The 62,324-nt window shown below is 42.7% G+C and overlaps 1 protein-coding gene across 1 annotated transcript; it reads left to right on the forward strand.

Moving 5' to 3' along the window:
* The first annotated feature begins 16,020 nt into the window (after positions 1-16,020).
* On the forward strand, positions 16,021-60,745 carry LOC115459185 (acyl-CoA-binding domain-containing protein 5-like). The gene is made up of 6 exons (XM_030189048.1): positions 16,021-16,124; positions 22,381-22,624; positions 28,880-29,079; positions 58,815-58,868; positions 60,109-60,218; positions 60,546-60,745. The coding sequence occupies exons 1-6, from the start codon at positions 16,053-16,055 to the stop codon at positions 60,556-60,558; spliced, it is 693 nt and encodes a 230-aa protein (XP_030044908.1). The 5' UTR covers positions 16,021-16,052; the 3' UTR covers positions 60,559-60,745.
* Positions 60,746-62,324: the final 1,579 nt, after the last annotated feature.

Raw genomic sequence — 62,324 nt, forward strand, 5'->3', positions numbered from 1 at the left:
TATGAAAAATTGCCCCTCAGTTACTCAACCAACTGACCATATTTAATCAATAATTAGATTCACTTGACTGAACATAGCCAGGCTTAATTGCAGCGAACCCTCTTAAACCTATAGCTCACTGTATAATTGGACCTTACCATGAGAGTGAAGTAGTCATCACAAACAGTTCTACAATTGGGTTTCTGCCAGGTACTTGTGACCTGGATTGGCCACTGTTGGAAGCAGGATACTGGGCTAGATGGACCACTGGTCTGACCCAGTATGGCTATTCTTACGTTCTAATGCTATGCCATGATACAAGGAAATTCCAGGAGAGATGAGAAAAAAAAACACATTGCTGAAATATTTCTCTCTCAAAAAGGTTACAAAGACACTGATACCTAGATGCATGAAAGAAACGTTAAAAATCCAAAAACGTAAAGGTCCATGTTACAAGTTACCAATTATGAAAAAAACGATGCTCAAAAAAGAAACAGCATGTACATGAGCCACACGGTAATACAAAGGTTGAAATCCACGGTAGCGGGGTTGAAAACACATGTGCATAATAGTCATTCGCTAAGCACACAGCAAGTGCTGCAGCTGTTGTACGTATGTCTAAAAAGACCACATCACAGACGTGTGTCCTAGGCGTGTGAAAGACGTCACTCATAAGCAGAGCCTTATAGGCCCTGGTCAGCGCACAATTTTTAAATCACTCTGCGGACGGTTACCGTGTGCTGTGCCACGTTGCTTGCATCCTGTTTTTATTTTTTTGGTGCTTTCACATTTTCATTGGTGAGTGCGAGATTTTCATTTTCCTCCATTTTTTTCATTTTTCACATTGGTTGAGGGGCAGGAGGGAGAGAGAGATGACTGTGCAGTCTTATCTGTGGGCTGCCAACATTTTTTCGTGATAATGAGTTGTGCGAGCCAGAGCACATCCATGTCAGAGAAATTGGGCATTCTGCAACAGGGACCCTGTGCAGCCATAGATTCTCCAACACGGATGTGCGCACACGCATTTACAAACACGTCGATGACACTGCTTATGCATGCACTTTATGGATGTGCTTTTTGTTCATGCAGATGACAGCTCCTGAAGTTACTGGCAGCCCCTGAGTACCGTTAAATATATCATGTTAAAGGTGTGTGGTCCTTTGTGTACATCGCTCGTAAACGGCTGGCATCGTGCGTTGCCTTCATTTGAATGTGTCCGTTCCCCTCTCTCTCCTTCCCCTTATTCCTTTTCCTCCTTTCCTGAAGTTACTATAGAGGAAACTACACTTCTCCTTTCTTCCTCAAAATGTACCACCTGTTCCTCTAATCCCATTCCCACCCACCTTCTTAATGCCATCTCACCTGCTCTTATTCCTTTTATCTGTCACATTCTCAACCTCTCACTTTCCACTGCAAATGTCCCTACTGCCTTTAAACATGCTGTGGTCACACCTCTCCTTAAGAAGCCTTCACTCGACCCTACTTGTCCCTTTAATTACTGACCCATCTCCCTCCTCCCTTTTCTCTCCAAATTACTTGAGCGTGCTGTTCACCACCGCTGCCTTGATTTTCTCTCCTCACATGCTATTCTTGACCCACTACAATCTGGTTTTCGCCCTCTCCACTCAACCGAAAATGCGCTTACTAAAGTCTCCAATGACCTATTACTGGCTAAATCCAGAGGTCTCTATTCCATCCTCATTCTTCTTGATCTTTCCGCTGCTTTTGACACTGTCGATCACAGCATACTCCTCGATATCCTGTCCTCACTTGGATTCCAGGGCTCTGTCCTTTCCTGGTTCTCTTCCTACCTCTCCCTCCGCACCTTCAGTGTTCACTCTGGTGGATCCTCTTCTACTTCTATCCCTCTGCCTGTCGGCGTACCTCAGGGTTCTGTTCTTGGTCCCCCTCCTCTTTTTTATCTACACTTCTTCCCTTGGTTCATTAATCTCATCCCATGGCTTTTCCTACCATCTCTATGCTGATGACTCCCAAATCTACCTTTCTACCCCTGATATCTCACCTTGCATCCAAACCAAAGTTTCAGCGTGCTTGTCTGACATTGCTGTCTGGATCTCAACGCCACCTGAAATTAAACATGACCAAAACCGAGCTTCTCACTTTTCCCCCCAAACCTACCTCCCCACTCCCCCCGTTTTCTATTTCTGTTGATGGCTCTCTCATTCTCCCTGTCTCCTCAGCTCGAAACCTTGGGGTCATCTTTGACTCTTCTCTCTCCTTCTCTGCTCACATCCAGCAGATCGCCAAGACCTGTCGTTTCTTTCTTTTCAACATCCGTAAAATCCGCCCCTTTCTTTCCGAGCATTCTACCAAAACCCTCGTCCACAACCTTGTCACCTCTCGTTTAGACTACTGCAATCTGCTTCTTGCTGGCCTCCCACGTAGTCACCTCTCCCCTCTCCAATCAGTTCAAAACTCTGCTGCCCGTCTCGTCTTCCGCCAGGGTCACTTTACTCATACTACCCTTCTCCTCAAGTCGCTTCACTGGCTCCCTATTCATTTTCGCATCCTGTTCAAACTTCTACTAACCTATAAATGTACTCACTCTGCTGCTCCCCAGTATCTCTCCATACTCGTCCTTCCCTACACCCCTTCCCATGCACTCCGCTCCATGGATAAATCCTTATTTGTTCCCTTCTCCACTACTGCCAACTCCAGACTTCGCGCCTTCTGTCTCGCTGCATCCTATGCCTGGCATAAACTTCCTGAGCCCCTACGTCTTGCCCCATCCTTGGCCACCTTTAAATCTAGACTGACAGCCCACCTATTTAACATTGCTTTTGACTCGTAACCACTCGCCTCCACCTACCCTCCTCTCCTCCTTCCTGTACACATTAATTGATTTGATTACTTTATTTTTTGTCTATTAGATTGTAAGCTCTTTGAGCAGGGACTGTCGTTCTTCTATGTTTGTGCAGCGCTGTGTACGCCTTGAAGCGCTATAGAAATGCTAAATAGTAGTAGTAGTAATGCAAACCAGATAATTCCAATACGTTTGCATAGCGTTTTTGTTGTGCACTTACGAGTGCAGTAAACAGGTCACTGTAGGCTTTTGCGTATTCGTCGCTCGATACCATGATCGCTAAAGTAGCTGAAACTAGTTGAAAACAATCGTTGCTGGCACAGTAAGTTTTATGCATCCGGCCCTGAATCACAGTGTGAGCCATTATCTCCAAAAGATGACGACTTGGAAATGGTGAATCTTCCCAGGAGTGGCTGGTTTGCCAAAATTACTGCAAGAGCATAGCAGCAACTCCTCTGTGGTCACAAAACTTCCCAGATCATCCTCCGAAGAACTGCAGGCTTCTATAGCCTCAGTTAAGATCAGTGTTCATGATTTCACAATAAGAAAGGCTGGGCAAAAATGAGATTTATGGGAGAGTAGCAAGGGAGAAACTGCTGTTATCCAAGAACAGCATCAATGCTCATCTCACATTTGTAAACACCTTGAAGACCCCTAAGCCATTTGGGATAAATGTTCTATGGTCAGATGACTCAGAAGTGAAACTTTCTTTCAACAACAAAGGTCCCACTATGTCTGGCATAAAGCAAATACAGCATTCCAAAGAAAGAATATCATGCCAACAGTCAAACATGGTAACATGATAGTGTGGGGATGCTTTGCTGCCTTAGGATCTGGAAAAACTTGCCATTATTTAAGTATGAATTCAGCACTGTACCAGAAAATTCTTGAGAATGTGTCTGAATTAAAATAGTCCTGTAAAGAGTGGGCTAAGATTCTTAATACATGTGTGATATGGGTGTTGGATAACTTTGCTCTTTGCTCCTTAAATAATTAACACTTTAAACATGTAGTATTAGACAAAGAGAACCAGAGTAAACACATTTTTAAATATCAGAAACCATTCAATTGACATATATGCCATAACGGGGGAGGGGAGAAAATTTTCCCATCACTGCAGATCTAGCAATATTGCTCTTTACATTTGCTTGCCAAACTGTAGAACATAAAGGGAAACCTCCACATTTCCTTTTTTTATCACAAAGGCTGCAATCTGGCAGCACATGTTTTAAATTCAGTTCCAACATGCTGCATGACATATGTAATATAAGCCCTCCCATTTACAAAGAGAACATAGAACTGTCCCCACGTACAAAGCAACAGAAGTTGATACACTAAATTGGAGAAAGAGGATAAAAAAATCAGAAGGAACAAGACTGAAAAGAGGTCCAGGTCCAGCCACTTTTGGAGCTAGACGCTCTTCATCACTGGCATAAAAACCTTCCAACAAAAAGCTTTGTAGTTGAAATGTAATACAAGAACAGTTTGAAAACAGATGTTTTCAGTCTCATAATATAAATGAATAATGTTCAGTTACAGTGCTATTCTTTAAATAATTTGAAGTCTTCAAAGTTCTCTCTTTATATGCAACAAAGCAATATCCCACTGAATAAGCAGAAGAACCCAATGTACTTAAATGTTAGAGAACAGACCAGTCAAAGTGTAATAAGATCACAATTCCATGAGAAAAAAAAAATTATAAAGAACGTATTTCATTTAATGTGCTGATGAACTCACACCGACCAAAATCTAAATGTAAATACTATGTACTCTGAACACAGACAAGACAGTACCTAATGTCTTGCACAGATTCTATTTCTAAATTTAAACAACTTTCGGAAGCTTGATATATACACAGTCACATGCCAACCAAAATGAAAACACTAGGTTTTGGGGAAATTGCCTAACCCAGGGGTAGGCAACTCTGGTCCTCGAGAGCCACGGGCAGGTCAGGTTTTCAGGATATCCACAACGAATATGCAGGAGATAGATTTCCAAGCACTGCCTCCATGGTATGCAAATATCTCCTGCAAATTCATTGTGGATATCCTGAAAACCTGACCTGCCTGTGGCTCTCGAGGACCAGAGTTGCCTACCCTGGCCTAACCATACTGAAATGATTTGCCATAACTTGTAATTTTGCTTGTGGAAAAGCATGAGTCAATTTTTTTGAACTATTCAAATACAGATAAAAAAGAAGCCACCAAATAGGCTGGTGCAGAAAAGTGGACACCTTGTTTCACTCTTCTCATTTCTTCATATCTCACTATTGTACACACTCAAGTTAAACATGAGTTAGATCTCTTCCCCCCCCCCCCCACCCCCCAATGAAAAGCTCCACTTAATATAATTCTTGCTTAAGATTTAAAATATTACTATTCTAGAACTTGAACCACCACCCAAATAGACCAAAGTTTAAAAATGATTCTCATATATTCTTAATGTAGTTGCTTACTCACAGAATGCTCTCTACTACAAAATTAAACTCATACAACTGTGATCTAGTTATACTTTGACTGTATATTGTTAAATTCAGCATTGCTCTTAGAGCAATTTAATAGGGAACTTACCACATGCCAAAACTCCTGTAGGTAAAAGAACAGTAATTATTAAGACTACTATAGACAACTCATAGGAACTGGCCATGAAATGCTTAAAGTATACTTGTGCCAGGAGAAGATTTTTGGGTTTATTAAATGTTCTTCAAAATTACAAGAATAAACTCTTCAACAGAAAATAGTGTGACTACCAAAGAAATACCACACAAAATAATAAAAAGGAAAAATAAATTAGTTAAGAGATTCCCCCCCCCCCCAAACCAAGCCCACTAAATAGGACTCCAACAACAATTACAGGGAAAGTACAAAACTAAGAAAACATTTACAAATAAATGTAGTCGTGCCCCAATAGATCTAAACAGAATTGAAGCAAAGTAATGCCTAGAGGTTTAGTTTCAAAGCACTTAGGAGCCCTTTTACCAAACGGCAGTAAAAGATGGCCTGCAGAAGCGTCAGGACGTGGGATCACGGCATCCTAAGGCCACCTTTGGCTGCTGTGGGTAAAAGGGGTCTTTTTTTGGGGGGAGGGAGGAGCAGTAAATGGCTGTGCAGTAATTAAAAAAAATTACCCCATACCCATTTACTCCTTAAGCCCTTACCACCTCCTATTTAGGAGGCGGTGAAGGTTCTGGCAGTAATTGGGCATGCTCAACGGCACTAAAAAAAAAAACCAGAAAATATTTTCCAGCAGTAGACACTGAATGGTAGGCCTAAAGCCCGGCAGTAGGGCCAATTTGCTGAACTGAAACCTGGCGGAGACCCTTCTACTGGGTGATAAAAGGGCCCCTTAGGCCAAAATTACATTGTAACCTATGGAACTTTGTAAATCTAAGTGCTTTGAAAATGAGCCCCTTAGTCTCCTAGGCTCCTCCTCTCATATCCAACATGAGGAATTTCAGAGCATAGTCTGATACACTGATGAGGTGGATCCCTGTTCTGAATAACCTGTCTTTCTGAACGTTTTCCTACGAATAAGTAATCTATCCAGGAATGTGTTCTGTGTGCAGATGAGACAAATGAAATCCCAAACCCTTGGGTTTCTCAGACGTCATCCATCAGATTAAACCCTTCCTCAGCTCTTTACCCTTCCTTTTCCCATACTTTCCCCATCACTCTGGAATGGCTCTTCTACTCAAAAATGCAGTTTAAATCCAATCCCACAGTGCTACTTGGATAAAAGCCACTATCCACTTGCCAAAAAAAAAACCCCTTTTTGCTCCATTAGGTGCATACATATTCAAACTGATCAATATTCCCTGTTACCCATACTACTCTCCCATCTGTGTATCTCCCTTCATCATACTTCAAATGTTGCAAGTTTTTATATACGATAGACACACCCCTCCTTTACTTTTTTTTTTTTTAATAGAAGAGTGTGCTGAAAATATCACCATGTAAACCATCCACCCTGCAACTTGTTATACTCAATCTGTCAGTTTAGTTTCCTGCAGTGAGGTGATGAAAGCCTTATTGTCTCTGAGATATTTCCTCATGAGCTATTAATAAGCTATTAAACCCTCCCACATTCATTCAGGTTTATCTTACCAATTTGATAGTCCTCACTCACTCCCCCTTGCTCCTTCTAACCACCTCTTCCTCCACCGCTCCCATACACCTCCCTCTTTCCCCTCCCCCATCATATCTACTACTGTAGATGACATCTTCCAAGTCTCCCGGCTTCCTTCATTCATTTTACTGTCATGTCTGTCCTAGTTTACCTTCCTTCTTTTACAATTAATTCATAACACTCCCCTCACATTATTGTACACCCTTTACCTCCAATGCACAAATAAACCAACCAGTCCTCTCCAAACACCTGTTCTCAGTTTTGTCCTTCTGCCCACTGCATTTGTCCCTTCCACTTGCACCAGCTCGTGGCTATAGAATTCCTATCTTTCCCACTGCCAGTTCCCTTTCATCATCCCAATTTAACCATTCCACTCTTCACCTATTCCTATTATCCAGAGTTTACCAGTCCTCTTGCTCAATCCATAGTTCAGTGTCCTTAAATAGCTTGCACTTCTGTTCCATCTTTGGAGGTAGCACCTTTAGGGGTCTGTGTCATTCCAGGAATAAACCCAAACCACCAAATTCTGTTCAGACAATTCCCCTGCCACTGAATGAGGTAGACAGAAGTCCTCTTGCTCCCTCTGTGTCTCCTAGGTGTCACTGTGGTTTGACTGTGCCCAGTTGCTTCTGAGCTTTAACTGCCACTCCTGTTCCCTGCTCAGCTTTCTGCAATTGCTGTTGAGCCCACTTCCCTCTCTGAAGACTTGTCACGTACCACAGCCAACTAGGGTGTGGTGAAAAAACAAAACACTTACCCCATTCTCCATGACAGATTGGCAGGGTACCATATTCCAGCATGGCATCCCAGATTTTGAAGCGCTGTTTTCCATTTCAACATTTTTTTCTTTTCATTACTGTCTCGAGTCAAATACTTGAATTGAGACCATTATAATCCATCATTACTTTCCTTCTAGCAATTCGCAAAATATATTCCACTTCTTCATACCAGAGCACATTTAGAATAAGAACACATGGCTGAGCTGCATCATTTGGCCTGTTGTGGAGCTCTCTGTACCAACGCTTTACCGCACAGGCCAGCTGCGCAGGAAAGCATGCTTTTAACATACTTTCGGGCATTGGTCCCTTCGGGCCCCTCTGACATCCCATATATTCTCAGATTAGAACGTTTTCTTGTTCTTCAACCCAATCCTTTAAAGTCTGTACCTGTGACTATAAAGTCTGTATAGCTGAGCTCTCCATTTACATCCAGTCTTCTAAAACTCCTACTCTCTGCTCCACCTTAGAAACCTGAGCCACCAGTGAACCAAAACATTTGTTGAAATTGGTAAGCACCATTTGTAAGATTTCTTCTTGGACATCCTGAATTTCTCCGAGCACCACAGACACCCCAGCCTCACACTCCAACACCATCTCACTGTCCTTACTCGGTCCCACCAAAGGAGAATCCAGGCACTAATCGCCAGCTGCATTAAAGTTTTTATAATTTTGAGGGCTTAGCTTTAACCATCTCCAACATTTTGTAAGGATCTAAGGGTGATGCTATATTCTCTCTTCAACCTCTAAAAAGCCATTGGGACAATAGAGCACCACTCACATCCAGCAGCCATGCACTCCAAGCAAAAGTCCCAGACTCAAACACTTAACCAATTTTTCTAAATCCTAACCATATATTGCTAAATACAAAAACTGGCATCTGGAACCTCCCAATCTGCAAAACTGATATCAGCTAAAGGATAGAACACACTTTGGAAGGCCTTTTCATGCCAAACACAAGGGAGTTCTAGGAACCAGAACTGGAATTATCCACCAAAATCTTAAGTGGATAAAACCTGGAAAATTAAAGTAGCCAAGTCCTCCTTACCTAAAATATGGATCACAGAAGGTCAGCTACTGCAGTTGTGGAAACGTGCCAACAGTATGAGGAGAAAGCTGTGGATTCCGTTTCTCTTGGTGCTGAAGGACAGTCGGATGAGCAGCATGCTGGTTCCTCCAGCAGAGCAGAGCCAGCAGCTAATGTGAACGAAGCAATGGCAAGCCCAATTTTGGAAGGAACTGCCTGAAGTGGGAATCGAACTCAGTTCCTCAGGACCAAGGTCCACCACCCTAACCACTAGGCCACTCCTAGTGCCCAAGGCAGTAGATACAGTTTAGTTTTAGACCAATTCACTCTGAAACCAGATCAAACTCTAATAATCTGAAGACTTTAATCAGTGAGGAATTTATTCCCATAGATACCAATACAAATCTTAAATGTAGAGTGGAACTGTTATTAATTGATCTTGGGAATGAATTCAAACTAATCAGAAGAGACTCTACTGCAACAGGAAATAAAAAGAAGGAAACTCTAATCAAACTTACTCTCATTGAAGTACTGGGAAATATGTGAATTAGTTCAAACTGCATTTAGTACGGCTGAATAAAGACATTGGCACCATTTAATAAAAATTCTACAATTAAATTATCAATGTAAAAGAAGGCAGAATAAAAAAAAGCCTCTGTGTTCTCAACCATCAACATTTGACCCCTGAGCACTAAATATAAGTACATAAATATATAAGCATCGCCATACTGAGACAGACCAAAGGCCCATCAAGCTAAGTATGCTATTTCCAAAAGTGGTCAATCCAGGTCACAAGTACCTGGCCAGAACTCAACAGAATAAAAGATTTTATGCTGCTTATCCTATGAATAATCAGTGGATTATCCCAAGTTTGTGATGATTTATGGCATTTTCTTATAGGAACTTGGTCAAATCTTTTTCAAACCTTGCTAAGCTAACTGCTTTTAAGACATTCCCTGGCAATGAATTCCAGAGCTTAATTACATGTTGAGTGAAGAAATATTTTCTCCAACTTGTTTTAAATTTACTAAATTGTTTATATGCCACCTAGTCCTTGTAGTTTTTGAGAGAGTAGACAAGATTCAAGTCTACTCATTCCACTAAGGATTTTATAGACCTCTATCATATCTCCCCCTCAGCCATCTCTTCTCCAAGCGGAAGAGCCCTAGCTGCTTTAGCCTTTCCTCATAGGGAAGTTGTCCAATCCACTTTACCATTCATCACCCTTCCCTGTACATTTTCTAATTTCACTATTTCTTTTTTGAGATGCGGAGACCAGAATTGCACACAGTATTAAAGGTGTGGTTGCATACATACAGCAACACAAAGGCACTAACATACACAGTTTTCTTCTTCATGCCTTTCCTAATAATTCCTATCATTCTATTTACTTTTTTGGCAGCCACTGCACACACTGAGCAGAGGGTTTCAAGGCAGCAATGACGCCTAAATCCTTTTCATGGGTGGTGACTCCTAATGTAGAACCTTGCATCATGTAGCTATAATTTGGGTTTTTCTTCTCTACATGCACCACATTAAATGTAACCTGACATTTGGCAGTCCAGTTTTGTAAGGTCCTCTTGCAATTTTTCACAATTCTCTTGTGATTTAACAACTTTGAATAACTATTGTCAGCAAATTTGATCTCTTTTTTCGTTATTCCTGTTTCCAAATTATTTATAACTAGATTTAAAATACATGGTCCCAGCACAGATCCTTGGGGAACCCCACTATTTACTCTTCTCCACTGAGAATACTGACCATTTAACCTTAACCCTGTTTTCTATCTTTTTTTAGCAAAAAAATGTTGTCGATATGTAGAAGTTTTACAATAAGCAAGCATAATAAGACAAAAACAGTTATGTCAAAAGGAAACAGTACAATAGCAATGACAATGCAATAACACCATAGAACAAATATCAAGAACAATTCTCAATAAGAGCCTAAAATAAAGAGGTAAATAATAACCATCAGAATCATACAAAAGAATTTTGTTGGAGATATTTGTCAATGGCATCATAAGATATAGAGAAAAGAGTTAGTAAATATATAACCAACAAGTCATACAAAGACCAGATAAACATGTTTTAACCAGATCTTAATCTACAATAAGATTGTCTCCTATCCCAAGACTTTTTAAAGTTTCCTCAGCAGCTGTTCATGAGGTCCTTTATCAAAAGCCTTCTGAAACTCCAGATACACAACAAACTGTCACGCCTTTATCCAAATATTTATTCTGCCCTTCAAACAAATGTAAATTGATGGAGGCAAGACTTCCCCTGGCTAAATCCATGCTTTTTAACATATTTATAAATGACCTAGAGATGGGAGTAACTAGTGAGGTATTTAAATTTGCTGATGACACAAAGCTATTCAAAGTTGTTAAATCGCGAGAAGATTGTGAAAAATTGCAGGAGGACCTTACGAGACTGGGCATCTAAATGGCAGATGACGTTTAAAGTGAGCAAGTGCAAAGCAATGCATGTGGGAAAGAGGAACCTGAATTATAGCTATGTAATGCAAGGTTCAACATTAGGAGTCACGGACCAAGAAAGGGATCTAGGTGTCATCGTTGATGATACGTTGAAACCTTCTGCTCAGTGTGCTGCTGCGGCTAAGAAAGCAAATAGAATGTTAGGTATTATTAGGGAAGGAATGGAAAACAAAAATGAGGACGTTATAATGCATTTGTATCGCTCCATGGTTCAACCGCACCTCGAATACTGTGTTCAATTCTGGTCACCGCATCTCAAAAAAGATATAGTAGAATTAGATAAGGTGCAGAGAAGGGCAATGAAAATGATAAAGGAGATGGGACTCCCCCCTATGAGAAAAGGCTTAAGTGGCTAGGGCTCTTCAGCTTGGAGAAAAGACGGCTGAGAGGAGATATGATAGAGGTCTATAAAATAATGAGTGGAGTGGAACGAATAGACGTGAAGTGTCTGTTTACTGTTTCCAAAAATACTAGGACTAGGGGGCATGCAATGAAGCTACAAAGAAGCAAATTTAAAACGAATCAGAGAAAATGGTTCTTCACTCAATGGAACTGGGGAACTGAGGAACTGAGTTCGATTCCCACTTCAGGCACAGGCAGCTCCTTGTGACTCTGGGCAAGTCACTTAACCCTCCATTGCCCCAGGTACAAATAAGTACCTGTATATGTAAGCCGCATTGAGCCTGTCATGAGTGGGAAAGCGCGGGGTACAAATGTAACTAAAATAAAATAATTAAACTCTGGAATTCATTGCCAGAGAATGTGATAAAGGTGGATAGCTTAGCAGGGTTTAAAAAAAAAAGGTTTGGACGGCTTCCTAAAGGAAAAGTCCATAGACCATTTATTAAAATGAACTTGGGGAAAATCCACTGCTTATTTCTGGGATAATACTTAGATTAGTGGACATCTTCTTGTGTATCAGTACTTACTAATGGGAAGGTCTCATAGTCGTGGGGGGGTCCTCATTTCTCTTTCTCTATTTACCGCCAATGATGGCATGCCCGCTATTACGACAAGTATAATCATAGACCTCCCCTGCCTCCTCCCTTTCTGGGATAAGCAGAATAAAATGTTTTGTACTTTTTTGGGAACTTGCCAGGTATTTGTGACCTGGATTGGCCACTGTTGGAAACAGGATACCGATAGCAATACTGTGCAAGGACCCTGAACTATTCATGACCTTGTACGTACACAATCTGATAGCCTAAGCAAGTCAGTACATATAACTCATTGCAGCTGGCCTCACCCAGCTCCCATGAGGATTTGTAGTGACACACATACCACCATCTGCTATACAGACAATGTGTACCAGGGCATGATAGATACATCCTTATGGTTCTGCAGCCCGATTAGTTTTCTGCTGATGTAGCAAAACCACATCCTTTCTATGCTTTTGAACAGAATTGCAGTGGGAAGCACAGAAGCATGCGTTTACACTATTCTAAGATAACTAAGTATGAACTGCACAAGACAACTTTGGGAAGGTACCTGACACACTCCCTGAGCAGTGCTTTGTAGCCAGTATCTGAGAAAGGACTTTCCCTCAGCTAACAATACTATTTTATTGCCTTTGCCAGATTTTTCTCCTGTACTGTAAGTATCTTACATTTGTGTTATCTATGATATTCTTTCTGCCATACAATAACATTTTCTATGTTGTATAGCTGATATTGTTGGTTATGTTTATCCCCGAGCACCTCCCTTCTAAAGGTAGCCAGGTAAGGGCTACCAGGGGAGCTACCTGGCTCCCAATGCTGGGCTTGATGGACCTTTGGCCTGTTCCAGTATGGCACTACTTATGTACTTCCAAATTCTCAAAGATGTTCTTTTGGCTCTAATAGCTTCTTTCAATTCCCCCTTTAACCATGCTAGCTGTCGTTTGCTCTTCTTTCCACCTTTATTAACACATGGAATACATCTGGTCTGGGATTCCAAAATGGTACTTTTAAACAACGTCCATGTCTGATTTAAAGTTCTAACCTTTGCAGCTGTTACATCTGTGCTCACCTCACCCTCTGGTGGCCAGAACCGGTGGCTGCTGTGGACCGTCACCCGTTCCAGATTTCAGCTCAGTCCGGTCCGGATCTTCCAGGCTGCCAGGTTTGCTTGTGCTGTTTGAGCCTGCACAGTACCCGTAGCTGCCTGGTGATTGCAGCAGTGAGTTCCAACTGCTTCTGGGCTTATCAGCCATCTTGGAACATTTCTGCTTTGCCTTTGCATTGCATCTAAGGTCCCTGGTTTGTTGGTGCTGTGCTGCACTAAGTCTGATTTCCTGATTCTGGCTTTGGCTCTGCTTGTCTACTGGACTTTTCTTCTGCCTGTTGCCTGCCTAGACCCGGATTGTTACTGGACTATTCTTGCTGCCCGCCTAAGAGACCTTGCCTGGATTTGCTGGTATGTTTGTTCTGCCTTGCTTCTGGTGTGGGGTGGTTTGCCTGCCGCTGCTGCCCCTCAGCAGTGGCCCAAGGGCTCACTAACCTAGGTTCCAGCTTTGTAAACGTGACAGAATGCAAAGGCCATGAGCTCGGCGAAATCATCCTTCCAGCAGGGCTTCCTGGCCATGATTTTTTCCTCTGTTGGCAATCCGGGTCTCAGCCCGGGTGCCACTCCTAGTTTGGATTTTGATCTTGACCCAGTTTCTGATCTTAATAGTTTTATCATGCTTCGTGACTACCGGGAACAACTTCTCTTTGATCCAGCCTTAATGAATACCCTGGAAGCTGCAGCGGAGAGAGAGCATGTCTGGGGGCTTGGGTCCTCTGTAAACCCAGTCTCTGCTATTGATTCTTCTACCCTGCTCTTCCAGTACCGCTACAACCTCTTATCGGATCCGGCCCTGCGGGATACTCCTGAAGGCTGAAAGGAGGCGTTGTAGTAGTCCTGAGTTCCAGGCTCGTCTGCAGATTTCATTGAGCTTTCTGAGGTCCAGGTACGGTTTAGCTCCTGTGCAGAGTTCCAGTGCCATTCGAGATGCTGAGTCCGCTCAGAGTTTGAGTTCCAGCCAAGATGAGATTGATCCTGCCCTAAGTTCCAGCCAAGATGTTTCAGAGTCTGCACTGAATTCCAGCCAAGTGCTTGAGCCTGCTCTGAGTCCCTGCCCAGAGCCTGTTTTGAGTTTCAGCCCAGATGAGCCTGAGTCTGTTCTGAGATCCTGCCAAGCGCCGGAGTCTGCTCTGAGTTCCAGTCAAGCTTCTGAGCCTGTCCTGAGTTCCAGCCAAGATGTTCTTGAGTCTGCACCGAGTTCCAGCCAAGTTGTGCCTGAGCCTGCTCTGAGTTCCTGCCTGGTGCCTGAGTCTGTTTTGAACTCCAGGCCAGAGGATGCTGAATCCACGATGAGTTCCAGTTCCAGCCAAGCTGCTGAGTGCACGCTGAGTTCCTGTTCCAGCCTAGTTGCTGAGTCCATGAGGAGTTCCAGTTCCAGCCGAGATGCTGAATCCAAGCTGAGTTTCTGCTCCAGCCGAGAAGCAGCGTCCGAGTTCCAGCTCCAGCCGAGATGCGGAGTCCTAGCCGAGTTCCAGCTCCAGCCAAGAGGCAAAGTCCAGTCCTGATGCCAGTCCAGGTTCCAGCTGTGAGCCTTGTTCAAGCTCCAGCCAAGCTACCCCTGGTCATGTTTTGCGACTCCTCCGTAGATTTCACCATTGCTACCCGTGGAGACCTGAATTCCCCATGGAAGTCGGGGGGGCCTTGAGGGGGAGATACTGTTACGTCTGTGCTCACCTCGCCCTCTGGTGGCCAGAACCGGTGGCTGCTGTGGACCGTCACCCGTTCCAGATTTCAGCCCAGCCCGGATCTTCCAGGCTGCCAGGTTTGCTTGTGCTGTTTGAGCCTGCACAGCACCCGTAGCTGCCTGGTGATTGCAGCAGCTGAGTTCCAACTGCTTCTGGGCTTATCAACCATCTTGGAACATTTCTGCTTTGCCTTTGCATTGCATCTAAGGTCCCTGGTTTGTTGGTGCTGTGCTGCACTTCTGCCTAGGCTGATTTCCTGATTCTGGTTGTTGTTTTGACGTTTGTGGCATGCGCAGAGCAGCCAGCATAACGCTTGACTGCTCTGCGCATGCTTTAGGGGCCGATTACCGACGGGGATTACACCAGTTTAATGCATTGTACTTTACAATACCGCACCGAACACATGCGACTTGTTTTTTTGGTGCATTCTTCGTTTTTTTCAAATTCGTTAGGGACTTTTACGTTTTAGATTTTTTTTTACGTTTGGTTGATGCATCTGGCCCTATGTGTCTTTTTCCAAATGTGCATACAGATTTGTTAGGGATCTAACAAATTCTGCCTTGTGATGCAGAAAAATTTCTAACTGTAAAAAAGAAAAAAGGGGTGCATATACTACCAAACATTTGATTTTTGATTGATGGCACCCTCAAATTATTATGCTTTTTCTGAAATGTTGACGTCCTTAACTGCTGTTTCCTTAATTCCATATTTTAAGTGTGATTCCTTGATCTGTGAACAAAGTTCTTGAAAGTGGAGCATACAACTCAAAATATTATTTTAGTGCTTGAGTGTTTTGACTCAGAATAACATTATCAATGAGGCTGGTATAACCTAAACAAAACAGCTGTGTATATTATCTTATAATCAATATTATATACACACAGATTTTATGTGAACCACACCCAAGTCACCTAGCTCTTAAGTACGAGTCCACTGACTGAGGGTTAATAACATTGTTCACACTATAGGGCCAAGCCCTAGGTTTTGACATCCCTGCCTTCAGTTTATCTAGAAATAGACTGAAATAATCTATTTGCATTTAGATGTAGTCTTTTTGTGTGCAGATGTAGAGGAAAACCATCTTGAAGAGCATTCAGGGATGCAGCACCTGACGAGCGATTCAGACAGTGAAGTTTATTGTGATTCTATGGAGCAGTTTGGACAAGAGGAGGTAACAAAATGATTTGTAAATATTTTCCTTGTATAATATAAGGGGAAGAGAACACAGAAGGCACACCATCTGGCTTTATTCTTTCCTTTAATACAAGGATAATTCTGTTTATAAATCTTGAATCATGATTAATGAATCCACTCAAGACACTTTAAAATCCCACTTCAAATCTGTAAATCACTTTTTACTTACTCAGGTAAAATGAGTCAGTTCTAGAACAGTGCTACCATTTAGGTGCCATAAGAACACAGGTAGTGAGCCTGTTCTATAAGGACACTTACAGAAGTATCCTTATAGAAGGCTAACTTAACCCAGCATGAGCATACCTAAATGTAGGCACTAACATTTATGATGGGTCTAAGGCTTACATTTATTTATTTATTATCTCATTTGTACCCCACATTTTCCCAACAGCGTCAGGCTCAATGTGGCTTACAGCGCACCGCATAGGCAGATGGCAATGCAGCAAAATTAAGCTAATACAACAGAAAACATACACAAGTACTATTGGGGAGGATGGGGAAGAGATGGAAGGAGCAGGGAAACCAAGAAAGAGGAGGGAAGGGTGGGTGCGTCCAAGATTGTCACTAGGTTGATGTGTATCAAGTAGAGTCCTTGGGATAAGCTTTTCCAAATAACAGGGTCTTAAGTGATTTCCTGAAATTTAGATGGTTGTGGATGGTTTCCATAGTTTTTGGTAAAGAGTTCCATAGTTGCGAGCTGATGAAGGAGAAAGATGAGGCATACGTGGATTTGTACTTAAGTCCGGTGCAGTTTGGGTAATGAAGGTTTAGATACGAACGGGATAGTCTCAATGCATTCCTGGGTGGTAGGGTGATTAGATTAAGCATGTAGCTAGGGACTTCATCATATAGAATTTTGTGAACTAGGGAGCAGATTTTAAAGATGATTCGTTCCTTGACAGGAAGCCAATGTAATTTCTTTCGGAGCTGTTTGGCACTTTCAAATTTGGATTTTCCATAAATTAATCTGGCCGCTGTGTTTTGGACCGTCTGTAGTTTCTTAATTAGTTGTTCTTTACATCCAGCATAAACTCCGTTACAATAATCCAAGTGGCATAAAACGATGGACTGTATTAGGTGACGAAATACCTCTCTCCGGAAGAAAGTTTTTATTAGTTTTAGCTTCCATAGCGAGAAGAACATTTTCTTTGTGGTGGAGTTTATTTGACTTTCGAGCGAAAGGTTGCGGTCAAGAGTGACTCCCAATATTTTGAGGCTTTCTAAGATGGGAAGGTTAAGGCTGGGGGTGATTAAGGTTGAAGGTCTGTACTTGTTGTGTTGAGATGAAAGTATGAGACAGTGCGTTTTGTCAGGATTTAGCTTTAGTTGGAAAGATGTTGCCCAAAAGTACATCGTATTTAGACAGTGGTTGATTTCTTTAGTGATCTTGTTCAAATCATTTCTGAAGGGTATATAAATTGTAACATCATCAGCATATATGTGCGGGTTTAGTCCTAACTTACTTAAGTTAATTTTAGTGCATAGATGTGATGTTTATACATAAAACTTACAGTATTCTGTAAGTATCCCACATGAATGACAGCCCCACCTATGTCCTGCCCATGCCACTCTCCTTGCAGGTTGAGTGCATAAATGTAGAATCACATTTAGGTATGTTGCTGCCATTTACTTGGGTAAGTGTACATGGACAGCAGTATTCTATAAATTAAAATGTGCAGAAGGCACTTACATTAGGCAACCTGTTATATAGTATGAGGGGCTTACAGGGTTACTAACCCACCAGATTCTTGATCTGCTTGTAAACATTTGCTTCATGTGCCCGGTATTTTGTTTTTTTTAACAGAGACTTGGTTATTTGAAGAATGATCCAATTTTAAGAGAAATATGCCCACCCCATCCCCCCAGGCTATAAAATTCTTTATTTGCCAAGAGATGATAAACATGGGGGAGGCATTGCAATGACTTTTAAGGATTCAGCCTTCATTAGAAATAATGGCTTGTGAGAATTCTGATCCTTCCTTAATGAATAAGATCTTTTTTTATTTTATTCTCCTCCAGGAAAGTGGCTTGACATTGAGTATAGCACTATATATGGGGCTTCTCTTACAAAGCTGCACTAGCAATTCCTGCACGAGATCTGTTTTTTATTTTATCCTCCTGGAAAGTGGCTTGAGACTGAGAAAACATTTTACGATTTTATAGCATTATATATTGGTCTCCTTTTACAAAGCTGCACTATCTGTTTGTTTTGGGGGTCTCTTTGTTTGTTTTTTTTATTATCCGTACGATTTTATAACATTATACATCGGGCTACTTTTACAAAGCTGCTCTAGCAATTTCCACACGGCAAATGCAATGAAGTCCATAGGAATTGAATGGGCTTTGTCGCATTTGCCACACCAGAATCACTAGTGTGGCTTTCTAAAAGGAGCCTGTTATAAATTCAGACTGTTTGTTAGGAGATATAAATTTGCAGCTAGAAAATGTTGATCCTAAGGTAAAAGATCTGTTGTGATTTTTAGATTCATTAGGACAGTCTTACCCAACCTTCTCGAGTTCACATGGGAAGGGCCATCAATTAGACTTGATTTATTTTAGAAAAGAGCCCAAGGGGGGGGGGGCACATTTTGGCCTGCCTGCCTCCCTGCTGCTGCCTTCCCTCCGCCACCTCTGCCACCCCCCCCCAGCCGCCGCTGGAAGGTACCACCGCTGCCTCCCCGCTGCTGCCACAAGTACCCAACCCCCACCAGCTAAAGCGTCTGTCCCGCGCTGGTCTTACATTACTGGGGCCCTGTCCTGTTTTTCAGCGCCGTGCACGCTCATTTTAATGAAACTGACGGGGTCGTTGTTGGCAGGGAGTGCTTCAAGGTGGCAGCATTCACTGATAACCTATTAGTTCTGCTTACTGATCTGCGGAATTCCGCTGGGTGCACTTTTGGAGGCTTTCGGAGAATTCATTGATTTTGCGGGTTTTCTATTAAATCTAGACAAATCGGAGGCTCTGGCTACCTCACCAGATGGCAAGCTTTCCTGGCCTGGGACGTTTTCCCTGTGATGGGCAGATCGGTTTTTCAAGTATCTGGGGGGTTTTCTTACGCCTGATGTGGCTGATCTGTACCTCCTTAATGTGACTCAGATGATGCTTAAAAAGATTAGCTCAAGTTATCTGCAGCAGGGCCCATTTTATTCCTATGGACCCTTCTGCAGATAAAGCGAGCTAATCTTTAGTAAAGACCCCCTTAGTCATCAGGTTTTTTTTGTTTTTGTTTTTTCCAGTTTCATGATTATTCGGCTAGTCGATGTTCTACTGCTGCACCAGAAAAGCAATTACTTTACTATTTGTGTTTTCTGGCCCAGAAATGTATACTCCAATGGTGGAGTAACATCCCACTGACTATGACACAGTGTTTGAGTGTGGTTTGTTCGATGATGGTTCTTAAAAGGCATAGAGCGTGTTGGCAAGATGCTGGCTGCTGTACCTACATGTACAATCTGATTGGCCTTCCTATCAGGAATTGTTCTAGATCTTCTCGAACTTATCTTAACTTACACCTTCCCAACTGTAAAGGAATCAAATACAAAACATACTATGCATCCAATTTCTCCGTTATAGGCAGCAAGCTCTGGAATACCGTACCACGATCGATTCGTATAGTCAATAATCATCTACCCTTCTGGAAACTACTTAAAACTCACCTTTTCAAGCAAGCCTACTCGTATGACTTGACTTAAATTAGAAATCCATCTGCGATACCTGGATCTGATTACTTAGCAGAACTTAATATGTTGTTTTGTTTTTTCCTTTTGAATTCATCCCTCTCCGAACCATTATCATATATTCTTTCTTTTTCACAATACTTTACCCAACTTACACCCTCTTCTGCTCCCGACCTGTACCACCTTCCTCCCTTATCCTTTCTTAGTCCACCTCTTTATATATTATATTCAAATGTTTTATCCATTTTGTGCTATCTTGTAAATTTGTTTTTTATGTAAGCCGCATTGAGCCTGCTACAGGTGGGAAAGCGCGAGTTATAAATGTTACAATACAATACTAAGTTTTTAAAAAAGGGAGCCAATTTGGAATAGTGCGTCACATGGGGCACGCAGCTGGATTCTCAATTATTAGCTCAGAAGGTCTCTTGTATTTGTTTGTCGGGTATGGTTCTGGCTTAAGGACATCGCAAAAATCGGACCCATTATTGGGATACTCTTGATAGAGGGAGGGATTAGAGTGGGTTAAGGGGAAGGGATAGAGTTAATAATGGAAACTGAACATATTTAGTTTTCCAATCTCGTTGATATAAGACTTGCTGTTATCTTTTAGACTGTTCTTGGATTTTGACTTCTGCTGTCCTGTCTTTGTAATTTTCAGTTTTTAATAATAATTTTTTAAAAATTGAACCCTCTAGGAACAGAAATACCTCCTGTACCTGAATGTACACCACTTCAATAGCCTTCAGGATTACTGGTGTATATTCAGGTACAGTAAGTATTTTTCTCACCCCGGAGGGATAATGATTATTTTTTGTTAAAGGCGTGGAGGTAGGATATAAACCTTGGTTGTTCCTTGGTTCTCAGTCTACCGCACTAATCATTTGGCAGCTTCTCAGACTTGCATTCAGCTCTTAAGATTGTCCATAATATGTGAAGCTCTCATAGACCCTGGTATCCCTTGCCAATTTCACATTGAAAGGAGAAGGAGGGGAACAACAACCACCAGGGGATTAGAGAGGTGTCATGCATTAATCCTTCCAGTGGACAGCTGCTCAATCAGAGCAACTTTCTGTAATCTGGATGTGCCAACGTCCATCTTTTTAGACTTGGACATTCCTTAGCCTTCTGGGATCGGAGTTGAATATCCGTATTTTAGGACCTCTTTAGTCCCACTCAAAACTTGTCCAGATGATGCCCCCTTGCCATATGAATGTACTACAGTGTTAGACATCCATATCCTGCCTTTGTAAAATTAGAATTTGGACATCCATGCAATATGTATGTCTAAATACCAGTTTTCAAACGTCCAAAATAAGAATAGAGCTTTTAAAATAACCACCATAGCGTGTCTGGTGTCCTGGCTTTCAGAAGAGATTCAACAAGGCCATAACGTTGTATTTTTTTTTTTAATGGAAGAGGTTTGTTATTTGGTGTGCTGGAAATGTCCTAGATCCTTTTTTATTTGATACAATAATATATACCGTATTTTTCGGACTATAAGACACACTTTTTTCCCCCAAAATTTGGGAGGAAAATGGGGGGTGCGTCTTATAGTCCAAAGGTAGATTTGGCCGCCCGCCCTCCGAGTTCGGGATCGCCCTCCCCCGGCCCTGTCACCACTTCTTCCTACTCACATCACGCAATCTTCCCAGGTGGTCTAGTGACGTCGGGGCAGGAAAGAGCCCCCTCTTTCCTGCCCAGCGCACTGCTCTCCATCCTCCTGTATGCAGCCTGACGGTCTCGGCAAGATTCAAAATGGCCGCCGAGAATTGAAGTCTCGGCGGCCATTTTGAATCTCGCCGAGACCGTCAGGCTGCATACAAGGACGATGGAGAGCAGCGCGCTGGGCAGGAAAGAGGGGGGCTCTTTCCTGCCCCGACGTCACTAGACCACCAGGGAAGATCGCGTGACGTGAGTAGGGAGAAGTGGTGACAGGGCCGGGGGGAGGGCGATCCCGAACTCGGAGGGAGGGATTCGGACAAGACGCACCGGAGCAGCTAGGTTTTATAGGAGGGAAAAAGGAAAAAAAAAATTTCCTATTTCCCTCCTCTAAAACCTAGGTGCGTCTTATGGTCCGGTGCGTCTTATAGTCCGAAAAATACGGTACTCATAATTGCTGCCACAGAAAAAATATGTTGCCTGTTGCAGTTCCATTAGTTATATTCCCCCCCTTTTTTTTTTCTCTTGAAGATAGACAGTAGCTAGGGAATCACATGTTGTGAGGTCTTGCTATCATGCTTGTCCAATTTTTCCTTTCAACCTGCCTCTCCCTACTCTGCTCTCTGACAGACAAGGGTTGGAAAGAATTCCATGAGCCATGCTCCACATGCTTTCTTCACTTAGTTGAGGGGCAGTCTTTACTAGCAAGGTAACAAGCTGATGGCTTTACTTTGATTTTATATCGGTGAACACAAAGGGGATGCAAGACTTTTTGCATTTGTAATAGAAAGATATTTCCTTTGATTGGTAGTTCTTGGTCAGTGGGCACAAGATAACTTAGAAAAATGTATCTCATATTCATATTCTTTAGATTAACTAAATGTTTCTTATTTTAGTCTTCAGAAATCTTCATATTAAGCCAGAGACCTGTACAGCATTCTTCACATTTCTTATCAGAAGATCATAGTGGACTTTTGGATGTCATTTTTACTGAAAATACTGGGGATACGATAAATATTGTTGAAGGGAAGGGGGTGATCAAAGCTGGAGGAGAAGATGGCAAAACAAGTGGCAGAGGACCTCAGAAAGAAAAAATGAGTGGTGAGAGAATGGAATTCTCTGGACCCCGAAGAGGACGAGGTAGGTATCCCTTGCCATTTCTTAATAAATACCTGTTTGGGCAGCATAGGCTAAAATGGGATATCTTACTACCTTCATTTTTGTGAATGATGTGGCCCAAGTTCTGGCAATGGAAATTTGAGGTAAATATTATTCTTATGTAAATCCTTCAGTGGATAAGGAGAACCCACAAGCAAGCAAGCTTCAGTGCTAAAATGAGCCCAAAATTCTAATTTGGCCATGCTTTGGTTTTGCCTCCTCCCCCATTGTGAAGACAGTTTGACCACTCTCTGTGCCCTCCCTGATCACAAGCTGCACCCTCCCCAGGCCTACCTTAGAAGCCCTGGTGGTGTAATGGCCTCTGAAGTAGGTGCAATCCTCAGTCAAAATGGCTGCTGCATGAGGTCACGGCAGCCATTTTGAGAGCACTCCTGTGGTATGTTGGTTCAAGTCTCAAATTGACTGCCATGACCTCTCATGGAGCCAGCATGGCAGGAGTGACTGGGGATCGCTCTTGCCCCGAAGAGGCCACTAGACCACCAGGGCTTCTAAGGAAGGCTCAGGGAGGGTCCACTGATGGTGGGAGGGCAGAGTTTGTGGTCAAGGAGGGGGGACCTACTCGCTGATGGGAGGGAGGAAGGGTGACTCCAGGGGACCCAACTTATGCAGGCACGGGAGGGGGGCACTTTGGTTATGGTTTCAGCTGAAACCAAGCAGCAAACTTTAGCTGCCCTTTCAGTTTCGGTCACTCTCTGGTACATATTGTCACGTTCCCTACTGTGACCTGTGGCATCTCCACGGGCAGCACGATGTTCCCGCCACCAAAACTGGCACTGCGCATCGGGGTTCCTTGGGTGGCGCGTTCACTTTCCCTTCCTCCCTGCACTTCCGCGCCGTCTTCTTTCCCCTTTGTTTCCATGGAGCACTTGTTGCGGTCCCGAATGCTCCGTCCCGCCTCCTGCCCTGCTGGCATTGGGTGTCCCCGTGGCCCACCTCTTTGGCTCCTCCTCTCTTGCTGCTCCTATCCTTTTGGCTGCTCCCTTTCCTGTTTCTCCCTCCTGCTGCTCTGCTCCTATTGGGCAGCCTGTTATTCTTTCCTCCTTCTCCCTGCCCTATGGCAGCTCTCCCTCTCTCAGCTGGCTGTTGATGACGTTAGACGCCAGCACTATTTCAGCTGATCCTCATTTCTCCCTGTTGCTTCGGCTTCTACTCCAGTAGGTGGTTTTAAGCTCTGTTCTGTGGTCTTTCCTATTTACCCTTGTCTCTGAACTCGGCCTGTTGACCCTGCGTGGACTTTGACTACTCTCTGTGCCTGCTGCCTGCCTACTGACCCAGCGTCTGCCTTGACTACTCTATGTGCCTGCTGCCTGCCTACTGACCCAGTGTCTTCCTTGACCTCTCTTTGTGCCTGCCGCGTGCCTCTTGCCCTCTGGGTTTCTACCTCGCTCCTGATCCTTACCATCTCCTCCTCTCGGCTCCTGTTTTTCCTGGCCCCTGCTCCCATAAGTCCTGCCGGCTGCCTGTACCTAGGGGCTCAACCTCTGGGGAGCGGCGGTCATTGCAGGTGAAGTCTCAGGGTTGCCCGACCGCCAAGTCCGGACCTGGGGTCGCCTCCTCTTCAGGGCACATCAGGGTTCTACTCAGCACAAGGACTCGCGAGTCTGACACATATTGACCCGCTGGCAAAAGCAATGTGAATAACCTATGATCATCTGTCTTATAATATGAAGGTAGATAGTACTGCAATGCATTGTTACATCTATGGATTTGATTTTGAAGATCTATAGATTTTTTTTTTAAATACGCACTAGTGCTAGTGGTATTTTTTTTCTTATAATTTAATATCCACCTGAAAAAGGTATGTTTGGCTGCACTGGTTCCAGGTTTGTTTATGTCAGATGAGAAGTTGCTGTGATGTATGATGTAGATAGAAGGCTAAGGTTCCTTTATTGAACTATTTCTGCAACTCTGCAGTGTGGCTTTATAAAGAATGCAGGAAATACAATGGATTGGTAAAGAGAGAGTTCTGAGACTACCTTTTGGAAGACACTTTGGACAGGTTTGAAACACTGTTCTTCCCAAATAGGAATTTGTCCATGTTGTGAGTAATAGACAAGAATATGAATTTCATTCATTCTCTTAACTGATGTAATGGTAGATAGGGAGATGGTTTTCCAAAAGATACTCTCTAATGTTGTTTTGCTGACTGGTTCAGAAGGAGCTGTCATAAATTATACCAGAACAATATTAAGGGTCATGCTAGTGACAGAGCTCAAAATGGAGGTCTTATATTCATTAAACGTTTCATGAAATGAGTTACTAAGGCAGTGGTTCCCAAACATTCTCGGTTCAAGGCACCCTTAGTGTGTCAGTAATTTTTTCACGGCACCCCTAAGTCAAAAGAAATATAACATGGCATAACAGTTCTTATTTAAGTAGTTAGGTCCAAACAATATTAAATTGAAAGAAAAATATTTTATTCTTAAATAACCATAATTACTTATAAATGGGATTTGTGTGCCTTCTCAAACCTCACCCCATCTACCTTACATCAGCTCTCCATCTCCTTCCACCTCATCCAACTTTTTCTCCAAACCTCCCCCATGGCACACGCCATCCTATGTGCAAATTTTACATTGCACAGAATTCCCCCAGGAGAAATAACAGTACTAGAACACAAAATATAAAGAACAAAATTCCATTTTAGTTTTGTTGGATCTTTTTACAGCATGGCCAAGGGGAAAAAATACTGTTCTATATCTAATCTAAATTTAAATAAAACGAAGCATTTTATTGGTTTTAATTTAAGACAGTTCTGTTTTTGTGGGGGGGTTTTTGCATTTGGGGGGGGGGGGGCGGTTTAGGCCATGTAAAAATTTGTATTCCAACAACAACTCTAATATTCCTATCTAGATTCAAACAACAGAGCCAAACACTGTGTTGAAGGGGTTTTTTAGTTTTAGTTTTTTTTTTTTTTTAACCTGGCTGGGCTGGCCTGGGCTGGTCTGGGCTGTAGAAGAGCTCCACTGGGCTCACAGGGGGCCAGGCAGTACTCCAGGCTCCAGAGGCTTTTTGGCAGGTGGGTACTGATTGCTTCTCTCAGTGCTGGGCTGGGGTCTGCACTATACATGACCGCAGGGGCAGGCCTGAAAGCTACAGCTGCAGTGTTGCACTACAAAATCACTCTCTGATTCTATATGTTCTTGGGATTAAACCTAGGTGACCTAATCTTGCTGATTTGTGCAACTAGAGTACTTCTTGGTCGAGGAGAGTTGTGGGGATGTCAGTGGATGGACACATCTTCATTATGGATGCAGCTGCTGGATACTGGTTTGGATATGAGTTGACCCTAAGAAGTCTTTTTGAGTGACATACAGTGTTGATGCTTATTTGGAGCTGGACCATAGGTGCAGGGCTGTGCAGATCGGAGGTCAAAGAATCTGGAATGGCTACACAAAGAGCGTTGTTCATGTTCTTGCCATATGGGGCTCTACTGTTAGGTGGAGGTACCCATTATATAAATACCTGGGTTAGAGCCCAATGACGTTTGCTGTTGAATTTTTTTTTTAATTATATATGTAGTTCATGCTTTGATTCTGTTCTATATGTCTGAAGTTTAATTGAACCCCTGGGCTGTTGGGACGCAGTGATGCCCGGATTGCTGACGCAGCTGTTGCACATGATGATGAAATATACTTTGTTATGGTAGTGTGCTGTGCTGGTGCCTGTGCCACACCTTGTGAGTACTGATAGTTGTGATTGAAAGGAGCATTGCAGGGGTGGGATTTTTTTGTTTGTTTCTCTCTCTCTCTCATATATGGTGTTCATGCTTTGATTCTGCTCTACATGTTTAAAATGTAATTGAATCCTTGTGTTGTTGGGACACAGTGATGTCCGGATTGCTGACACAGTTGCTGCACATGATGACGAAATATACTTTGCTATGCAGGTTCCTGTGTCACACCATATGAGCACTGACTGCTGTGATTGGATGGAGCATTGTATGGGTGCTTTTTTTTTTTTTTCAAGATGTTTCAGGGTTCTATAATACTTTCCAAGGGGCAAATTTAGGTTTCAATTTAAATGCTGGTTCGAATTGTTATCCTATAAAGGAGGATGGGTTTGGGCATTCGGGGTGGGGGGGGGGGGTTCTCACACGGGGCTTGTCCAAGAGTTGATTGGACTTCTTTGATTTATGGGGTCAGATGGGTTTGGGAAAGGGGAGTGGGGGGTTAGTGTTTTGTGGGGGGGGGGGTTGTAAGGGGGAGGGATTGCTATGATGGGGTTGGTTATGGATGCAGGTTTTCTTTGGGATTTTTGTTTTTGATAGTGTGTGTTGGGAAGTGGTGTGTGCTGATCTAGAGAGTGATTTCGGGTCAACTGATTCCCTTTTCTTCTGGGTTGATCGGGGGGTTGCTGGCTGGGACAGCCGCCCAAGAATAAGGTTAATAGTTGAATTTCTGAAGGTGTTTCTGCTGGTTTATAATAAGTGATGCTGGTTAAACTGGTATCATGAAGTGTGAATGGAGTCTCCTCACCCATTAAGAGGCAGAAGATCCTGCAGGCCTTGAATCAACAGAAAGCTGATATTGCGTTTTTGCAAGAGACCCACTTGTCTTCATCAGAGCATTCTAAGTTTAAGTGTTGGTGGGTTGGACAGGTGGAAGAGGCCCCAGCTCTGGGTCGTAAGGCTGGTCTGCTGGTTCTCTTCTGGAAAGGCTTGGACCTGGTGACACATCAAACATGGAGAGACCCCAAGGGCAGATTTTTGTTAGTGAAGGCTTCGGTAAATAAAAAAAACTATTATTGCTTTGTAATGTATACGGGCCTAATGTCTATGACCATAATTGGGTGAAATCCATAATACGTAAAGTTGCTGGAGTTGTAGATATACCCATCGTTATGGGAGGGGATTTCAATATGGTTCATGACCCTGCCACGGACAGATCTAAAGGCCCTGGAGGGGAGGTGGGTTCGATATCAAAGGGAATCCCGCTGCTATGTTCCAGTCTAAAGTTACTGGACGTTTGGAGAACCTTGAATCCAGTGGATAGAGACTATACTCATTTATTGAGGGCACATGGCTCACAATCTCGGATCGATTATTGGCTCGTGTCTTCGGAGTTGTTTTCCTCAGTAGTTTCAGCTGGAATTGGAGCGTACAGTGTCTCAGATCACACGTGCATTTGGTGTTTGGTAGATCTGAAAGGTCCCGATGGTGCTCCGTATGTTTGGCACTTCTCTCCTAATTTTATTGGGACCCGGCCTTCCGAGAATTTTTGATACAAAAATGGTTGGACTACCAGCTTCATAATGACGGTTACAAAGATCAACCAATTCCTGTAAATGGTTTGATGACTAATGCAGTAATTTGTCTGATATGCATCATGGGGGGTTAAAGCTATTGTATACTGTTCTGACTGGTTGTTTTGTACGTTGTGTCATCAATAAAAATTGTTGAAAAATAAAGGTAAGGCAGTATTCAGATCAGTAGTGGGCAGGAAAGCTTCTAGGAAATTGTGCAAGAGTAGGGATGCATCCATCTGCTGCAGTATGCAGGATCTGTTTTTACTTGTTTTCAGTGGCCCTACAGCATAAGCTGAATCAGCTGCTTGAGATGCATCCAGGTGCACAGAGCATAAGGTCAAACTGCTTGGATGTTATTTTTCACCTTTGGCCTTCTTGCTGTGCTTACCAGCAGTATGTGTGCTCTGGTCTGCAGCAGAGCCTGTTGGTACTTAAAGCTGGGGTGGGGAGTGATTTCAATGTGGTCTTGCTAATAATTTGGACATCCTGGGGAAAATTGGGTCTGTTGTAATGATGGTCATTTTTAGAGGAACCTTACTTGGCAATATATTAAACATGTTGCTATAATCCTCTTCAGCCATTATTTTGTAATGTTAAGAAACTGTATCTATATCTCAGCTCACAGAAAAACAGAACTAACAGACAAAAAAACAACCAGAGAGGACTGCATAGCACTTGCTAGGATCTATGGAGAATGTTCTGTAGTAGTGTTCTGTCAGAGTAACTATATATGAGCAGCTAGCTGCATGATTATGCTGTCTGGGGAGAACTCTCATCACGGTAAGCAACTCTACTTTTTCATATTGGGCCTGTAGACAATGTCATTGGATTAGTGCAAAGATAAAAAGGGAGAAATAGTATACATTTTTAGAATATGTTGCAACTTTTGCTCCTTAGTAGTGACATTAGGAATGGAAGGGTACTGTAACTACTGAAATTGACACTTTTTTTTTTTTTTCCCGAATCTAGTGAGTCGTATGCAGCCTATGGGTGTGGGTTCTCGTGGTGGAGAGATGGGTAGTGGTGGTGATGGTGAACGTGGAGGCTCTGAGAGAGGACCAAAGGATAGCCTGAATGAACAGATCGCCATTGTACTCGTGCGGCTTCAGGAAGACATGCAGAGTGTTCTTCAGCGACTGCACACACTGGAGGCCCTGGCTGCCTCTCAAGTAAATGCCTTTTTTTTTTTTTTAATCTTGTATTCCACAGTTTTTCCAAGCAAGTTTAATGCAGGGTACATAATAATTTTGAACATTTAAACAAATGACTAAAAATATGGTAAATGACATCTGTGGCAGGACAATAGTATTAACTATTTCGTTTATCTACCCTAGTGATTCTGTTAATCCTTTCCTTTATACCATTCATTGTAACTACAATTTATGTTTTAAATACAGGCTATTAATAATATAATAATCCAGTTTAGATCATTCTTAATCCTCTTCAATTTAGAGATAGAGAACTTTATATATATATATGAATGAGCAATTTTTAACCATCAAAATTACTTCAAATAATTCAATAAATATATATTTTATCTTGAACCTCAGTGATGTCAGTCGCCTTTCTTATGTATAAGGTCAACTTAACGACATCTAGTTCTTCATAGAACATTTAGTTCTTCATAAGTTCTTCTTCTTGTTAAATCTAACCAGTATTGTTTTATAACTTATCAACCATTATTAAATACAGGCTAACCATTCATTGTAACTACAATTTATGTTTTAAATACAGGCGTTAATCCTGTTTTGTCTCCAACTTTACCCATTGCTGACACTTCTTTGAGCTGTATTGAGTTGCTTTGTTTTGTTCATAGTTTTGATATTTGAAACCATTGATAGATGTGTTCGTACCCTTTGTCAGAGTTATGACTCTGGAAGCATCCTAGAGTATGAATAAATGAAGCAGATTTGCAGTCTTGTTTCTGAACGTTCACATGCAGACAGCAGACTCAGCAGGGCCATGGAGCAATTATTTGGTTTTCCTTCCTTCAGCTTATTGTCCATCCTTCTAAGCAAGCTCAGAGTGGTTTACAGAATTTAACAAAGAAATAAAAAAAGGAAAACACAAAACAAGATGGCAGCCATCTCAGATGTCTCATTAGAAGTTCCTTCTAATTTTGAGAGTTTACTTTACCTTAGGTCTTATTTTCTTCTTTGCTGATATGCTGAAGCATAAAGGGAAGACCTTGGCTCTTCCACCTGCGATGCAGCTTCTGCTTACTCTGGTCAGTTTATGATGTGGAGCTTTGCCAAGCCCTGCTGCTGGGACGAACCTGAAGTTCTGAGATCGAGTCAAGATTACCTTTATTGTTTCTCTCCTTTCTAGTCAAGATTACCTTTATTGTTTCTCTCCTTTCTAGGTGTCACGATTGTGACTGTTTTTCATGCCTGCACTCACCTTGCCCCCGGGTGACCAGGGCCTGTGGTTGCTGTGGACTGTGTTTTCCCTGTTTCTCAGACATCTTCCAGGTTCCATTCTGGTCCTGATGTTCTAGCACTCCAGACTTGCCCTGAGGTTTCTGCTGCCAAGCCTCACCTGTGACATCAGTAATTGCCTTGATTAAGCACCTGAGAACTTTCAGGCTTTGCCTTTGCAACAGAGGTCTTCAGATGTGCTTTCGTCTGTGAGTGCTTGTTGCAGTTCTAGCTCTGCTAGTTCTTGTTCTGTGTGTCTTAAAGCTTCAGTTCCTTACTGTTTGTATCTAGCTGCTCTGTGTGTTTTAAAGCTCCAGTTCCTTACTGTTTGTATCTAGCTGCTCTGTGTGTCTTTAAGCCTTTCTTCCTTACTGCTGTATCTGCCCTGTGTGTCCTTTAGCTTCTGTTCCTTACTGTCTTTAGCTTTAGTTCCCTGCCTGCTTGTGCATCCTGCTTGTGTCTGCCTTGCTTGAAAGTCCTGAATCCAGTCCAGCCAAGCCAAGTCTGTTCCAGCTTTTGGTTCCAGTCCAGCCAAGTCTGTTCCAGCATCTGGTTCCAGTCCAGTCCAGCCAAGTCTGTTCCAGCTTTTGGTTCCAGCCAAGCCAAGTCTGTTCCAACTTTTGGTTCCAGTCCGGCTAAGCCAAGGCTGTTGTCGCAGTTTGGGTGGTTTTCCTGCTGTTGCCGGTCTCTGGCAGCAGCCCAAGGGCTCACTACTCCAGATCACCCCCAGTGGCGTGACACTAGGCAAGCATTAGCTTGGGCCTCTTCCCCTGTGGAAGCAGAATGACCTGTTATGTCCAACATAGCTACTGTCCTCATACACATCTGGCAGGTACTTGATGAGCCTGGGCATCTTTCCTCAGTAGCTTCTGAGCTCCTACGCCTATGACAAGGAGAGCTATCTATGAGTCTATATGCCATTCAATTCCAGATCCTGGTCTCTGAACTGCAATGGAATCAGGAGTCCCAGGTGGCTATCTTTTGGCATGGCCTGGAGGAGCCACATTAAGGATGAACTGGTGGGACAGAATCTCCCTACCAGTTTGGGTGACCTGATTTTCCCTATGCATCAAGGTGGACATCCATTTTCAAGAGAGGGCTAAGGAATGTGGAGATAAATGCTGCTCTACATGGTCATCACCCCAGTTTCAGGATCACACAGATTCTCAGATGCTAGCTTCTCCTGCCACCCTGGAAGAAGAGGTTCCCGTGCAGATAGGACATTCTAGACTTTCAGAGGAAGAGAAAAAGTGTCAGAGGTCAAATATCTGTCTATATTGTGCAGACCTGGGACATTATGCTAAACATTGTCCCAGGAAACTGGTAACATTTCCAGACCTAGGAGTTGTGGTGGTGATGTCCCTTGGTCCTTCCCAAGGAGTTCTGACCTTCCTCTGTACTCTCCCTGTTACCCTTCTATGGGACAATAAATAGATCGTAGTCCAAGCTTTTCTTGATTCTGGCACAGCAGAGAACCCTTTGGATGAATGACTGATATGCCAGTATGACATTTCTGTGAATCCCCTCAGAGAACCCCTTTGCGTTTCCTCGGTCTACAGAGACCCACTGCCAGAGCATCTGCAGGCTATTATTCAACCTATTTCTCTACAAGTGGGTTCTCAGCATCAAGAGATGATAGACCAATCCGAGGAGTACATTAAACTCTATCAGGTCATTTTGGGGCTTCTCCGGTTGCTGAAACATGAACCTGTATTACTTCCTCCCGTTTCTTAGCCCTCACAGGAAGGGGGGAAGCATAGGAAAATAATAATAAGAAAGAGAACTTAGACTCCATTAGGCGCAGCCAGTAAATTACCTTTATTATTTATTTATTTATTTATTTATTTATGGCATTTATATCCCACATTATTCTCACCCATGGGCAGGCTCAATGTGGCGTACAATAGTCTAGTAAACAACATTAATACAAAATACAGTAATTAGTGTCAGAGAAGAGAAAGAGGAACAGCAGGAGGGAGAGGGAGAGAGGGGAAGGTGACAAGTTGTCAATAAGGCTGCCGTGGTTCAGAAGGATGTAGTATCTCACAGAGCCAAAAATACAAAATAGTTCGGTTCTCTCCCTGGACCAGGTTGCCAATCAGCAGTGCACATCCTGAAAGACAAGGTCTGCTCAGCTAATACTGCCCCGGACATCACATATATACTGTTACAAGTTACATTTTCCCAGAAATCATGTGATTTCCCATAAACCAGAACCATTAGGTAGCCTTATACCATATATGGATTGGTCATGTATTCTATCAGTCTCTCCTGATGTATTTGCACGTGAACAGTCGGTGGCCATTGGTTAATTACGTATGATTTCTGTGTCAGTTCTGCGTGCACAGCCAGAACAGTACCCTTGTGTCCTCTCTCTGTCTATCTCCCTTAGCCCTCACACTGTGTCCTCAGCCTGTCAGCAACTGCCAAGGTTACATCCACCTTATATGAAAAACATACTCAGCTGCAAACTAAATGTTATGAAGTGTCAGTTCTCAGCGCCTGAGAAAGCAATGATTGTTACAATAGATGCTGAGCTAGTAGGGTAACATGTGAGAACCAAACTGAGCAGAGTACAGGCCTTAGGCCTAGCCCTTAGGAACAGGCCTAAGCAAAGGAAAGCATATAGAAACCTCATATTTTACTGGCACTCTGGAAACATTCTAGCCTGGGGTCCAGCCTGTTCTCAGTCTTGCTTTGTCTGTTCAACCTCAGCTAACCTCGACCAAGATGGATTCACCTCAGGGCAAGCCTTCCATCTTAGAATCCTGACCCAACTTGGACCCTGCAAAGATTCTTGCTGTCTCCTAGATCATTGTACCCCCAGAGAGAACTCCGGACCCCAAGTGGTCAAGGAAGCGGACCTTGCTCAGCACATGCAACTTCAAATGTACATGATTCACAAGATGTTCTAGACGTCAGAAGGTTAAGGAGGATAATACGTGGAAACCTACTATCAGTGTTCATGCTGCCCATTCCTTGAGCCTTCCCAGTAGGCATTCTCCTGATAGTATTCAGAGTTTCTGATGGGGTAATTTCTGCTTCCAACATCTCCCTTACTGTAATTGGGATTTGAGGTAAACTGGCTTGCTATAAATATTTATAGATTCTTGTTTTATTGCCTTATCTGTACTATATAACCTATAAAATTTCATAAACTGGGCTTGTATGTCTCTTTCCTTATGTAGAAGTTTCCCTTTCTCATTTTTAATCTGTAATTTGCCTCTGCTTTTTGTCTCCTCTTCAGTTTCTTAGCCAGTAACGCCCCTGATTTATAGGTTTGATCTGTAATCTATAATCAATATTATCAATATAAAGCTGTTTCAATTTCACTTGAAGTTGCTCTAGCTAATAATAATTGTCCTTAGCTTCTGGGGTTTTTTTAAAGTTTTTTTATTTATCATTTTACTTAATTACATTCACATTTATCACGTAAGGAAAAACAGAAATTAATATAAGGAAAAAGAAAAAAACATTTTCTCTCAATAATATATATAATTGTCCACAATTGGGGGATCCAAGATCAGGAAAACAATCTCAAAGAAAATAAGAAAAACACCAAGTGGTTAATCTTACAAATTCATATTTTCTGAGGGAGGAAGGTTAATCGGTAATTGCAGTGGTCTATTAGATTGTAAGCTCTTTGAGCAGGGACTGTCTCTCTTTGTTAAATTGTACAGCGCTGCGTAACCCTAGTAGCGCTCTAGAAATGTTAAGTAGTAGTAACTAAAGGAAATTGCTGCAGAGGGTTCTTCATCTGTTCTTTTAACTCCACAAACTCTTGTAATTTCTTGAGTTCAACAAATAAGTAATAAGGAAATAAAACACTTACAAGGGAATCGCTCTAGGAAGGTCCCACCTAGGGCAATGATTCTTGGCTTAAAAGCTAAGAGTTCACACCTCCTAGTCTGCGATTCCCTTGATATATCAGGAAATATATTTATCTTTGAACCCAAAAAACTATCAGCCATGTATCGGAAATACAATTTCAAAACATTGTTCCTATCTAAATCAAAGGCAAAAGTCACTAGTAATGTAACTCTCTATATAGGGTATTTTAGGAAGATTGATCATTCTCAGGTTATTTTTCCTTAATTGGTTCTCCAGAAGTTCCACTTTTTTACAAGAAACATGACTGTCCTTCATTACCAGATTAACTGATTTTCGTAGAGAAACCATTTCCGTAATCAAAGTCTCTATTTTTATATCTTGGACTTCCACTTTGTTAGATAAGTATTGATATAATCACATATTTATTCCTGAAAAATGTTTGACATCTGAAGAAGAGAATTATTCACACTCTGCAGCACTTCCCATAGTGCGTCCATTATGACATTTTTTGGCTTCACCAGGTCCAATTTCTCCACAGAAACCGCTCCAGATATCTTCGGGGGGAAGAGCTCGCTCTCCAGTCCCCCAGTTGGTTTATTATCCGGAGTCAATGCTGCGCCAGGACCTCCTCGGATCGCGTGAGAATCCTAACCCACTTCGGGCATTTCCACTGTCGACCTTCATAGCGAAGCGTTACTGTTTCCGGGTCTTGGAGAGGTCATGCCAACAGGGGGACTCAAAGTCACTTCCTCTCCACTGAGATTCGGCGATAAAAGCCTTGCTGTTCCCCGAAGCAGGAACCGATACCCCCGACGTTATGACCCGAATCTCTCCAAAGTAGACTGAGAAGTGGTGGGAACCCCAGCCGTGTTCGAGGAGGGCAACACCACGGCTTTGCTTTTTTCTTCCCCATTCTCTGGGGAGCGCGCCTACTTCTTAAGGTATTCTGGTGTAAAGCAGGAACTCAACTAACGTACGTCCTCCCTCAACGCCATCTTGGATCCTCCAGGTTGGGACACTCTGTCTGGTTTCTCCTTAGAAGCCTGTCTGATATGGGTAACCCTTCAGCATAGCCCTCAAAGTCATTGAAACACGGAAGCCCCTCCACCACTTACAAGGTGGTGTCCCTTCGGAGAGGTTAGCTTCTGTTTTTATGTAGTGCCTCTACTTCCCTTTTCTTATTCTGCAGTAACCACTCCCTGTCCACCCTTTTATTGCTTTTTAATAGCCCCTCATTTAATAAATATCCCTTATAAAATAATTTGTCCCTCCTAAACTGCCTCATCTCCCATCTCTCCTGTACCATTTAATTCTAGATAGCATTTGATGTTCTCTATGGACAAGCAGGCTGTTGTATTCTCACATGTGGGTGACGTCATCCAACGGAACCCAGTGACGATGCTGACTTTCGAGTTATAGAAATTTCTAGCAGCGTCCACCGCATATGCACTGATGCCTTCCTGCCCGACATGCAAGCTCAGGTCCCTCAGTCTCCATTTTTCTACAGAGTTCGGAGGACGCATCTCTGTGATCTCAGTGCGCTTCATGTTGTCAGTTTTGCAGTGTTTCTTCATTTTAAGTATTTCATTATTACTTTCCTCTTTTCTTTCAATTCCTCTGGCTTCAAGTTTCCTTTCATTTTTGCATATACTTGGCCCATTTTAGGCTGGAGCACTGACCTCAGTTTGGCCTCTGCCCCTTTTTTGGTTCAAAATTGAGGAGTTTAATTTGGTTTCAATTCTTTTTTGATGTCTCAGAAGACCCCAGTGGCTTCCAGAGCTGTGCCTAATGTCACTGGGTGATTTCAGTAACAGGGCATCAGGTGTCTTGGGCCTAACCATGAGCCTGACTCTTGTTCTCTTTGTTTTAAAAATGCAGTTGAGGACTCGGAGGGCGTGGCTGGCCTAACAGGACAAATGTTTTGGCTCCTCGAAGACCTGTGCCTCAACCTTGATGGCTGTGAAGGTTTCTACAACCATTGGGAGTGCACCAGCATCGAAAAAGTCTCCACCTGTCTCAACATCGGGTGCTCAGAGTCTGCCTGGGACCAGTCAGCATTGGACTCAACACTGAGGGCATGTATGGATTCAATGTAATATCAGCACCAAAGGACCATGATGCTGAGCATTGGGAAAAGCCAAAGAAGGACCAGCATCGGTCCTCTTCAACACATGGGGAAATGGCATCTCTGATACCAAGAAGCACCAGTACTGAAAAAGCATTGGCACCAAGAGGAGCACTCCCACTCCTTTTGGAAGAGGTGCTGGTGCGTAAATCCTCATAGCAGCCAGGTCCTCACTCTTCCGGTTTAACACCAACCACATCTCAGACTGCCATCCTTACTGGCTCCACTGCCTTTGCCAATGAGTAGTTCTGAGACATGCTCAGGGAGGAGCTTGGCACAGATGCTGCAGCAACAGGCCACTCAGGCCATTGAGAGTGCTTGCACATCATCGGGGTCAGCCCCAAATCATCCTGAGACTCCTATGTCTGTGCAGACATCTTTACACACGGCAACCTTGATGTTGGCATCAACCTCAAGGCATAGGTTCCACTCTCGACAGCGGAGGAAGCTTCCCCGAAGTTGGCGACTAGGACGGCACCCTCAGCTCTCTTTGAGGTGAGGACAGGATTCCTCTGAAACAAGGCAGACACATTCACCCAGTCTGCTTGGAGTATGAGGAAGAGTCTGATTGGGACTGCTCATGGGACTCAGGAAGATCCGCACTACTTCTCAGAGGAGTCATCATGTGGTGTTCCCTCTGATTCCCTCCCCACCTCAAGAGAGACAAGCATCTCCACCTTAGGGTCTTTACATCGGATTTGTCAGATGGCTTTGGTCTCCCATTTAAGTTGAAAAATGGAGGAAGAGAGCCCAGCGTGGAGATGTTGGCTGTCCCTGGACTGTCTAAAGAAGGGATCACAAGTACCAATTGCACCCTATCCTTAAGGATGCAGTGATGAGGAACTAGGAATCTCCCCTCTCAGTGCAGGTGGGTGCCAAAAAAAGTGGATACGCAGTATCCATATCCAAAGGCTCCCAGATGCAAAGAGGGTCCAGTTGCTTTCACCACTCTGGTGGTCGAATCCACCCCTCCAATGAGCTTAGGAGCTCCAGGACTCATGCCTCTGTATCCCAGGTCGATGCGACCAGGGACACTGGATTTGTTTGGGAGGAAAACATTTCAGGCCTCGATGCTCATTCTAGATCCTCCAATTTTTTCCATACATCCAGTGTCTCTTTAACCATGAAATCAGCTTTCTGCTATATTTCTGTGATAGCCTCCTCACAGACCTCCATCTGTGCTGCCAGTTCTTCATGGCAAGCACCAAGGTTGCTAATGTCCTACTTTATTTCAGCTAAGGCCAACTTGATTTCTGACTAAATCAATTTCATTTCGCCCTTTAGTTCTCGCATTAGCCTCCATCATTATCTCTCTGTGGGGCCACAGTAGAGCTTTTGGCTCCATCAGCTTCATACTCGCTGCTTTCTCTTCAGCTGCCACTATTTTGCTTACAGCTCCCGATGACACTCGCCCATTGTTTTTCCAGTTGTTTATTTATAATTCTTCAGCTTCCTCTGATTTAGCAGCCAAAGTAACTGAAAACAGGGGGACCCTTCTGCAGTGCACAAAAATGATTTTATAGCATTATTTACCAACTGGCCCTAATGTTCTATCACTTCCTCCTAGCTCATTTTTTCCCTCTCTCCTCCCCCTTTCATGGGGCTTATTACAGAGGAGAGATCCATGGTCATGGGAGAGCAGTGAGATCTAAAGAGAAAACTTGGGCTCAAGCCTTAAAAAGATGATTTAGTTCCAGGCCTCTTGTAGCAAAGAACTTTGGTGAGATTTGGCTAGTAGGCATCCGTCTCCAACGAGCTGAAATTGAGAAATGTTTTGTTGATAGATGATATGTATAGAGATGTCTATATCTTTTTTTTTGTTTTTTTTTTTTTTTAATTAAACCAGGGATTCTCAACACAGTCCCCAGGAATACTCTCAGCTAGTCAGGATTTTAGGTTAACCACAATGAATATGCATGAGAGAAATATGCATGCAGTACCTCCATTGTATACAGATCTGTCTCATGCATATTCATTGTGGATAACCTAAAAACCTGACTGGCTAAGTGCAAGGTCCACTGGGTTAAACTAATCTAATATATTTGGAAATAAACACGAGTTACATGATTTGTTTTAAAGGTATAATGCCCCTTTTAAGTGATAATTTTAAACAGGAGCCTTATGAAAAAAATATCCAGAGTGTAAATATTTTTATAATGGCAACCAAAAAATTCCATATTCAGTGATGGAGGTTGAAAACGTTGCAAGCTGAATATAGAAATATGTTTTTCCATATTAAAAACATGTACAGTTAGGATATCTTTTCACATCTGCCTATTTCAAGTAAGCTGTTTCTTTTCCCAGCTTAAGTAGAGGAGTGTGGTAGCCGTGTTAGTCCACTCTTAAGGTTATCAATAGAAATCAAACAAAATAAAACATGGAAAAGAAAATAAGTTGATACCTTTTTTTTTATTGGACATAACTTAATACATTTCTTGATTAGCTTTCGAAGGTTGCCCTTCGTCAGATTGGAAATAAGCAAATGTGCTACCTGACAGTGTATATAAGTGAAAACATTCAAGCATTACTATGACAGTCTGACAGGGTGGGAGGATGGGGGTGGGTCGGAGGTATGCATGGGGACATCAAAGCATATCATTGATATTCTAACAGGATGGGTGTGGATAGGTGAGGGGTGGGGTGATCAACAGAGACATACAGCTTTATGGTTTATAATGGGCTAGGAACCCCAGATCCTTGTTAAGTCCTTTCTGTTGGGTGTTAAAATATTCAATCATTCTGACTTCAAAGGTCTTACGTTCTTGTATGGTTTTAAAGTTACCTTTCAGGATTCTCACTGTGAAGTCACTGGTACAGTGTCCTGGTCCTGTAAAATGCTGACCAACAGGTGTGGGAGCCCTACTGGCACCAGTATTGTTCATGTGATGTCTATGTAAATTGAATCTTGTCTTAAGCATCTGGCCTGTTTCTCCAATATAGCATCCTTCGTTACATTTTTTACACTGAATGATATATACCACATTGGAAGATGAGCAAGTGAAAGATCCCTTTATGTTGAATATCTTTCCTTTGTGGATAACTGTGGGGTCCTGTGAAATATTTTGGCATAGTTTGCAACTGGATAAATTACAGGGACGTGTGCCCTTCTGTTTCTTTTCAGTCTGTGATGGAAGTTTACTTCTGATTAGCTTGTGTTTTAAGTTTTCCCAGCTTGAAATCAATATTCAGTTGCATTGGTACTAAGCTTGATTTCATCCCTTTGTCTCTAGTAAAGGAGTTATTATTGCTTTCATTCCCTAACTAACCAAATCCCCCCTCAAAGGGCATTCTCCTGCTAGTTCCTGTTCCCAGCAGGATATCTGACATATCCCTATGCACTTGCCATTCCAATATATGTTTCAGCTGGACTGTTAGAGAATACTGGTTACAATCTGACAACACTAGTCCTCCCAGATTTTGCTCCCATAAAGAAACTTCTTGGCTTGCAGTGTGATTTCATGTCCCAGACAGATCTGTTATATGTTCACTTATTTTCTTCAGGGTCGTTCCTGGTGTTTCTGTAGACAACATTTTGATAACAATGTAATAGCCTCAGGCATCACCTTCAGTTTACTATTGCTATCCATCCACACAAGATGTGACTCTCCATCTCTTCACATCCACCCCTACTTTCCGAAAAAAAAGGGGGTAGTTATTTTTATACAATTTGGTTACGTCTCTTACGTTCACTCCCAATATCTAATAACCCCCTAATGTTCCCCTCAACTGTTCTCTAGATATGCCCTTAGGTTCAATAAGTGCTACTATATTGTCAAAGTTTACCTTGAACCCTGCTACTCCTGTGCAGCTCCTCTATCAGGATTTGCAGAAATTACCACCAAACACCCTTCTGGTCACGATGGATGTAAAATCACTATACAGCAACATTCCACATGCGGATGGCATAGCTGCCTGTGGGAGACTCCTAAAAACATCCATACTGGACCATCAATATTCACCAGAAACTATTACAAAATTAATCAAATGTATTTTAACTCACAACTACTTCCGCTTTAACAATGATATCTATCTACAAATAATGGGCACTGCAATGGGCACCAGGACAGCGCCCCAATATGCCAACCTTTTTATGGATGAGCTGGAAGAGACATTTCTGAATACATGCCAGACCAAACCTCTAAAGTACTACCTGTACATCGATGACATTTTTATGATTTGGACGGAAGGGGAAGAAACTCTGAAACAATTTTACTATTCCTTCAATACATACCATCCTACAATCAGATTCAAAATTGACTACTCCCCAGAAAAAGTCAATTTTTTGGACACTACAGTCTCAATCAGTGATGGCTGTATTCAAACATCTATATACAAGAAACCCACAGACAGATGCAGCTATCTCCACAACTCCAGCTTCCATCCTTCACATACAAAAAGATCCATTATTTACAGCCAAGCCACAAGATACCACCGTATCTGCTCGGACCCAGGGGATAGAGACAGACACCTTGAAACCCTGACTGCATCCTTCAAACAGAAAGGCTAAACCCCAAAATAATCTCCAAGAATATTGCCTCCTCCCTCAAAACACCCAGGGAAAATCTGCTACAGTACAAAGAAAAAAAAGCCACAGACAGAATCCCCCTTGTAGTGACATACAACCCAGAGCTGGAGAAACTGAGGAAAATCATAAGAGACCTACAGCCTCTACTCCAGGAAGATGAATTATTGAAAGAGATATTCCCATCCCCACCAGTGCTGGCCTTCCGACAGCGACCCAACTTAAAACACAAGCTAATCAGAACTAAACTCCCAACACAGACTGAAAAGGAAAAGAAGGGCACATTTCCCTGTAATATATCCAGCTGCAAGCTATGCCAAAACATTTCACAGGACCCCACAGTCATTCACAAAGGAAAAATATTCAACATAAAGGAATCTTTCACATGCTTATCTTCCAATGTGGTATATATCATTCAGTGTAAAAAATGTAACGAAGGATGCTATATTGGAGAAACAGGCCAGATGCTTAAGACAAGATTTAATCTGCACAGACATCATATAAAGATAGCCGGTGCCAGTCAGGTTCCCACCCCGGTGGGCCAGCACTTTACAAGACCAGAAAACTGCACCAGTGATTTCATAGTAAGAATCCTGAAAGGTAACTTTAAAACAATACAGGAACGTAAGACCTTTGAAGTAAGAATGATTGAATATTTTGACACCCAACAGACAGGACTTAACAAGGATCTGGGTTTTCTAGCCCATTATAAACCATAAAATTGTATTTCTCTGTTTATCACCCTCCTCTCACCTACCCACACCCATCCTGTTAGAATATCAATGAAATGCTTTGATGTCCCCATGCATACCTCCTACCCACCCCCACCCTGTCAGACTGTCAAAGTAATGCTTGGATGTTTCACTTACTATCTGCTACCACATTTGCTTATTTCCGATCTGACGAAGAAGGGCAACCTTCAAATGTTAATCATGAAATGTATTAAGTTATGTCCAATAAAAAAGGTATCATCTTATTTTCTTTTCCATGTTTTATTTTGTTTGATTTCTATTGATAACCTTAAGAGTGGACTAACACGGCTACCACACCTCTGTACTTTAGTAATGCTCAAAAGCACGTATCTGTAAACGCTATCATTTTTGTTACTGTTCATTCTAATTGCCTCTACCAGCAACTTTATTTGGAGCAAATAACCCCTGCCTAGTCCCTCTCCCAAGGGGAAGAACTTCAAATGTCCCCCATTGACTTTTATACATGCTTCCAGTTTTTTATATAGCAATTTAATTCACTGAATACAATTATTCCCTAAATCCATTTGCTGCAGTGTCCCTGCATGAATTCATAGCTTAAGCTCTAATGCCTTTTTGGCATCAATTCTTAATAGCATGTATAGGTGTACTTTGTTCTCAAATAGCGAGTGGTTCTACTGCTGATTCATTGATTTGCTAACATTTTCCCATGGAAGAACTACAAACTGTCCTATCCTTGCCTTCTCTGTGGATCACAGAGATCCCAGCCTGCACTGGGGCAATGGTGTGCCCTTCAAGAGATTGAACAGTCATACCACACATCTGACTACCTCACCCTGATAAGTCTTGTAAAATCAAGCTGTGAACCTTTATAGTACCAAGGATTCATCTCCTGGCAGACCCTTAATGATCCATTGTTTTTTTTTTTTTTTTTTTGATTTATAGAAGTCTTTATTGAACATTGTTAATCAAACACAACCAATAACCATCTTTACTTAATACAAGTAGATTATACAATCTCACCACCAGGCCAGGTCATTTTAGTCAATGTAACAGACAAACCAGCAGACAAAGTAACAATGTCATATTAGGAGCTCTGTATACTTCAAACTTTTAGTAACATTTTCTTTTCAGTACTAAAACCCTTAAACCCCCACCCCCTTCTTTTCCAGATACCCTCCCTCCCTAACAAACAAAAGGACAACCCCCCCCCCCCCCCCTCGTAACCATACTATTTATTCTTTCAGTGCCTAGTCCTGACACTAGATGCAATCTCTTTAGAAAAGTTTTCCCAAATGGATTGCCATCTACTCATCTGTTGTTTCCGTTCAGCCCGCAACCTCTCCATCTCACATATATATCTCAGCTTAGCAATCCATTTAGTTAGTGAAGGAACCCCTGCCTGCTTCCAGTGGGCTGCTATAACCACCCTCGCAGCCCCCACTGTCTGCTGTACCAATATTTGTTGATGTGGTTTTAATCCTGGCGGCTTAGCAGTGAACAAAAATAACCCAGAAGACCAAGGGACCTCACAACCCACCCACTTCTGCAGCCTTCTTTGAACTGATTTCCAAAATGCACGAATTTTTACACAGCTCCACCACACGTGCCCCATAGTTCCCCGCTGACCGCATCCTCTCCAACACAACCCCGAGGTGCTAGGGAATATTTGTTGGATACGGTCCGGTGTGAGGTACCACCTAAACAGTACCTTCACTGCGTTTTCTTTGAGTGGCACGTGCGTAGACACACCTGCCGCCGCTCGCTCTATTCTCTCCCACTCGGTCTCCCCCAGGGTCACTCCCAGCTCCTTTTCCCATTTCGTCCTATGCAGAGTATAACCAGGAGCCTGTGCTATAATATTTCGATATAGGTATCCAATCAGGCCCCGTGAAACTACAACTTTACTACATATCTCCTCCAAATTCAGCCGCTTTCTTTGTAATTCTTGCCTAACAGCCTTTGTGTTAAAGAAATGGTGGACCTGACAATATGCAAAACTATCCCCCTCCGCAACAGAATATCTCTGCTGCAAGATCGTGAACGGTAGCATGGAATCATTTTCAATTAATTGACCCCAAGTTCTCAATCCCTCACTGTACCACCTAGTAAAAGGCCCCATGATACTCCCAGGCAGAAACAGAGGATTAAATGCTATGGGTGCCATCTGAGTCAATACACAGTGTCCCCCAGGAAATAGACTGTCCCAGTAATGGAAAGTGACACATATGGACGGGCACACTTCCTGTCCCAGAGCCCGAAAGGCCCCGGGCAACCACATAAGCGCCCCCAGCGGCCTGGACCCCAGTGAGTGCTGCTCCAAAGATATCCATTGTCTGTCAGGATATTCATGAAACCATTCGATAGCGGCCTTCCCCTGAGCAGCCCGGTAGTACCAATTGAGATTCGGAACACCCAGCCCTCCCTTTTTCTTACTTTGATAAAGAAGCTGACGCGCTAAACGTGGACGCTTGCCTGCCCAGACGAATCGCACTATAGAGTCTTGTAAAGAGGCAAGAAATCGTCTGGGCATCAACACAGGCAGCGCTTGAAATAAATATAACAGCCTGGGCAGCACGTTCATTTTAACTACTGCTATCCTACCAAACCAGGAAAACTCTTGAGCCCCCCATCTTTCCAGGTCTGCCTTTATGGTATTACCCAACCCCTTGTAGTTAGCCACAAATAACTCAGAGAGGTCCGATGTTATATTTACCCCTAAATATTTAATCCGCTTAGTAGCCCATCTAAAGGAAAACGTTGCCTTCAGGGAATCCACTTCCTCCGCCAAGAGCGTAACATTAAGGGCCTCGGACTTTGTCATATTGACTTTAAACCCCGACACAGCAGCATATTCTTCTATAAGACGCATAAGAATAGGGAAAGTAGTCAACGGGCGAGAAACGTAAAGCAAGATGTCATCTGCAAAAAGGGCCAACTTATGCAAGGTATCGGCTATTCGCACCCCTGAGATGCCCGGTTACAGCCGCATCTTTGAAGCAAATGGCTCCATGACCGGGGCAAACAGGAGCGGTGACAAGGGGCATCCTTGCCTAGTCCCCCTATGTAACATAAACAACTCTGAGTTACTCCCATTGACTCGTATACATGCCTTAGGAGCATCGTAAAATGCCTGGATCCACCTCCTAAATTGATGTCCAAACCCCATTACCTCCAACATTTTATACATGAATGGCCAGTGGACTCTATCGAAAGCCTTCTCAGCGTCCAAACTAAGAAGGCACAAAGGTTTCCGGCTTCTCTTTGCCAAAAACATAAGATCTAATGTACGCCTAATATTATCCATAGCTTTACGATGAGCCACGAATCCCACCTGGTCTGGGTGAATGAGTGTCGGCAGCACTGGCGCAAGTCTATTCGCCAGCACCTTTGCCAGTATTTTGACATCTGCATTCAGAACCGAGATGGGCCTATAAGAACCACACTCGGCTGGGTCTTTCTCTGGTTTAGGCAACACCGCGATCCAGGCTTCCATCATAGATGAGGGTAACTTCTCCCCACCTCCTACTTGGTTGAAGAGGTCAGCTAGTAATGGCGCCAATTCAGGGGCAAACTTTTTATAAAATTCGTTAGGGAGTCCATCCAACCCTGGAGATTTGCCAGATGGCAAACCTTTAATAGCCTCTTGCACCTCAATTGGAGTGACTGGCTCATCTAACAGTTCCCGATGCCTTTGAGCGAGGGAGGAAAGCTCACCATCTGCCAAATATGTCAATAGATTCCAAAGAAGGGGCAATCTCCTGGGCATATAATGCTTTATAATATTCCATAAAGCGTTTACGGATCTGCACTGATGTTGATAACATTGTGCCTCTATCATCACGCACTTGCTTCACCGTACGATCCACCTTTTGTCTACGTAGCTTTATAGCAAGAAGACGGCCTGCCTTATTGGAGAATTCATAGGCTCCCACCCTGCGCCTATCCTGCACCCAGCCAAGTTGTTCCGAATATATAGAGTCCAGCATCATCCGCTCTTCTCGCAGCTGTTGTAAAACCTGAGGGGACCTCTGCGCCTTATGCTGCCCCTCAAGTTGTTGTATACACTCCAGACAGCGTGCTATTTGTAACCTACGCACTTTAGAACGCTTACTGGCGATTTTTAAGAAATAACCCCTTGATACCGCCTTCATGGCGTCCCATACTATGGCGTGCGAGGGTACAGAGTCTATATTAAGCTCCAAGTACTCCTTCAACATTTCTCGATAGCCCACCCCCACCTCTGACTCCTGCAATAGGCTAGTGTTCAAGGCCCATCTCCTATCTTTGATTTCAGCCCGTATACTTGGCAAGGATACCCACACTGGAGCATGATCTGAAATAGTCGCACTGCCCAACCCCGCGGTCGGCCCCCTTTCTGCCAACACAACATCCACAAATATATAGTCTATACGCGAATATGAATCATGAACACCCGAATGAAATGTATAGTCCCTCTCCACCATATGTGTCAGTCTCCATAGGTCCAAGGTTCCCAAGGAATGTACCAAAGAGTCAAGAGCTAATGTCTCTTTTTTCCCCCTTCAGATTTGGCATTTCCAGAACGATCCAAGATGGGATTCATAACTGCATTAAAGTCACCCCCCAGTATTAGAGAGCCCTTTACAAACCCTGCCAATGAGTTCTTTACCTTAGCAAAAAACTCTACCTGCCCACTGTTGGGAGCATACACAGAAGCTATCGTCAAGTCCACCTGCTGAATTTGAACATGCATGAAGATAAAACGCCCTCCCGGATCTTTCTTAACTTGTAATACCTGCGCCCCCACCGATGAGTGTATCATGATCGCCACTCCACATGTTTTTGAAGCTGCCATGGAAGCACAATAGACCCCAGGGTAACCCGAGCAGGACAGAAGCCTTTCATACTTGCGGTTGAGGTGTGTCTCTTGCAAGAGAACCACGTGCGGCTGGAGCTGCTGCAACTCTTTATATAGCTTTTGCCGCTTTTGAGGCATATTTAGGCCCTTCACATTATAAGATAATACCTTTAAGTCCATACTCATCATCTATTGTGACTAGTACTTGCATCCTGAGTATGTTGCATTAATTCACCAATCCCAGCAACTATGTTTCCCGTAACCAGCATCAGACCTACCCCTTGCACCCTACATCTTCTATCCCGCTCCCACCTCTGTTCTCTCTTCCTTGTCCCCTCCCTCCGCCCCCCCCTCCAATAGAGGACCCCATGAAACCCTCCCCCCTCCCTGCCCTCCCCCCTCCACTTCCTCCCCCCCTGCCATCCACCCACCAGTCAGTGTCAGCTGACACTGAATGGGATTACAGAGAAAGCAAGCTACAGACCCGAAAAGCCACCCTTCACCCCCCCCCCCCGCAACAATCACACACCCCAACTTTGATATACCTTTAGCAAATTCTACCAATTCACCCACTACCCATCCATCATATCAAATTATATTACCATCTGAGCATAAACCAGCGTCCAAACTGAAGAGCATGTCCCAAAGCATTTGAGCTGAGTTTTACAGCAGACTCGTGCTAAACACCTCAGTCACGTTACTTAGGGGCCTTCTGCCCAACTCTCTTCCATTTCTGTAATTTTGCTTTCGTGGACGACGCCATCTCTGTTGGCGGAGTCGCCACGCTAGTCAGACCCGCTTCGTGAAGGCTCTTCCATGCGTCCGCTACCCGGCGAAACCGGAACTGTTTACCTTTTAGTTCAAAACATACCGCAAAAGGGAAACTCCAGCGGTATGCAACCTTCTCCTTCTGCAGAATCTCCAGGACCGGCTTCATTGCCCTTCTCTGAGCCAAAGTATATAACGATAAATCCTGGAAGACAGTTACTCGCGAATCTTTGTATTCCACTGTGTTATTTTGGCGAGCCCGTTGCCAGACTGGGTCCTTGAAGGTGTACGACGCGAAGCGCACCACTACGTCTCGTGGCCGGTTTCCCACTGCTTTGCCCAGAGAGCGGTGCGCTCGCTCGATCATCATTTCGGCAGAAGCACAGGTCTCACCCAGAATTTGTTCGCACAAGGTGCGTATGACAACCGGGACGTCCTCTCCGCCGCTGCTCTCCGGTACCCCACGAAATCTCAGGTTTTGTCGACGACCCTGATTTTCGAGGTCGTCCATTTTATATTGTAAATCCTCGGCTTGCTCTGATAACTGAGAAATGCGCGATTCCATCGCCGCACTTGTTTCAGCCTGCTCTTCCGTTCGTTCCTCCAGGGCCTCCAAGCGGCCACCTAGCTCCCGTAAGTCAAGGCTGATGGCGTCCACATGTTCCAGGATCTCCAGACGGGAAGCCTTAATTTCTTCCCGTATCGCTTCTAGGCATCTGGTTAAATCTTTAGAGTTAGATTTCTTTTTTTGTGTTAAGCTTCGTTGATCCACTTGAGAGGACGCTGTATCTGAATCGGACGATCTCCGTGGTTCCGGGGACGTATGGCGGGACAGGCCCTTCGCCAACTGCCGAGTGGAATGCCTCTCCCCCTCTCGATGCTGCTGCCCCGATAATTTGCTCATCGTGGTCAGCAAAGCTCACTCTCTTCTGCCAATTGAAGAAACGGCAATATTAGGGTGGATGGGCACGGATAGTGGCTCGATGGTGCGGGAAAGTGCAGGAGCTAGATGTTCAGGCAGCCATCTAGCCTCGTGACGTCACTTCCTCCCCATTGTTTTTTTTTATTTTTTTTTTAAATATGTTTTAAAATATATTACGGGTTGTTTGATTTTATTTGGTTGAATGATTTATGTCCCTTGTATGAATGGATTGTTTGTCTGCTTTCCTATAATTTTATGGAGTTCTTGTAGCTAGTATTTTTTGTTTGTTTGTTTTATATAATTTATTATATTTATTGTGAACCGTTCTAACTTGCTTTGCAAATAGTGACGGTATAAAAAAAGTAGCAAAATGATAAAGGCTGGAATCTGCTCATTCAACAGCTGTGTTTTATCTGGTGGTATGGATACTGTATTATATTTACCATATTAGGCAATGACCAGAGTCCCTAGAAAAAGCAAGTTATGCTGGGAAAGGTTGAAGAAAAAAAAGGGCACAGAAGATGAGCAGTAAGATGGATTGGCACAATCACAATGATGAGTGCTCCATTAAAAAGCCTCCTCACACAAATAGAAGACAGGAGAAAGTCAATCTGTACGGTAGACGGGAGTCAGCTTTGACTTGATGGCAATTTCCATATATATGCAAATATAAACCAAGATTTTATTGGCCACAAAAAGACATAAAAAATTGAATCTTGGTTTATATTGAGGCCTACCTTTCCTCCCCCATGGCACCCAGTATTCCTCCTGTTCCCTCAGGTGTCTATCCTCCGCCCGCACCCCCCCCCCCCCCTCAAGCCTACAGAACAGCTCTAGTAGTCCAGTGGCAAGCTGGGGCAGGAGTGATCCCCGCACGCTCCTACTCAGTCAGTCAGTAAAAATGGTTCCCACGAGTTCCAGCAGCAGACATTTATATTTGAGTAATCAGTTCAAACAATGGATATTCTAACACCTGCTCTTTCCAATCACCTCCCTTACTGGTATATAGTTTCTCATAAAATTGTCTGAATTATTTCCAAAGCTTGGAGTCCTTATAAAGCAAAGTACTGTACTTCCCTCCCTTCTTGAGTTTTGGATTGTAGATTGAAAGCTTCAATCTTGGCACCAATATCCTGCTCGCTTTATTAGCAGATTCATAGTATTTCTGCGTGACCCTCATTCCTAGAAGACATTAATTGTAATTTAATATCTCACTATATTTTATCTTTGCTTTTTTTCAGTTTATTTTTAAAGTCATTGTGGCCCTCTATAGATTCTCATTCCAATTTACAGATCCTATCAAGATCTTCCCATTTCTTTGTCCACATTCTAGAGGCAATTCTATAACAGGATGCCACAATGTAGGTGCATACTTTCCACAGGCAGTGGAACACTTAAGTGTTCTTATGGAAGACTAGCATATGATGGCATTGTTGTGCCTAAATGCAAGTGCATGCATTTAAGACAGGTTAGCATAAATGTGATATTTACATGCATAAATTACATTTTTCTATAAACTAAGCGTGTAAATGTCAGCCCTGACAATGCCCCCCCCCCCCCTGTGAACACCCCCTTGTATTTACACACTACATAAGAACATAAGAGTAGCCATACTGGGTCAGACCAATGATCTGTCTAGCCCACTATCCTGTTTCGAACAGTGGCCCAAGCCAGTTCACAAGTACCTGAGAGAAACCCAAATTGTGGCAACATTTCATGCTACCAGTCCCAGGGCAAGCAGTTGCTTCCCTATGTCTGTCTCAATAGCAGACTATGGACTTTTCCTCCAGGAACTTGTCCAAACCTTTTTTAAACTCAGATATTCTAACCGCTGTTACTACATCCTCCAGCAAAGAGTTCCAGAGCTTAACTGTTCGCTGAGTGAAACAATATTTTCTCCTATTATTATTTCCATGTAACTTTCTTTACTTTTGGATGTGTAAAAAATCGATTTACTTCTACTTGTTCTACACCACACAGGATTTTGTAGACCTCAATCATATCTCTCCTTATCCATCTCTTTTTCCAAGCTGAAGAGCCCTAACCGCTTTAGCCTTTCCTCATATGAGAGGCGTTCCATCCCTTTATCAGTTTGGTTGCTCTTTGAACCTTTTCTAATTCCGCTATATCTTTTTTGAGATACGGTGACCAGAACTCAACGTGATATAGCGATACAGAGGCATTATGGTATTTTTGGTCCTATTCACCATCCCTTTCCTAATAGTTCCTAGCATCCTGTTTGCTTTTTTGGCCACCACCGCACACTGAACAGAAGATTTCAGCATAGTATCTACACCGACACCTAGATCTTTTTCTTGGTTGCTGACACCCAAGGTGGACCCTAGCATCAAGTAACTATGATTTGGATTATTCTTTCCAATATGCATCATCTTACATTTGGCCACATTAAATTTCATCTGCCATTTGGATGCCCAGTTTTCCAACTTCCTAAGGTCTTCCTGCAATATTTCAGTCCGCACATGTTTTTAACAACCTTGAATAGTTTTGTGTCATCTGCAAATGTAATCATCTCACTCGTTCAAATTTCCATATCATTTATAAATGTTAAATAGCACCGGTCCCAGTACTGATCCCATGTGGCATGCCATTGTTCACCCTTCTCCATTGAGAAAAATGACCATTTAATCCTATTCTCTGTTTTTGTCCAATAACCAATTCCTAATCCACACCAGAACATTGCCTCCTATCCTTGGTTGGCATCTCTAGATGAGACTAGGAACTTTTGTTTCTCCGTGGCTGGAGGGGTAACCAGACGGGAATAAGGCTGCCTTCTGTTGTCTCTGATCCAAAAGAGGCAAAGGCGAAACAATTTGTAGTCCACCATAACCCTTCGATGTGGCAAAGGAAAGTTTATTGAACATACACAAACCCAACACAACCAAATTGTGGCAGGTGCCTGCATTAAGGTGTGATTTTTACGTATAAAATTAATAAAAATATAACTTTAAAATGTAACAAATACAAATTAAGTTTCCTTGTTTCATTTAGGTGAAGCCATACAAATAAAAAAAAAACCATGAATGCCGTAAAAGGCTATTCCAAAATATCTTTTTAGTTAATACTATCAATACACTTGCATGATACAGCTTCATGATCGAAATACATAGTGCTTTTTTTGTAGGAAAAAAAGATACCAGTACTCATTATGGGCGGGGTCACCATCTATGGCTCCATCCCTATGGTAGCCACACCCCTTATACCAGCCATTGTGCATATAAACAGGTATCATTGAAAATACTATACCAGTATAGGAGAAAAAAATAACTTGTGATTTTTTTTTCCATTATAAATAATTTCTGTAAGCTGTTACAGCTCCAGTATACCCAGTGCAAAATAAGACAGCAGATGTAAATTCTCAAATTGGACATATTCCAAACACTAAAATGAAAATAAAATGATTTCTGCCTTTGTTGTCTGGCGACTTTGTCTGTTCCCTTAACTCCGTTTCCAGGGCTTCCTTTCCATTTATTTCTTTACTTTCCTCCTTTCTTCTTCATTTCTTGTCCTACATCCATAGGTAAAAGCTGGGTCCTCCATGGACTTGACTGGAGGAGGTATAGAGTGTATCCAGCTTTTGCCTATTTTCTCCATCCATGTGCAGTTTTTCTCCTCTTTTCCCTTTCCCTCATCTCAGTCACTATGCATCTCCTTCCTCTTTCTTCCCTCGCATCCATCCATGTCCAGAATTTCTCCTCTCTCCTCCCCTCCATCCATGTTCATCTCGCTTCCTTTCTCTCTCCTCCTCTCCATCCATGTCCGGCATTTCAACTCTCTCCCCTCCCCTCCATCCGTGTCCAGAATTTCTCCTCTCTCCCCTAAATCCGTGTGCATCTCCTCCTCTGTCTTCCCTTCCCTCCATCCATGTCGATCATTTCCCCTCTGCCTTCCCCTCCATCCATGTGCATGTCCTTCCTGACTTCCCTCGTCTCCATCCACGTCCAGCATTTCTCCTGCCCTCCCCTCCATCCATCTATCCATGTCCAGCAACTCTCCTCTCCTCTCCTCCCATCCATGTCCAGTGATTCTCCTTTGCCCCTATCCTCCCCTCCCATCCCATGTCCAGAGATACTCCTCTCTCCCTTGTCCGCTTCTCCCATCCTCGTCCAGCGATTCTCCTCTGCCCTCCCCTAACCATCCATGTCCAGTGATTTCTCCTCTCTCCCCTATCCTCCCCTCCCATTCATGTCCAGTGACTCGCACCAGCCTCCACCTGCCCCCCTCTTCAGCCCCCAAGTTCCAGTTCCAACCCCAGCCCCACCTACCCAGCTTCCCAATAGCCCTCCTTTCCGTTCCTGCCGCCGCCCTTCGTTTAAATCTTTTATTTACCTCAAGTCGCAGCGGTGGCAGCAGTGAAAGCAGCAGGCTTGCCTCCAGCCTTTCCTTCCCTTATAGTGCCCCACCTTCTTCTGATGTATTTCCTGTTTCCGCAGGGGTGGGACACTGTCTGAGAGGGAAGGGAAGGCTGGAGGTGAGCCTGCTGTTTAAATATTTAAACGCAGGATGGCAGCAGGAATGGAAAGGAGGGCTATAGGGAAGCTGATGGTGGGCAGATGAGCCAGTCCTGGGAAAAAAAGGTGCCAGTACACCATACTAGCATGTACTGGCACAAAAAAAGCACTGGACATACATAGATCCAACATAGATATTACCAAACTCTTAACAGTTGGTAGAAAAATGATTGTGTGTATTTTGCTTTATCAATCTCTTGAATTAATCCTACACGTAATCAGATTTTATATCTCTTATATGTTATGTGTTATCTATCCTTAATCAGTACAGTACTATATAAAATGTGAAGCTTATGTATTATGATTCATTACAATACTATATAAAGTGTAAAGGTTTAATACTGGAATAAAATTTGTATACTAATTCAAGAGAATTATCTCAATATATCGATATGTTATCTTTCTTCTGAATCAATTAACACATACTGATGTGTCAATTTAAACAGATATTCAAATATCTTAGGGCCCTGTTTACTAAGGTGCACTAGTGTTATTATCACGCTCTAACACTAGAGACACCCATATGTTCCTATGGGTGTCTCTAGCGTTAGCATGGCTTAGTAAACTGGGACCGTAATGTTCTCTATTGTGATCTTAGAGATGGCAACTGCACCAAGTGGAGTCGCTGGTGGACATCACTGTAATTTTAATCATTCCACAAAGGAAATACTTTTTGTTATGTACTCAATTATTGAAAATCATTCAAACGATATGCAACAGAAAATAAAACTGGTTCAACTAAGTGATTTAAAAAAATAAAAAAGTGGGGGAGAGGATATACATGGGGGGAGAGGGAGTAAATCTGACTTTCTTGGGGGGCTCAAGGTGAAACTGCGGTGCCAGGGGTATGACGGGGGTGTGGCAGGTGTTCTCTTTTTTTTTTTTTTTTTTTTTTTTATAATGGCAAATATGGTAACCCTATATTTATGACAGGTTACGGGTTGTGACCCAAAGTATGCCTGTGGCTGTCACAGTGTGTCAACAACTCTGGCTGTAGCATTGGGCAGCAGATGCAGTGTCAAAGTCACATCTAGTTAAACTGCCCTTTCAATGCAAGTGTCTCTCTGGAGAAGATCATAGTAGCTTGGTGAAAGAACTGGGGGGAACTGAGCCACAGCAGTTGCCAGAGGATAAGCCAAAAGCCTTTGGTCATCCATCTTCAGGAGACTGCTGATTTAAAGAGACAGCAGATGGTCAGAAGTCCCATTCTCAGGTACACCAATCTTCCTTTTGTGCAGAAAGGAAGTCGTCCTTTCAGTTAGCTAGAGCGCCCAGTGCCTCCCATTCTTCTCTTCCTCTGATGGGAGAATGTCTTCAGGTGTTTCAGGAGGTGTGTGCCAAAATCACATCAGAACAGTGGGTTCTGGATAGTCTTACTGACAGTTACAAGTTGGAGTTCTCCTGCCCGGGTGCTCCTCTCATCTTTGAAGTCTCCTTGTTGTAAGGGAACCAAGGAGGTCGAGGTTCAGGTCTCTGTAGATTCCTTGCTGGCACTCCGGGCCATTGTTCTAGTTACCCAGGCCAAACAGGGAAAGGCAGATACTTCATTGTCCCAAAGAAGGATGGCACCTTTTGTCACGTCTTAGATCTAAAAGGTCTAAACTGCTGCCTTTGAGTGTCCCACTTTGATATGGAAACACTAAGAGCAGTCATAGCCTCAGCTCGTGGGAGAATTTCTTACCGCATTTGATCTCAAGGAGTCGTAGTTGCATATATCCATATGGCTGCGGCTTCAGCGGTTTCTACATTTTGCGGCACTAGGCCATCACTTACAGTTCAGGGCTTTGACTTTGGTCTCACCATGAAACCAAGAACATTTACTAAGGTTGTGGTGGTGACAGCCTTCCTTTTGTCCCAGGGAATCAGAGTTCACCTGTATCTCAACCACTGGCTCATTTGTGTGTTGTCCCATTTGGACAGCGTGGTAGCAACAGACAGAGTTGTCCATCCGCGTGGCAGTTGGGTTGGATGATAAATTTGAGAAGAGCAGACTAACTCCATCGCAGACACTGGAGTATCTGGGCATTCTATTCAACACAGCAAGGGAGAGGATCTTCCTCATGGAACACAGGAGGTTGAAGCTGGTTAAACAGATTTGCCGTCTCCTTGGTGAAGGCAGGCTCAGGGTCTAGGACTACATCCAGGTTCTGGGGCTACGACAGTAATGATAGATGTGGTGCCATGAGTAAGGGCTCATATGCTGCCTTTGCAGGAGACTCTTCTCAGCCGCTGGTCTCCCGTATCACAGAAGTAGGACATCCATCTTCCTTGGACACTGGTTGCCAGAAGGAGTATGCAGTGGTGGTTGTTACCCAAGAATTTGACCATTTGAGCTCCCTTTCCAATAACACAATGGGAGGTGGTGACAATGGACGCCAGCAAGTCGGGTTGAGGAACTCATTACAAGTTCCATCTGGCACAGGACACCTGGACAGAACAGAAGTCTCAGTGGTTGAAAAAATTGCTTGGAGCTCAAGGCAATGAGGAATGCCTTATGCAACTTCACTCCCTTTCTGGCAGGGGCCCTGTCCAAGTTTTCTCCAATAATGCGACTTTGGTGATTTGTATCAACAAGCAAGGCAAGACCTGCAGCTGTCCGATAGCAGTGGAGGCAACCTCCCTTATGAGTTGGGCGGAGAAAAATCTTCTCTGTGTGTCAGCAGCTCACATCGCTGGGTCCTTAAATGTTGAGGTAAACTTTCTCAGCAGGCCTTCCTTGGACCCAGGTGAATGGGAAATATCCAGCCAGGGTTTTCAGCTGATAGTGGACTAATGGGGTTTTCTGCTTCTGGACTTGATGGCGATGAAAAAGAATGCCAAAGTGCCCAAGATATTCAGCTATCGGAAAGAACCGGGATTGATGCCTACTGCATCCCTGGCCAGAGACATATCTTCACTCCTTGGCCCATGGTAGGCTGTGTGTTGAAAAGGATCACATTGCACCGGGGTCGAGTAATTCTCATAACCCCGGATTGGGCATGGAGGCCCTGGTGTGTGGACCTGATTCATCTACTAGACAGGGATCCTCTCCGTCTTCCACAGGTTCACGGCCTACTGAAGCAAGGTCCAGTGCTTATGGAGGATCTATGCCCCTTTGGTCTTACAGCTTGGCCGTTGAAAAGGTTATTCTGATTCGGTCATTGCTACCTTGCTTCAGGGTTGGAAATGTGAGGGTGTGAAGGATGTTCAAAGGCTGGTGTTATGAGCACAGACTTTCTCCCTTCTCTGTTCAGATTGCACACATCCTATAGCATTTCTCCAAGTAGATCTTCAGAAAAGATTGGCATTGGGTTCTCTAAAAGTTCAGGTCTTGGCTTTGGCCTGTTTCAGCGGCCTGTTACAGCAGACATCTCTTGCAGCTCACTCAGATATTGTTCATTTCTTGTGGAGAGCAGGCTCCTCAGAAGTCTCCTTTTGAGACACTCTAGAAGGTTTCCTTGAAAGATCATATTCTAAAGACAGCTTTCTAGGTGGCTGTTGTGTAGGCACGTAGGGTTTCGGAGCTTCAGGCTCTTCTTGGGATCCATTTCTCCATTTTTTGGAGGTGGGGGTCTACCTGTGCACAGTTCCTTCCGAACGAAAATGGTATCTGCATTTCATCTCAACCAATTTGTGGAGCTTCTGTCCTTTCGCAGAGTGCTTAGAGTCCTCATTAGATATCTGGAAGTCATGAATGAGCTTCACAAATCGGACAGGCTGTGTTTTTTGGTAAGCAGAGGCTTGGCCGCATGGCTTCCAAGCCCACAATTGCTAGATGACTGAAGAAGATTGTGTCAGCTTATTTGCTTTCGGGGAAGCTGGCTCCTCAGGCCTTGCAGGTTCAATCTACAAGGCATAGAGCAACATCCTGGGCAGAGACTACCTTACTGTCTCCAGCAGATATTTGCAAGGTGGTGATGTAGTCAACGCTGCATTCCTTTGCTAAGCACTACAGGGTAGATGGTGCGGCACATTTGGAAGCCAGATTTGGGTCTTCAGTCCTCAGAGTGGCAGCACCAGGATCCCACCCACTCTAGAGATTGCGTTTAAACATCTACATGTTATGGAATAGTGTGACGTTACATAATGGAAGGAGAAATTAGGTCTTACCTGTCCTTCCCACTATTCCAGAGGCCCACCTGAGGTTTCTGAGATGTTTAGTTGTGTAAAGTAATGGGTCAAATAATGACTGTCGCCTTGTTCTCTTACAGATGTCCAGAGATGAGAGAGGTCCACATGTGTTTGCTCATCTGGTTAGTGTTAGGTTAGCAAGTTGTTTAAGGTTGTTGTGTTTATTCTGAGTTTCTCCTTACTACTTGTCTACATAAATACTGAGGAGCTGGACTGGAGGCCAAGAGAGAGAGATGGCTTAGTTTTCAGTTCTCTATCTCCACTTGCTGGTGGTTGGACACAACTATCCCACAGGTTCTAGAACAGTGGGAAGGACTAATGGAAAGAAAATTCAGGTAAGACCTAATTTCTTCTTTCAATACTATAGTCAGAGAGAAGGTAAGGAATTAAGGGGTCATTTTATTAAGGTGTACTAACAATTAGCTCACACTAAATGCTAATAAGTCCATTTTATACATATGGGCTTCTTAGTATTTAGCGTGCATTAATCCCTTAGCACACTGTAGTATAAGAACCCCAAAGTATATCTTTTGCCATTTATGCATATATTTGTTTTTATTACATTTTTTTGTTTACATCAGTATTTTTAAAAACACTGTTACTGTGTGGTGTGCCCTTCAAACTATTCCAGGAACAGACAAGGGTCCAAAGTACATCATAGTGCTTTCACCTCAATTGACTTTAGTAATAACATTATAGTAAATATCTAGGTGTAAGATTAGAAAGAAAACATTTTGAATCTCACACATTCTTGTTGGTAACTCAGAGTATAGAAGTGTCCCATTTTAAACACTACTGCCATAGTTCGTTTCATTAATTTTTAACAATTTGAGAGTACAATGTGAATTTAGGCATCAACCCATGGCATAAGCAATACCTTCCCTATATATTTATTTTTCCAAATATTTTCATTACATCTATATGCCTTCCAAATTATTAATGAAGTGTATTTATTTATTTTCCTGTTTAGACACAAGTTGTCTTTTTTTTTTGTCATTTCTTGATAAGCCTTCTGTTCTTCCAGTTGGTATGTCAGATTTATAGTATGTGTTTTAATTGATTCAATTAGGTCAAAGATAACATACATAGGCATTTTGAAATAATTCTCTTGAATTAGAATACACATTTTTATTGCAATAGCAAAGCTTTACATGTTATAAATATTGTTATGAATTATAATACATACTTTTATTTGAATACATAAGCTTCATATTTTTATGTAATACTGTACTGATTAAGGATAGATAAGACACATGGAGTTTACTAAGCCGCTAATGCAGCTGGCTGGCTGTCCGCTAGTGCCGACAAAGCCCATTCACTTTGAACTGTGTCAGCAATGCCACGCAGAAGCCGCTAGCACGGCTTAGTAAACAGATCCCATAATATGTAAGTGATATAAAATTTGATTACATATAGGTTTAATTCAAGAAATTGTGAGCTTTGCCCACTTTCTCAATCGTTTTCCACCAACTTCTAGTTTGGTAATTTATATATTGGATCTATATGTTTCTATCATACAGCTTATTGACAAGTATATTGATAGTAGTAATGATTACAGAAGATGTTTTGGAATTTTATGTACAAATAGATTTTAATTTTCATATGCATATTTGGTTTCCAGTACATTCTTCATGTTCATCATTTCACAATGGCATTTGTTTTTCAACAGCATGGCTTAATCTAAGTTTCCTTGTTTTAATTAATTTGTATTTGTTACATTTTAAGTTATGTTTGCATTAATTTTATTTGCAGACATCACCCTCCTGATTCAAGCATCTGCTGAAACATGGCCATGTTAGGTTTGTGTGCATTCAATAAACTTCCTTTGCCATTCCAGTGGATTATAATCATCTTTCTTCATCCTCATTAACCCATTCTCTCTCTGGTCCTGAGCATGTATCACCTGTATTATGTGCCCATGTGCAGCCACTGTGTGCTGCTTGAACCTCGGGGGCAGTACACGGTCCATCATTTTAATGGGTAAATATTTTGCTATATAATACAATGCCTAGTATAAGCACCTTGTGATTGCATTAGTAAGGAATATTTGATTTTGGATATCAGGATCATAGATCACATGTTTTTGCTTTAATTGTTCACAATTTTCAAACTTTGCATTATATTTTATAGGCAAGATCAATAATGCTTCAATCAACTTATCCACCTTCCTCATCTGCCAGTAGGGTAAGATTGCAATCTGCTTACTAAGGAGGACATTTAAGATAAGACTAGATATGTCTATGAGATTAGTACATTACTTTAGGGCTCCTTGTATTAAGCTACGGTAATAAATGGCCTTAACGCACCCTTGTGCAGATCATTCCCATGCGCTAAGGCCATTTTATTATGGGTCTGTAAAAACCCCAGTTTTCTATTTATTAATATCTGTGTACCAATGTTGCCATTAGCATGCGGCCATTTTTAAAGATTACTATGGGAGCATTTAAATACACCTATTTTGTAGGCAGTAAGGGCTCCCACATTACCTGTGCGCTAACCAGTTAGCATGCAATAATGTAGTAGGTGTGCTAATTGGTTAGTGCAGGAATGCCCGCTCTCTGCTCATGACATGCCCTCTCAAAAAAATTAAAAAAATATTTTACCGCACACAAATTTCAAAACTAATGAATGATGCTTTTAGCTTGTCCAACATTAGGCCATTTTGTTTTCTGTATTAGGCGCACGTTAATGCCTAATACTGCCTAGTAAAAATGACCTTGTGTAAGGTACCTCAACATGTACTCAGTTAAAAAATTAAATAAAATTTAAAACAAAATAGAAAACAAAATACTGACTTATACAGAATGTATGCTGAGTGTAGTAAATAGTTAATTTGGAATGTGAATCACTTCCATCAAAGTATTAATACCACAGCTATCTCAGTGCTTGTGAGAATATCCAGCAAGCAAAATCAGATGTAGAAATCTTGTAATGTAGCTAGTAGGCAGGGAGAGTTGAGAGTCCAAGTCAAAATAAAGATAAGGCATCTTGTTTATAAAAAGTTCAGTGTCTGGATCTGTAATTATCTATATATATAAAAGGCACCACTGAAGCCTCCAGCCGGAAGTGTGAAGCGCCAGAGATATCCGGTTTCCCCATGAGTGAAGGAAAACAGCACAGCACGAAATCCCAGGAAACAGTGAAGGACTCAGAGGGGGGAGGGGAGAGAGATGCCCTCACTCTCTCTGTAACAAAACACAGAACAGCAGGAAACAACACTGAAGGACTGGACTCGGAGGGGGGGAGGGGAGAGGGCAGAGGGCAGGGACACACACACTCCCACATGCACACTCTGAAGAAAACCTTGCTAGCCCCCGTTTCATTTGCATCAGAAACGGGGTTGTTTTTTTTTTTACTAGTATTGATAAATAGAATTTTGACTTAGTAGAATACACTAACGCCTTCATTTTATTGTGTTGATTAGAGACCATCTTGGTGGCCCTTTGAGATATGTCCATGTACCCTGACGTTAGCTGTGTTATGGCCATTTGTTACCCAGTGGTTGGTGCACATATATTTTCAACGAAAGCGAAGGTAAAGTCTTTTTATGTATATACAGCTGAAATATGTCACATATGGAACTGTGAAATATTTTTCTCCAATGGGCTCTACTTTCTACCCCAGCTGCTTAGTAGTAAGGATGAATCTCATCTGACTTCCAACTTCACTTGAAAATTCAGTAGCCTTTGTAGTGTATTTTTAATTAGGGTAATTAAGAATATGAACCTCATGTATTCACTTCCTTTTTTGTAGTTATCATTAAGCAATATACAGCATAATATTTTATTTCAAAAGAAAAGCAAACAGAAATTTCTTTAAATGTGTTGACCTTTTTTTTTAAATTATTTTTTACTCTCACAGAAAACCAAACTGAGAAATTGCACTGTTTATGGTTATGAAGACCCTGAAGATAAAGCACTGGAAGATCCTGTGAGGCTGTTCATGAATCAGCAGTGGTTACTTTTGCTGCTTGTAATTACTATTTTAATAATTAGCTTATATGGACTAATATTGCTGATCCTTGAATGAGTATTAGCTACTGGGGTTGCAGTTAGAATACAATATATATACCACCCCTGAACAATAGGAATGGTTTTTAAATTAAGCAATTTTAGAATGCAACTTTCCCAGTTAGCATTCCACCAAGACCTGTTTTAAGTTCATTGTATATCTCAGAAATGAAGTTACTAGTTTCATGAGAGACACATTGAAAGTATGGCATGGAAAGTTTTGTAATAGAGAATCTCTTAATTTTGAGATTAATTTGATAAAGGTGATCTCAAAAATGATTTATGCAGCTTACTTTGCAGTTTTGCAGAAAATTCAGGACTGCCTGCTGCATGACTTGGGGCCAAAAGTTATGCATTTAGGAGGAGAAGAGCTGAGGTTACCCAACTAATGCTGATATTCAGTGGTCTACTATTTACTACTACTATTTAGCATTTCTATAGCGCTACAAGGAATATTAACCTCGATGCTGATATCAGATTTTATTTCATGTTTATTTGCTCAAAAGTAAGGCAGACTATAAAACTGCACATGCTGCTGCTCATGAGGATTCAAGTAGGATGTCACTTGCGATATTACAGACTGTTGTTTTAAAACAAATTTTATGTAGATTAAATTAGTGTTAATAGTGAAGAAATGTCCATTTGTACTCTTTTTCTATTTGCATAACTCTCCACCCCAAACACATGTGCGCACAATTGTTTTTAATATTTAGCAAATCGAGACAACAAGGAAATATTTTTATCTACTTCTCTGAAATGAATTCCACTACATACGGAACTGAATAGTGATATTTGCTTATTAACACCCTTAGCTACATAAACTGCAATATACTATTAGAGGCAGATCTGAATTTTGGAGTTAGGATGCAGAAACACAGCTAAGTATCCTTAACTCCTTGCACAATAAGAGCATTTAACTGTTGGGAAAGGGAACAGTGATTGAAGACCTAAAGCATGAACTACAGTGTGGTGCTTAAGAATTCAAGATAGCTTCCAACTGCAAACGAGAAGGTGGGGGTGACTAGTGCAGCAAAAGTGTGCAAATGTAAGCACAGTGTTGGTGCAGTGTCTACATACGATGCAACAACGGGTTTTGTGCAAAAGAGAACCCTGCGCAAAGCCTTGTGTTAGACACCAGCACACAGCGTATTAAAATCAATGGTAATGAAGTTATTTGCTACACCACCTCTAAGACAAGAAGTGAAGACTTTAAAGCTGAGCATAACTCATGGGTTTACTACCAAGTCTGAGGAGTTGTAGAAGGTAAGCATCTGTGAGGATTTAAAACCTGTGCCTTTTAGTGTGAGTATATGGGACCCACCAACTTTTTTCTTTGCCTCCTTGCAGAGTATGGTTAAAAAAAAAGGGGGGGGGGGCAGCAGTTCTGCACAAAAGGCAACCATAGTTGCATGCAAGTCTGAGCAGAAAAAGAAATTGGTTTCAGTATGCTTCTGTACAAATGCTGAAATGCTATTCTGCACATAACTATCACCATTGCAAACTTTTATGTACAGAATTGCATTCCAGCAAAGAACCTTATACAATTTAGGGAGAGGACATGACATGTGCATAAGCGTATTACCATCACTGCCATTTGTCCAGCTTGCCTGCTAAATATATGCCTCCTGAA

Source organism: Microcaecilia unicolor, unplaced genomic scaffold (genome assembly GCF_901765095.1).
Source record: "Microcaecilia unicolor unplaced genomic scaffold, aMicUni1.1, whole genome shotgun sequence".
Classification (NCBI taxonomy): domain Eukaryota; kingdom Metazoa; phylum Chordata; class Amphibia; order Gymnophiona; family Siphonopidae; genus Microcaecilia; species Microcaecilia unicolor.

Coding starts and splice junctions, on each gene's coding strand:
- LOC115459185 (XM_030189048.1), top strand. CDS start 16,053: ATGCAGCACCTGACGAGCGATTCAGACAGTGAAGTTTATTGTGATTCT. Junction 22,625..28,879: donor TGGACCCCGAAGAGGACGAG/GTAGGTATCCCT, acceptor TCCCGAATCTAG/TGAGTCGTATGCAGCCTATG. Junction 29,080..58,814: donor AGGCCCTGGCTGCCTCTCAA/GTAAATGCCTTT, acceptor TATATTTTATAG/GCAAGATCAATAATGCTTCA.